Genomic DNA, 70,391 nt, shown 5'->3' on the forward strand with positions numbered 1-70,391 from the left:
AAGCCTAGACCCGCTCACACTCTGATGTGTCGCACACAATCTCACAAGGAACAATAGTAACACTCCGGAGCACTTTTTGAAGTCGAGCTGCAGCTCAGCTTTTGTGTTTGCATCGTGGATCAGCTGCTCAATCAGATCCATCGCTGCCTTTAAATTCAAAACCGCTGAGCCCAAAAACATGCTAAAAGTGAGTTGTTTCAACATACAAAACTGTTTTCCAGCTGACTTTGTCTGATATTGTCACATTTGTTTTGCAAAATAATCCCCAAAACACATCATAACTTCTGAATAGTTTGAGTTTTAACTGTGAAAAGAAAAAGATCATAACGTGTGTGTGTGTGTGTGTGTGTGTGTGTGTGTGTGTGTGTGTGTGTGTGTGTGTGTGTGTGTGTGTGTGTGTGTGTGTGTGTGTGTGTGTGTGTGTGTGTGTGTGTGTGTGTGTGTGTGCGCGCGCTACATCGAGTGCATTGTTACCTTTGAGTGTGTGTACTATACCCGTGTGCATTGTAACCTGTGTGTGTACCATACCTATGTGCATTGTAACCGGTGTGTATTTCCTGTGTCCAGGTGCATTACTTGTTTGGTGGAAACCCCGGGAAGTCTTGTTCTCCCAAGATGCGTCTGGACGACTTCTGGTCCCTCAAACTGTGTCGGCCCTCCAAGGAGTACCTGCTGCGCCACTGCAGATACCTCATCAGGAAATACAGGTCAGGTCCAGCTTCTTCTTTAATTTCTTTATTCCTGCAGCCACTGAGCCATCGACACTCCTCCCACCTCCTCATCACATGTGCTGTCTATGACTGTTATATATTCTGTTATGAGACTCAATACTCATGTTATGAAACACATGGGTTCTACTCACCAATTAAATTACCGTATTTTTTTGCACTATATGGCGCACTAGATTATAAGACACACTGTCAATGACTGGTCTATTCTCGTTCTTTTTTCATATACTGCAATATATGGCGCATTATATCAGAACAGACATGATGAAGATTAACAGAAGAACATTAGACTGATTCAAATAATTTACTGCAACTCAATTCATGTTTTCCACATTTGGTAGACGATAATTGTTTGTTGCCTCAGATGTTCCTTCTTTCAGTTGGTTAACAGGGAGGCAACCCTTTAAATGAAAGGAAAACCGTCAGTGGAAAGTGTGTCATGTGACACCTTTGGACTTTGTAATGTGGTGTCAAAGAGAGGCCACAGGAACGTGACTGTGGATTGATTCTGCTTTGCTGCCATCTAGTGTTTCCTGGTAGCGACTGCAGCCCTACTGAGTGCGTGTGGTGTTGACCCGCTGTGTGTTTTCATTGGCCAGGTTCGAGGAGAAAGCCCAGTCGGAGCCACTGAGCGCGCTCAAATACCTGCAGAACGACCTGTCACTGACGGTGGACCACACTGACCCCGATGAGACCAAAGAGGTACCAGTTTTATCTTCCGCGAGTACGCTTTTGTGTTACAGGTCTTTAGTGTAGGTTGTTGTTGTTCACCACACACACACACACACACACACACACACACACACACCGGCTAACCAACATGTGTGTCGCTTTTCAGTTCCAGCTGCTGCCCTCGGCTCTCTTCAAGTCCAGCTCTGACTTCATCCCTCTGGGTAAGAGTGTGTGTCTGTGTCTGTGTCTGCGTCTGCGTCTGCGTGTATCTTGATAAGAACAATAATCAGTTCAGTAAACATTGTCTCTGAAATAAATCATAATTTGTTGATTTACTTGTAGCGCCTTAAATCTTACTTTTTAAAATATTTTTTAACTTACTTAAGAAATGAACTTGAGAGTAATTGTGAGGTACTTTTGCTGTACTTGAGTATTTCCATTCCTTTTTCAGTTATTTATTTTTTTAAGTAATCTACAGACTAGTTATGTCTAGTTAAGTAGCTCACAGGAGCTCCTCCGTCACTAGCTGATGAACACATTTATACATCAGTAATTGATTTATTTGTATACTTTTACTTTTGGTATTTTAAGTATATGTTAAGTGTTTATGTTGATATGTTTGTGCTTTTACTTCAGTATCATTTTGAATGCAGGACTTTTACTTGTTACAGAATACGTTTTAAAAAAATGTAACACATTGGTTGTAGACATATGAATAGTGATTTCCTCACAAAGGAAAGGAAGACGGGCTCCGTGTTTCAGGGCGCACTTTGTTCAGTGCAAATGTAATTTCTGTTTAATTTGATAAACCTGGGTGCTGATATGCAAAGTGCAACTTCTGTACGACAACAGAAGAGACGATGGCGCGTGCCTGAACGCAGCGCGCGCCTGAACGCAGCGTGACGCGGTGGCGGCCCTCCGGTTCTCCTTTGCCGTTCTTGCATCATGGTTATGTTTTTCTTCTCTTCGCTCCCTCAGGTTTCTCCGATGTGGACCAGACGTACGCTCAGAGGACGCAGCTCTTCGACACGCTCGTCAACTTCTTCCCAGACAGCATGACTCCGCCCAAGGGCAACTTGGTCGACCTCATTACGCTCTAGCCCCGCCCCCCCACCTATGACACATTTCCCTTCCCCACCGGACACCGACTGAACACCCTTCCATCCGTGCGCCCGGTTGGGTCGGAGGAGACGGAGACCAGTTACTTTTCTATTCCTGAACCCGTCAGGTGGGATTACACTTACATCTGGAGCTCCGTCACACTGACTTCCTGCTGCCGCCATGGTCTGCGTCGGCCGGTGGTGAGAGAGGCTAACAACGTTTATTTTCGTTTTTTTTTCTTGCTGATAAAAGTTTGTGGAAGCCCATCTGAACGCTGATAAGCATCGCTTGTGTTTTTCATCTTCACTGGATTGAATTTTCACCCCCGGAAACATGATATGCACGCATTTGTTTTCATAGATTTTTCCTTTTAAGCCACGCCCACTCCTCCGCAGGCATCCAGCCACGTGTTCATAGCGAAACATGTGGCGTCCGTATTGGCCAATTGTTGCAGAAGTTGACTTCTAAATTCTTCCTCTACTCTTTTGGTAACATTTCAGCATCTCTTGCAAAATCCTAACGTACACTTTCACTTTGGTTCGCTTGCTTCTCTGCAACCCGATTCACGACGCAGAGGTCAGAACCATTTAATAGTATTGTAGTAACAATAGAGGAACAATTCTATGAGATAAAGCTTAATATATAACTAAATATACCTTTTATATATTGGTTTGGGTTGTAAAACGGGCATTTCCCCCTTAGTAGTTAACAGAATAGTGTACAGAATATGTAAATATACATATGTGGATTCTTTTTTAATATTTTTTATTTTTGTGGGGGATTGAACCGATTCCATGCTGGGTCATGTTCTTTCTCTTTATCTCTTCAAAAGTCAGGGTCCACATAAAGCATCTTTCTGGCTCTACATTTAATTTCTCTTCTATTTATTGGGAAGACTTGGAGGCGGTTGGTGTGCGCGTGTGAACAAAGTGCTGCTGCCAGTGTTCCTGATTAACTATCAGAGTGGGGAAAGGGCATTTTATATCAAAGTGTGTTGACAGGATGTTCCTTCAGTGTGATGAAATCATTTGTGAGATTTCCCTCTTTTTTTTCTGCTAAAAATCCCTGACGTCAGCCTGAACAGATTTGTTACAGAGTTAAATGGATCGTTTTGATGGTTTGAAGTGTGGTTGTGTGAGATCCTTCTCCAGACTCAGTTTATTTCCTACAGACACACAGAAGTTCTGGCTGTTATCTCTGTTCAGACTCCATTGACGAACCCATTTTACCTTCTAGTCTAACGCTGCCTCCATCGGTTAGTTTGTTAGTGTGTGTTTGTGTGTGACTTTAGTGTTTTTAAAAGTTTAGTTTGGCTTTACCAAATCACACAATAACCGATGGAGGCAGCAGCAGACCTTCTTCCAGGTAAAGTGACTGTTTGTCATCAGGACGAGATGAATGAGTCTGGTGTTTTTGAACCTTTCAAAAAGGTCTGAAAAACGGTAAAGAGGTGAAAATATTCTAAATATGGTACGCTTAAACTGATATAGTTATTATTCGGTATCTTAAATATTCACATTACTTTTCTCCCGTACTGTCTGTTTCTCCAAGCTACTTCTACTGTAGTACTACACTGACGATGAAGAAGTGCTCCATACAGCCGCACTTTAAGCGCTGTCCCTTTAAGCCGAACCAGCGTCCTCCATTACAACATTGTTTAGTCCATTGTAGCGTCACCGTCTGCCAGTTTATAGCAAGTTTTCTTATTTGTGTGAGGACAAACAGTAAGTGATGCTGGAGTTTACCAGCAGACACTCGAGCGGAAGTCAGATACTGCTGCAGTCCTCCGTTGAAAGGTTTACCTCGGCTGTCAGCCAATCATCATTGGTGGGGGGAGGGGCTCCATGTTCATCGGCGCTCGCTGATCTCCCAAAGTGCCACTCCCTCAGTTCGCTCGTCTATTGTCTTCCATGACTCCCGGTGCGGATGCTGACCGCGGTCCTCAGTCTCCTCCGTTCACAACAAACCGCATCATCAGAACACCTCGCCACTCGCCGCCATCAATAGCACTTCTGCTGCGACTGTTAAACCTCAATTTATACATAATGTGTTTGTCAGGGATAGGTGCAATCCCGTCTATGAGCTTTAAGAACAATAAAGACAAAAGGACATCACCTGCTATAGAGCGGAACTGGGTCAAAAGACAAATGATATAATCTCTTCTTTCATGTGAAACACGACACATGTGATAGACATCACATGTGTAAACAGGAGTGTAATTCATTGTTAATTTAGACTTTAGGATGAGTTCCTCTCTATTGGACGGTGATTCACCTATACTCTTATTTTGAAGGGACAGGAGTGAACCGGCGCTGTACTGGTTAAAAGCCACATCTCTAAAAGTCCTGTACTGTGAAACTAAAGTGGGCCTATGTAGCACGGGACGAGTCGGTGATGATGTCACACAGTGACGCTAACATGAGCCACCATTAGCTCAGACCAGACCTAGATTGCTTGTAAGAGGGCAGGATGTATTCCATTAAAGGGACAGTTCACCAAATCACAAATGCATTAAGCACAGCAGGAGATGTTGGTGTGTACTGTCCCTTTAAGTGTGGTCCTTGTTTCAAAACCTCAGTGAACATCCAGTCTCTTGTTTTTTTTGTCCACGTGACACAGAAACTACAGCGTGCTTCAGGAAGATGGGCGGCAGTAATCTGGGCTAATAACTTTAACATTTGCCAGGCTTGCCAAGATTTAGCAGAGAAGATTGACGTGAGGCTACCTTAGCTTAGCATAAAGACTGGCCCCAAGGGGAAACACTTTGCCTGGCTTTGTCCAACGGTGGTCTTGTCCAAGACCCCTCAGATGCTCACGAGTTAACACACAAGTCTGGTAACCTGGCAACCTCGCAGCGACGACGAGACCTCAGCTTCCTGCGTCGAGCCACTTTGTAGTCCAGCGCATTAAAACTACAACTTGTCATTTGTACACGTGTTCACCATGAGTCCGGCGAGCTGCTTCCAGTCTGTATGCTTTATATTTACAGACACTAGAGAGGTGTCGATCTCATCTGATGCTCAGTAAGAATATCATCTCAACTATCTTTTGAAGGAAACAAAAGGAAGACACAAATCTGGCGTTTGGCCCTTTCAGAGTTCTGTGATCTTGTGGAATCTGTTCCTGGTGAATTCAGCCAAGAGGCATCGCCTCCTCTGGCTCTGTCCAGCTTCAGGTTTCACGAGGTGTTTAGGACTCTCCGACGGAGAGCTCAGCATTAACACCCCGCAGGGTGTTTGTTCTCTGAGATCTTCGGCTCATCGGTCTCACCTGGAGTACTTATTTCAGACCGCATGGACAACAATAAATTCCCCGCTGGAGGAAAGTAGAACCCCGGGACCGTTCACCGTGATGGAGACGCCGCTCGAGTAGCACTGCCCGATATTTGGTTGTTTATGTTCGCAAGCGTTTTTTGATGGAGGCAGAGGCTGAAGGCAACGTTCTGAATACATATAAATAAAAACAAGATGCCAGAGCAAAATAAAAGTATGTCTGTTGAAATAATAAAGCGCTGGGAGGGATTCATTATTTATATTTTGACAGTGTTTAGGGCTCATCATGCTTGCTGTAGCATTTCTTTTCATTTTGCGCTCAAAGAAAACTTTAAAAAGACTAATTAAAGCACCTTTTGTAATAAAACATGTATATTAAAAGAATTAACAAAAAGTGTATGAAAACACAATGCCAAATACTACTTTTCTTTTCTTTTTTTTCTATTTTAGAGTAAATGCCATCCATCCAACATTGTTGGATGGATGGATGGTATTCTCATTTTGTATTTTTTTTTCCCCATCTTGCCCTCTCCTGGTCCCTGGGTGGGACTCGGGGGTTTTCAGGCTGGTTCTCAGATCAGTGAGCACTGCTGTGGATACAGTGAATGTGGAGAACGCCCTGTAGTATTGCATTGTACGTAATGTATATAATGAATAAAGATTGTATTTTGTTCAGGTTTTCTTAACTCCTGTCTCCGTGCTGTTTCTGCCCTCTAGTGGCCGCTCGCAGGTATCACGGATGGCTGCTCAGAAAAACTTTAGGACTAAAGTGGAAAAAAAACACTGCCTTTTATTTTCATATCCGAACAGGTAGAAAGAACAACATGACCGACAATTTACAGCTTCCAGTGTGTCAGACACCTGTTGTTTGCCTTCAGCAGCAAACATCCATAAATACATAAAATACTGGTAACGTACTTTGGTGAAAACATCACAGCTATAATAAAAGTGAAACTATAGACACACAAACAACAAAAAGCAATCAGAAGTATGATTGGAGTGCCCAAGGTGATGGATTCACTTGTGTATAAGTACATATATATTAACTTCTTAATGGGTTTGAAAGGATATTATTCAAACTGAAGAGAATGTGCCACGTTTTAATAATTCAGGTGATTTAAAATGTCCCCAGACTGCACACCTCCAGCAGTAACAACAGTTTGGAAAGGACAACAAATATTTACAGTGTTGGCTTCAAAGGTGTTTTTTTTTAATATAATTTTTGTATCCATGAACCAGCATCAGTTTATCATTTTATTGCTTATCAATTTTTAGAACCAATGAAAATATTGCTGCCATAAAAAAAGCCTAATGTTTAATAAGCTGGATACACAGGCGTTATGTTGAATAATAATGTGATTTTATTTTGAATAAAAGAAGATAAAGCTCACTAAAAAAACGTGAACTGTTGATTTTTCTTTTTTAAACACTGAGCGATGTCCCGGTATGGAAAGCCAGAGGGGACAAAAGGCTTCCACGCTAACGCGCTACCTGGCGCTCCAGAGCCGTACGCGAGGCGTTTCACTACGTCTGAAACCAACAGGATGTGAATTTCTGACTATTCATAGTGAAATATTACAAAAGGCTAACACTATAAATATCCCACAATGCAATGCGGTAACGTCGACAGCGTTCACAAACGACGATGGCGGGCTGCTGTGTAATGCCAATAAGGCTTTGATTGACGTGTAACTATGACTAGGCGTGATATATATTTAAAACATTAAACAGTTCAGACTTCTGATTCTCACAAATCATCGTTTGGTTACTTTTGCAATTTCATCAAGAAAGCTGGAACTTTTTCTCCCTCGTTTGTAATCGCGTGAAAACGTGTCGTATCGAGAGAAAGCGCAAAACTAAATCTACTTGTGATTTGTCCCCTCCGGCGTTCCGTACGCGCTGACCTCACTGTGTGGCGTTGTGCATTAAAAGCCTTAATCTGTCTCTTCCTGTTCTCTAAAGGCGCTTCCTCTCTTCACGATCGGCTAACTGTCGCCACCTTTACAGCCGACTGGAGTGTCCAAGGTCACCCCAAGGTCACCTATGTCTAAGTTAGTAACTCGAGAACCGCCTCTTCTCTCGTCTTCCTCCACCTGCCTCTTCCTCGCTCGCAGGACATCACTTTAATTGCTTTATTTACAGGCGCTTGTGTACAAATCAGCTGCTTTTCTGTGTATGAAAAGGCACAATTCTCTCCGGGGGTTTGGAGCACTTTGAGTTTTCAGAATGACTCGAGTTGTCAAGTCATTTATTTCTATAAAAACAACGTTCAGGCACATCAGTGAAGGTCTTAGTGGAATCGTTTGAAGGCCACTTTGTACTATTTGATCAGAAAGGGTTTGATATTTTGAATCCTTGTTTCTTTTGTTCCCTCCCAGACTACAGTAGAGTACAGTAGAGTACAGTAGAAGTCCATCAAACCTGGACAGGAAGTATGTGTTTGAGACAAAAGTCTTCTCTGGCTGCGGGGACGACAACCTCAAGAGCGCGATCAGGGCTGCCATGGAGTGTGTTTGTTTTGGCGTGTCACCTCCTTCTCTTCCTCCTCCTCCTCCTCCTCCTCCTCCTCTTACCCTCCCCCGCCCTCCCAACCTCCCTCCAGGCGTCTCTACAGGTGCGTGTCCTCCTCGTCCGCTACGTCCTCCTTCAGCAGGTTGTCGATGGGGACGATCCAGCTGTCGTTGAACTCTCCGTTCAGCGCCATCTTCTTCTCCTGCATCTCCGGCTGGACCTCCATCACCTCCAGCGTCGGGTTGTCGTGGTAACCGTTCTCCACCGTGTGCAGCTCCTCCGTCAGGTGCTGCTGTGGGGATCAAAGGACAAGAGAGAGCTGCATTCACGCTTGAAATTGGTCCGGCATGACGCAAGAGCTTAGCAAGGCAACACAGTACGTCCAGTGGAGGGACACTGACCGGCTCAGCCGTCTGACCACTTCTGAGAAGAACTCTGCGGGAAAGTCAAACCTTCTTCTTTATCTTTGACTTCATCCGGTCTGGTCCGGTCTAACCTAGTCTCCCTCGAGGAGAAGTCTTGTTGAGAGGTGACTTGTTGCCGGAAGACGACGTTGGAAACGTGTGAGAGTTTGAGAGAATAGTGCTGCTGTTTTCAGTTAGTTGTGTTTCGCCGTCGTGGCTGAATGTGGAGATGATTTCTACATCGTGGGTTCGGTGCGTGATTTCCAAACGAGACTTCTCTTTGAGCGAGACACACGGTGACAAAGATATTCAGCCACGACGTTGAATCACAACCAACTCTGACAATAACAGCACTCCTCTCTCAAACTCCCACACCTGTTTCCACCCAGACTTGGTTTAGGTGAAAGGTAAAGGAACATGTTTTATTCCTCCGTAGGGTTTTTCCATGATGTTGTCAGACACTAATAACAATCTGAGCCTGTCAAAGGCAAAAACAAACACTTTGGTGGACTTACATTGAGGGCAAAAAAAGCTTTCTTACTCCATTTAAAAAATCATTGTCCCCATCACATCACGGAGGACACAAAAACATGAAAAAATAGGGTCCAAGTTGGAAAAATTGTTTCTTTAAGTTACTACTACAACAAAATATTGTATTTATTTCATTTCTGCTGGGTGGAGGGGGTTTGCAGAGGCACCGCAGGGCTCGAGCTACTGTTGCGTACCGCCGACCGCTCTGCTCATGTTGTTCCACTCGTATAGAAAACTCAATAAATCATGGCGGGACCGGGGGGCGGGACACTATCTGACATGTTGTGGCGAGGATGGCGCTCCACCTACCTGGTTGTCGTTGTACGGCTTGCGGTGGTGGGAGGCGCACACGGCCAGGATGACGATCATGATGAGCAGAGCGCCGCAGGAGGCCAGGATGGCGATGAGGGTTTTGTTGTCTGTGGGTTTCTTTAAGCATAGAATACAATCAGACAAAGACTTCCCCCCACCAGTGTCTCCATATGTTGACGATACGGCCATGTGTGAGCCCTTACCCGGGTGATGTCTTCATAGTACTGGTTAGCGAGGCTGGTTTTCACTGTGAGACACATTCAGGGGTCATTATGAGCAGATAGAACATTAGAGTTTAACCTGACAAGTGTGACTTTTCCAAAAGGAGGGCGGTGCCTCACCTTTGCCGTTTATCTCCACACTGTCGAAGTGCGTTTTGTTGTTGTGGCGCCGCCATACCAGGATGCAGTTCCCGTCTTGCAAATTGACCATCAGCCGCTTGCACAGCTCCACCAGATCTTTCTCCTCCACTTTCTGAAGGGACACGGGGACACATCTGTAATCGTCTTCTGCTCATGATCGTTTTACTTTTCCGTGAACGACTCCAAGTGCCGACCACGCGGTCGCCGTTTGGACAGGAAGGTCAGAAGTGACAGCTGATGTCATGTCTTCCTCTGCTGTGATGTGTGAAGTATTTCTGGTGTTGTGGAGGCCGGCAGAGAGAGAGGGTGAGTATATGAAAGAGGTGTGGGAACGAAGGAAACGAGTGAAAGGCAGGAAGGGTTCCCACTAAAGACACATTTTCCACCCAGCGACTGGAATGCTTTTTTTTATAGCGAGCTTCACTGTTTCCTGTTGCTGGATCCAGCCGGAGTGGTGGGAAGTATTCTTCTTTAGGTTTTTTCACAGTTGTCCTTTTTGAAGACACAGCTCTTTAAACTCTTTAGTTTATTATACTTTTATATGACTTCACTGAAAATATTTACCTGGGAGATAATCAAGAGGAAATTTGTTTTTTCAATGGTTTTATTTTTGCAGCTTGTTCATCATTCTGATCAGTTACATTTACTCTCCTTGTGGGAACAAAGCAGTGTTTTTGTGTACTGCACTTCAGTACGCTAGCATTGCACATGAGTGCATTTCGCATCTGTTTCAGACGAGGAACACCGGTCACATTTAAAGATTCTGATGAAGTGTGTTGGAATAGTCAACAGAAGAAGTTGCTGGTGTGTGGTTCAATATGTGGATGTCTGACGGAGCATTGGGGGCGCGAGGAAAATTACAAAGTATCGTTTTTTGGTCAAGTATGGTTGGCATTATTGTACTTATGTAAAAATACAAGTAATGTTCGCCCGCGAGCACGCTGAGGGTGTTGCCTCGCCAACGGGTGCATACTGGGCCTGGCTAATGTACAAAATGCTAACATGCTAACGGTGGACACGCCGGCAGGTTCTTTAATTCTCTTGGCTTAATAACACCTGTTTTGTCAACTGAAAATCATTTTGTTTAATTGGTTCATTCGAGTGAGGTTTCCCTGAGGACGGTGGTTACATATTCATAATTAATAATCAGCGCTACACGCATGGAAATGGATTGTTAAAGCCGTAAAGCATGACTTACATCACAACTGTACTTGCAACTGATGTCAAAGCTGTCGCACTAAAGAGAACACGATGGTACAATAGAATTGTTCTTTTTCGTCCTGCAGGATGTTGCACAATGATTCTCTAACTTTGGGGAGTGAATGTCAATGGAGAAAGGAGTGGAAAGGGTGTGGGCCCGCCTCCCTTGTTCAGGACAATAGCAGCGGCTCGAAGAGTCAGAGCACGAACTGTTTATTGTCACATTACTCAAAATAAACTCAAAATGAAGCAAAATCTTACCTCGTGCCCATGGTTCAAAGAGTACTGAAAGAAAAACCAAGAAAAAAGTCCGTCAGTCCAAACCTTTCTGAGATATGTCGATGTAAAGTGACGGCAAGTGACTGTTGCCCTTCGTCACTATTGCTGCATCATAAAAGTCACGGTTCGGTTCGGATCAGCACAGAAGAAAAAAGGGAGCCAACATAACTTCAGAGATCCGGGATCACGTTTTTGTTTTGCCACCGATACTAATTGATTGTTGTCTGGTTCTAGCAGCTGGTCTACAGACTATTCGTCTGCAAACCATCAACAATTCTGAATGTGATCACAATTCATTATTTGTTTTTCTTCATAAAAGCACACAATTCAAATGATAAGGACATACAAATATGTACACTACCAATCAAAAGTTTAGGGTCACTTAGAAATGTCCTTATTTTTCAAAGAAAGCACTGATTTTAAAGGAAGATAACATTAAATTAATCAGAAATACACTCTATATATTGTTAATGTGGTAAATTCTAAGTGGAAACATCTGGTTTTAATGAAATATCTACAGAGTTGTATCGAGGCCCATTCCCAGAAAACATCACTTGGTTTTCTGATGGTACATTGTGTTTAATAATCGCCTAGAAGACTAATGGATGAGTAGAAAACCCTTGAAAACGCTTGAAAACCCTTGTGTAGTGATGTTACACAGCTGAAAACCGTTCTGCTGGTGAGAGAAGCTGTAAAACTGACCTTCCTTTCAGCTCGTTGAGTATCTGGAGCGTCACATTTGTGGGGTCCATTATACTCTCAAAATGGCCAGAAAAAGAGAACTTTTTCTCGTGAAGAAACTAAAAATTTGTCTGCTTGACACCACATTTTTGAATGGTGGTGTATATAACTGTCACTAGTAGTTTTAACAATGTATGATACGCTGCTTAGCGGTGTTCTAAACAACTCACAATTCATCCGTAATATTTATTGATGTTGTCTTACTAAAAACGTCTTTAGCTGAGCTGCTGTGCTGCCGGGGGGTCTGGTGTTGGTGCTTCTGGTGTTGGTGCTTCTGGTGTTGGTGCTTCTGGTGTTGGTGCTTCTGGTGTCGGTGGTCGTGGTTGTTGTGGCGATGGGGGGATGCGGGGGCGTGGTTCCAGCTTCTGTGCCCAAAGGTGGTGGTGTAGGTCCTGCCTTGGTCAGGGTGGAGGGGCTGCCGTTCCCAGCTGGCTCTGTGGCCCGGGCCGCCGTCCCCCTGGAGCCCGCAAGCCCCATCGTTGTTTTCTCAGTGCCTTCAACCAGAAACAATGCGACACCAGTGAACACATGTTCCCCTGGTAGTGATGCACGGAGGTTCATTACCGGGCTCAGACATTTGCACTCAATCCCCGATCGAATGCTGCAGTTAGTACAGTTAATGTCAGTGGGTTGAAATAACTTTTTAAATCATTGGGCTTGGGGGAGGTTTTCAAGCATTTTCTAGTCAAAAGGCTGAAGAGAAGTCACAAGTCATTGGTGGTTTTGGTTTTCGTCGAGTCTATAGTCGCCAAATGTATGACTCCAGTCCGGCTTGAGTCCAAGTCGTGTGACTCTGGTGATGCCCGCCCCTCTGAGCCAATCAGTGAGGATCCCTTTTTGAGCAGCTTAACACTCTTTTGTCAGCTCAGTGTAATTTCGAAAAAGCAGGCACGCACAACTGAAATAATGATCTCAAATGATCTTCTTTATCTCGATGAAACCAATAAAGTTACTTGAAGAAACAAACCTTTATATTTATATTTATAAAGTAACACAAGACTTGGTTCAAGTCAGCTGTTTTGGGGACTTAAAATGAACCCCGGGTCATTCCCATCATGCAGTATGCTCTCTAGTTGGCAGAAGGGGAACTCACCTCCGATGCTGTGTGGGCTCGTCGCGGTGGCGATGGTGGTGTGAGCCCCGGACTGGGAGACCTTTGTGATCTCGATGGTCACGGCGTTGCCAGGCAGCCCAGCGGGCGCTCTGGTCCAAGATGTTTTATCGGTTGCGGAGGCTTTCGTCTGCCCTGTGGCGGCATTGTGGGTAAACGCTGCACCACCGCTGCTGTCAGCTGTTGTGACTGGGCCCGTGGTCTTCGGTGGGCTGGTGGTTGCGGCGGCAGCAGCAGCAGACACAGCAGCAGCATGAGTGGCAACAGCAGCAGGAGTGGCAGCAGCGGTATGAGTGGCAGCAGCAGCATGAGTGGCAGCAGCAGCATGAGTGGCACTAACAGCGGCAGTAGTGGCAGCAGCAGTGGCGGCTGCAGTGGTGGCAGCAGCAGTGGCGGCTGCAGGGGTGGCAGCGGCGGTAGGTACTTGTGGTCCGGCAGAGTTTGGCTTGTCTGGAAGCTTGGATGTGGCAATCACGGCGGGCGTGATGACAACAGCAACAGTTGGCTTTGCGATTGTTGGAGCTCCCGTAGGTTGGCTCTCTTTAACGGCATCCCCAGTTGGTAGCACTCCGCTTATTCTGCCATCGGTTCGTTTCTCAATGGTTGTTGGAACGGTTTCGGAGGCACTGCGACCAATCGCTGCAGCTGAAGGCCCAGCCGTGGCAGGAACAGTGTTCTTCATCACAGAAGTAGCAGTCTGGCTGTTCGTATTTGAACAGATGCTCAGAAATAGGAAGCCTGGGGAGTGAAAAACACATTATTGTTAGGTACAGGCTTTTGCAGGCAGCTAAATGGGTAGAAAACAGACCAATCAGTGGCTGTGCTTTACTAGAACCTACATTGACAGATTGTGGCCACTTAGCGGCAGCACAACAAGCTAATGAACATAACATTGACGTCGCATTAAGTTGTTGTGAATATGTGGATCATTTACACATGCAGCAGACACGGGAGCCTTGACGTTAGCGTTTCTGTCCACCTGAAGAGAGTCTGATATTTATTCCTCTGTTTGTTCTCCACCAGCCTCTAAGAAACACGTGTCTCTTTTGCTGCTAAATATCCATTGGATGTATGAAAAACACAGATAAGTGCAGCTTTAATTTATAATAATTGCCCTTATTTTAAATAGTCTAGGTCAAAGTTGTCCTTTAAAGTCTGAGCAACGTCGACCTCTGCTCCTGGATTTCCTGCGTTTTTCTTTTTCTACTAACAGCTGTCTGCTTTGGCCGCAGCTCTCCGTCTTCTTCTGTCACTCTATTTATAGCACCCAGGACAGGATGCTGCACACAATAAACTTGGAAGCGCCACGCCCGCGACCACGGCCCCGCTCGGAGTGCGCTGTGAACAATCCTCGCCCGGCTCCACGACCAGAAAACAATGGCCTCCCCCTCCACACTCTGGACTGTCTGACCTCCACCCACCTCCAGTAAATCCAGTCGCTGGATCCTCAGCATACATGTGTGGTGACACGCAAGGTTACACGTAGACGCTTTAAATGACATGGACATTATGTAATCATTCTTTTTTTTGACATGATGCAGCTTATTTATTGAAACTCAGATTGTCTCATAAACTGTGTTACGTTAGATTCTTGACCTGCTTGACATGTAGGCAGCCAATGATGCACCCTGCGTATGTAGTGCCACCGACAGTCCCAGCCCTTGTGACGTCCATACAGGACCGTTGCCTCTCACAATGTAGGATTATGCATTTCATGGACCTGGACGGCCTCTTCCCGTATGACATAATGTGTTTACCTCTCCCGTCCCATTTGTCTCATAGAGAGACGGATCTGTCGATGGGACACGGCTGAAAGCTCCGGACCAGCTCCTCAACGGACCTTTTGGTCAACTTCGGTTTCTACAGTTAGGTCAAACGTTGACTGTCAAAATGCTTTATATTCAAAGTGCTCGTGGATATTCTTCTTCCAGACGGGTATTTAATTTTAAAGAGCAATTCTATTGTATGCTTTTTATTATTGTACACTAATCTCATGAAAAGACCATAATCAACAATTCACAAGTCCGTCTGTGAATACTCCTGACTGTGGCTCTTAGCTCCTAACTCATGACACAAACATGAAACAGTTACTCGCTGTAGTTTTTAATAATCGTGACTCAAACATTAAGAAATAAAATAATTTTTGGGGACTATTTTCAGCCTTTGCTGTTCTAGTTTAACCAGATGTTCTCAATGGAGCTCCACGGCACGCAGGAAGAAGATGCTATACGGGGATGGGTTTGGTCTTTTCATGTGGACATTAAGAACAATAAAGTACATCTCATAATTAATCTTTAATTCATCTTTAGTTTACATGTTGAAAACTGGGAAATCGACTCCAACTAGTCACCATTTCAAGGCAGCAAATTCTCCAGTCGGCAAGCATAATCCGTTTAATCCCTCATAAATCTTAACGGACACAAAGCTCATAATCTAGGGTTGAGTTAAACGTTCAGCACGCCGGGCTTTATCGCTGTAGAGTAAACAAAGGTTTTCTGCAAACCCTTCAGGAGCTGCTCGCCCACAAGTCCCACGGTGTGTGAAGGCAGCGTGGGGACGGTGTCGGGCGTTAGCAGATCAAAGGCTGGTGGTGGAGCTATAACTGAGTGTTTTCCTCAAGATGACGCATGGCTGCACATTGACACGCTGAGTTATCACAGTGACCAAATCTTTCCTGTGAACTGCACTTTATCTGCCAGATCTGCTTTGTTTTGGAGAGACATCTTTACAGTCAGTTAATCATCGTCTCATTCCACCCGGCTGTCTCTCTCTCTCTCTCTCTCTCTCTCTCTCTCTCTCTCTCTCTCTCTCTCTCTCTCTCCCTCAGGTGTGGCCTCTTGTTGTGGTGCGACCCCGCTGACCCCGAGCTGTCACTGAAGCGTCTGTTTCTTAGCGGGCGACAGCGACTACTATCAGAGCCAAAAGGTTGTTTTTGCCTCGCCTCACTCATTCCTCACCACGCAGCTTCTGGAAACACACACACACACACATACACACACACACACACACACACACACAAACACACAACCACACTAACTCCCTCTTGTTGTCTCAAGAGGTTTACTTTAGTGAATCACGATGACGTTGAGAATAATCGCTCGAATTAGGATTAGCTCAATAACAAAACGTCAACTTTAAAGCTGCACTCGTCAGTATTATTAAATGTACAAATGCATGAAGTGTTTGTGTCAAGTAGCAGTAGCAGCAGGCAGAAAAGAAGAAAGAAAGCTTGGTGAGACCAATGTTTGAACCAGATTAAGTTTGTTTTTGAGTTACGGCGAGTACCTAACAAACACAGGACTTTCACCCAGGAGTCCGCTGTAATGAATGTCTTTCTATCAAGCCGAACCGTAATGTTTTGGCTGAACATAATTTTGTAATGTTTTTGTATTCTTTATTTTCAGTTCCAACGTTAACCTGCGACCGTTATCCAGGAGACGACACGTTTCTCTTAAAGCGGAACTGAGAATACAGTTTAGTTGTACCCCAACGGATATTTAATTATTTTTTAAAGAATTTTTAGAGCTAGATTAGTAGCAATGACAGGAAACCAGAGGACGTGCAACACTGTTGTGTTCACAGCTTGTTTCACTGCCTCCAAGTGGCCTAAAAATAATCTACTAATCAATATCGGAATAATAAGCAAATATGAAAATGCTCTTCCCTCCAATAGCATCATGTTATCTACTCAATTTCTGAGACAGAAGAAAACCTCTTGGACCGAAACTGAAAGATTGCGTCCTCTCTTTGAGCTCATGTTCTGCTTGTAAAAATAAAACAACGCAAATCACAGAACTAAACTATCAAAATAAGTTACTCACTTATTCGCTACTTAGGTCACAAGTTACTCTAAAAGTAAGCAGAGCAATGCATATTTCTCCCAGAACAAGTACGTTCTGTCCATGCTTTGTGAAGGTCCTCTCCTGGCCGTGACCCCTGTGACGTCTGTGACCCCTGTGACCCCTGTGACCTCAGTCTGCTCAGAGTGTGCGGCGCTGATTCTCCTCTGTTGTGAGGCAGTTTGTCTGGTGGTGTGCGGCGCTCCGGTGGGCCGTGTGAGGGTCAGACAGCGCAGGGTGTGAGAACCGACCTGCCTTCCTTTCCCTGGCTCTTCCTTCCACTTCTTGGCTCTCTTCAGTGACAGGAAACACTTGTGTTGATTATCTGTCGTAAGCAGTGGCTAAAGGGATGGTGCTGGTCTTCTGCCAGAAGCTTCTATTGTTCCCACTTTCATTTAGGGATACGCATCATTACCGCCTGAGGGTTGGTTTGCAGAATTTGACAAAACAAATATCATAATAATAAGAAATAAGTTGTACTCTTTGTACAGTTGTAATTTAAGCAGAGAGTCTGAGGTTTAATTTGTGCCACCAGTTCAGCATGTGTTCCCATTATTCTGTCCCCAGGGACCAGATCGACCTCTGAAGCCGGACGTCTAGTGACCCTGAGGAGCTTCTGGGTTCAGCTTTTATCCCCTGAGACTCGGTGGAGGTCCAGAGGAGGTCATGGGGCTCACAGGGGTCCCGCTGTGGGTGAGGACCTGCAGGTCGTGTGGCCAGAGGGTGGAGACCGGTTGAATTGTCCTCCCTTGCCTTGGCTGCCTGGCTGGGTTGTAAATAAATAATCCCGCTCGCAAAAAAAAGGCACACACAGGCTGCAACATGGAGGGGACGGTTTCATATCCGTCTGCCTGAGTAAATATGATTCATACCAGTGGCATGGTTCTGGGTTCACGGTTCTGGGTTCACGGTTCTGGGTTCACGGTTCTGGGTTCACGGTTCTGGGTTCATGGTTCTGGGTTCACGGTTCTGGGTTCACGGTTCTGGGTTCTGGGCGGGACCGGAGGTCAGTCAAGATCCATTAAGATAAAACTTTAATAATCCCAAAGGAAATTCTTGTGCCAGAGATTGATCAAAATGATAACAGAAGAATAATGATATCAAATGTATAAGCACTGACACCAGGGAAAAAATAGTAAAAAAAAAGAATCAATAGAAAAAAGTAAATTCCAACATAAATAATAAAGTAATTAAAACAACAGTCAAAATATAAAGTGTCCAAATGACACTAGTTCTTCACAATATTGTGCATGTCATTGCAAAGTAATTCAAAAGTATTGCACACACACATAACACATCATCATAAAGAATACGCGAAGTACAAAACAAGAGGAACACAACGACAACAACTTTTACTGAAGAGGATTGTTATGGGATTGTGTTATGTTGTGAGGCGCTCAATTTTATTGGTACAGTGTTTATGTGTGTGTCTGTGTCTGCATGTGTGTGTGTGTGCGTGTGTCTGTGTGTGTGTCTGTTTTTGTGGTGTGTGTATCTGTGTGTCTCTGTCTGTGTCTGCATGTGTGTACGTGTATGTGTGCCTCTGTGTGTCTGCCTGTGTCGTGTGTGCCTCTGTGTGTCTCTGTATGTGTGTCTGTGTGTGCAAGTGTGTTTTTATGTGTGTCTGCCTGTGTGTGGTGTCTGTGTTTGTGTGTGTATTTGTGGTGTGTCTGTGTGTGTCTGCCTGTGTGTGGTGTCTGTGTTTGTGTGTGTATTTGTGGTGTGTCTGTGTGTGGTGTGTGTGTATGCGTGGAAGTGTGTGTCTGTGTGTGTGTGTGTGGAAGTGTGTGTGTGTGTGTGTGTGTGTGTGTGTGTGTGTGTGTGTGTGTGTGTCCTTCCAGCCCCCCTGACTGTCACCCCTGGGCTCGGTGTGTGTCTGAGCGTGAACATGCGGCGGTCCCGCCAAACGGAGGAGAGTAAATAAATAAATGTAGCTGTCGCTCCGGCGCTCCGGCGGGACAAAGCTGCCCGTTAGCTTGTTGACAGCCGACACAAAGGCCCCTCCGGCCCCCACGTGCGGCCATGCAAGGACGGGCTCCTCCCACCTCCACCCCCCACCGCCGGGTCCCTTTCAGGGTATCGGCTGCCCCCCCATCCTCGTCCCTTTGAGAGAGGTAATTCAGCTCCCTGTGGGATGGGGGGTAAGAGGGAGAGCAGAGGGAAGGGAGGGGGAAGGAGGAGAGCGGAGGGAAAGGAGGGGGAAGGAGGAGAGCGGAGGGAAGGAGGAGAGCGGAGAGAGAGGAGAGGGAGGGAGGAGAGCGGAAGGGGGAGAGGGGGAAGGAGGAGATCGGAGGGATGGGAGGGGGAAGGAGGAGAGTGGAGGGAAGGAGGAGAGCGGAGAGAGAGGAGAGGGAGGGAGGAGAGCGGAGGGAGGGGAGGGGGAAGGAGGAGAGCGGAGAGAGGGGAGGGAAGGAGGAGAGCGGAGGGAAAGGAGGGGGAAGGAGGAGAGCGGAGGGAGGGGAGGGAAGGAGGAGAGCGGAGGGAGGGGAGGGAAGGAGGAGAGCGGAGGGAGGAGAGGGGGAAGGAGGAGAGTGGAGGGAAGGGAGGGGGAAGGAGGAGGGCGGAGGGAGGGGAGGGAAGGAGGAGAGCGGAGGGAGGGGAGGGGGAAGGAGGAGAGCGGAGAGAGGGGAGGGGGAAGGAGGAGGGCGGAGAGAGGGGAGGGGGAAGGAGGAGAGTGGAGGGAGGGGAGGGGGAAGGAGGAGAGTGGAGGGAGGGGAGGGGGAAGGAGGAGAGGGGAGGGAGGGGAGGGGAGGGAGGGGAGGGGTCCTCGCTTCACATTGTGAAGGGAGGTGAGGAGCTGTGAATGTAGAAACACTCAGTGGGAATAAAAGAGATACGAGTGAAAGGGAGGAGAGACGGGGGGGGAGTGAAGAGGGGGTTTTGAGACGCTGTAAATCTAACGGCCATATGGAAATGACTGACCACACACACACAAACACACACACACTCTTGCACAGTATCCACAAACAACACACTCCCTGTCCTTGGAGACCAGACTGGTATGTGTGTTTATGCGATCTGTGGGGTGAGCCGATGGTAAAAGTTCAATGTTAGAGCTCTGTAACAACCCCCCAAATGACACACACACACACACACACACACACACACACACCGCCACCACCGCTAAGCTACATGGCAGCAGGATAGCGTGTGTTTAACAGCACTGTGCCATGTTGATCTATGAATGATTGTAAATGATGATCAGTGTAAATGGATTTATTAATCCGTCAGCAAATCAGTGAATACTCTGAACATGTTTAAACGTTTACACACATCAAACGGAGACGTGATGATGTGGGGCTTTGACAGCGTCTCTCATTTACTTCTTTTATCTGGTTGAAATGTTTAAAACCAAGAAATATTACAATGTTTTTGTGATTTGGTTGTGAACAAATGTGAGTGTGTGTCTGTGTGTGTGACACACTACAATATGACTACAATATGAGTTGGAATGTATTTTGTTTGAGTGCTCATCATTTCTGTTGTTAAGATTTCTGCATATTTATAGGCTCATATGTAATTTGTGCGATGTGTAATATGATTTTAGTTTGTGTTGGAAAATGACAGCATGCATTTGAAATGTTGAAAAGAAAAGTTGAAAAGGTTCTGTTCTGTTAGCAAATATTAGTTGGAGTCGCTCTCAAATATGCAACGCAGCATGAGCAAGTTAGCTAGGTAGAGATTTAAAAGATGCTACTTAGCTGCTTTCTACTGTGATGCTTCTGATCTGAAGTCGCTAAATAGCATATGTAGCATATTGCTACTTAGCTATTTTTATAGCTTACGACTAAGCTAAGTGAACATTAAGCTAAGCTATGAAGCTTCATTGATATAAATAACACAAAACAACCTGTAATATTAGCGAGCTAAAGCTAAATGTGACTGAAGCGGTTTCTCTTTTCCAGAGTTCTAATGTGTAAAGGCAACAAACTACAACTAACACAATTAAATGAAGACATCTAGACAATATTGTTTGTATCAAATATAACATTGCTTTGCTGTGTTAAATAAAGTAGCCCAGTGACAGTTGAGGTGTGGCTCGCAGTGAAGATAAGGTTCCTATAAATGACAGGAAATTATACACAACAAACAAGGACCAGAGATTTGTCTGGTGGGGATTTGAAATCTGTTGGAGAAATACTTTGAATGTGACATACTGAAACATTTTGTTACAAAACAGAAGAAAAAAACACACCATTGTTATCTTCTACCCCCATATGCATCCAAGAGGTCAAGGGTCAACTCCCCCAAAGTAACACAACTATCTGCATGGGTAGATACACAAAGATGAGAGGTATGTACAAAAAACATGTCTGCTTTTTGTTCTTTTGATGAACCTGTCCTTTAGGAGAGGCTCAGTGTGTAGGCATGTTTCATTTCACTCACTCACTCACTCACTTACTCACACACACACACACACACACACACACACACACACACACTTAGCTCAGCGCTAATGGAGCTGCAGCAGACGTTTTCTGTTTTCCTAAACCCTGAGAAGTGAGGGGAGTTCACACAAAGTGATGAGGCAGATGAAAAAGAGTGCTGAGAAAGTACGGAGCAACAGATGAAGGGAGGAGAGGAATGAGGAGGCTCAGGACGACGGAGAGGAGGAGGAGGAGGGCGAGCGAAGGTCCACGACGGTACCAGCCGCGGGCCTGATTAATGGACACCTGGGTGTGCAGCGCGGCATGCTGGGTAGGAGGGAGGGAGTGCGAGGTTACGGTCGAGGTGAAGGCGAGAGGCTCTTTATCTTTGGCGTCGGACAGTGATGAAATGCTCAGCTTCACTGAGAGCAGAGGTTCCTCCCTGAAGGAAACTTCCACCCGCCGGCCATGCCGGGCCCTTCAAAACAAGACGCCGCCTCTGGATTCTGGGCCGTACGCGCAACGGCTCGGGAAAAACACAAAAAAGGCTGCCTCGGACCATCAGGAGTCCTCGAGGGAGGTCAGGAATGTGAGTTGCATTTCCACGGGGTTTGAAGAGTAAACCAAACAATAACCGACTGGAGGAGAAGAACTCTGCAGGTGTTAGTCTTTGCAACATTTTCTTTCTTGATGGCATTAATTCTGCTTTAAATAAAGAGTCGTGCCAACTTCAAATCTGTCTTATCCAAAACAAACCAGTATTTAGATTTATGAGCAGAGAGTGAACATTTTCCTTGAGATAGCTTATCCATTACACTAAACAGTACATTTGTCAAAGTTGTGTTTTTTCTTGCGAGCAGGGGCGGTTTTAATGGGGCGTTCAAGGATGCGCAGACATCAAATATTTGATAGTTATCCGTAGACAAACATTAGACACGGTCAATGGTCGAAAAAAACAAGATAAGCTTTGATATATTACATCTAAACTACATTTAACCCACAACAACTGAACAAACTTCATCCGCTGAGATGAAAGCTCCGGGAATCACGAGGAAGCGGTCCTTGAGTTAAGTTTCTCTTTTCTTTTCTGTGGGACCCAGACCGGATCAACCAACACCGGTCACAGATATCAATCATTAAAAGATAGTGTGAGGTTGGCCTTTTCTTGTGTGGACTGTCAGATATCGGAGGGACCTTGAATGCACCGACCTGCCTAAACGCTCCCTTTGGTGGACATTTAGTGACATGATGGTGGACGGTACGTTCAACACGGTGAAAATGTCACATGAGAGACAGGAATATAGTAAGACACAAGCCTCCATCATGTAATAGTGAAATGCTTAAATGCTGGATATTAGTAAGCTTGTCATTAAACTAAACTCCTAGTTTTAAATGACTATTCACATTGAAGTGGCTCTGAAAAAAAGTGTTTCTGTATTCAACATGTTGAAAGAAGACTTGTTTTTAAACGCCTAAAAGATCCAAATAGTGTCTCTGCACATTGTTTTTCATCTCATGAAGTGAAAGCAACGGCTTCTTGGCGCAGTGAAAGAAACGGGCCGACCTGCTCTGGAAACATAACCCCCCCCCCCCCCACACACACACACACTTCTCTTCTGCCTGTTTTTCCACCGTGCACAGCTGGATGGGAAACCTTCCCTGTGGGTGAGCAGGAGACGCAGGTTCAAGGCCGTCTCCGGGCCCCGCCCCCTTCTTGGGCACTGGGATGTTTATCATGCCCCCCCATCTATTGTTCTCCTCTCTCTCCCGTGTACGGCCGCCGGCGCAGACACCAGACGAGTGTCCACGCGGGCAGCTCTCCCCGTGCCGCCGGTGGCCGACGGGCCGAGAACCCGGCTGCCTGTTATCTTGTAGGAAACGGACGAGTCGTGAACCCACAGGCGCAGCAGAAAGATGGTCTGCGTAGGGGGTGAGGAAGTCCTGGAGAGGACTGATAACTGATATCCTGCCTTCTTCCTATCGTCCAGGATCCAAATGGTTTCTTTAAACTCACTTCAAGCGTTTGATGATTCACTTGTCCATCTTTAATTTGAGCATCGTTGCTATATTTTATGTAGCTGCAGTTAGCAGGAACATTCTCCAGTAATCTCACATCGCCTTGAACAATATCAACATTTTGGCGATTTGCTTTCTTGCCAAGAGTTATGAGCGCTCTGATACCGATCTCCTATCTGTCCGGGAAAACGCGGGCCAAATATGCGCGGGACCGTTTCTTGGCTGGGCGCAGAAACTTCCTGAAGTCTCGTCATCACCGTGACAACCAGCTGAAACTTCAGGAAGTAACTGCGCCCAGACAAGAAGTCCTGCACATATACGGGCCCTGTGCGAGAGCTGGATACGGGACATTCAAAGAGTCACCTTAGCTGCTGTGCGGCGCTCTGAAAAGATGGATCCATATTTCTGAAGCTGCTCTTTTACGAGAAACCATCATGGAATGATTCTGGGTCGAGGTTCTGGTTTCATCCGTTTCCTTTTTTACTTTTAAAAGTTTCTCCTGTTACCTGTTTGTTTTTTGGACTTCCAGTCGCTGTGAGTGAAATGTGTTGGCAGAGAACATTAGCATATCATTAACTAGCGTCAGCGCTTCTCTACATGCTAGCTAGCCAAAGTATACTCAGTGTACACTCTGAGGTGTAGCTTCAGCAAAAAAGAGGACCTGTTTTCATCCTGATACAGCCATCAAACTCATCATGGAACCAAAACCGCCTTTTACAAAAGTAAAAAAATGAAGGAGTGCAGTTAGTGACAGTGTGGGCTCCATTTATTGAGAAACTAGCAAACAACACCGTGTGCGTCAAGTTTTCCGAGCCCTTCTCGTGTTAGCTGAACACACCGCCGCAGCTGCTCGTTCACGCGCGCACAAAAAAATGTGTCAGGCTTCTTTATTTTTAGAAGAAAAGCGCTGACAGGCCTTCAGATGTAGTTTTTTTGGGGCTGTGTCACGTGTTTTCTTCACATGCTCATTTAAAATAAAATAAAGGCCTCCCGTTTGAATCCACCTACTGTCGTGGCGAGAGAGCGGCAGGTGCATAATTAAAGAAAAACACTTCCCTCGCCTCTCAGCCAGGGAGGGAGGTCAGGGGTGCGCTTCATTATTCAGGCTCCTTGTGTCCACAGCTATTGGAGGACTTTCTCTGAGTGTGTGTGTGTGTGTGTGTGTGTGTGTGTGTGGGGGGCTTTGAGGAGGCCGTAACGGTGTGATGGTGGGAGGTGGAGGGGCAGATGTTTCAGCTCTGACTCCTACTGTGCGATTACTACTTCCCTACAGATTCCATACAGTCCACACAGCTACAGTCTGCTTCCCAAACTGCAGCGCAGAGGAGGAAGATGAACAACGCACAAAAGTAGGGGGTTTGCTGTTCAATGCAAATGATTTCACTCTACTCAATTTGTACACAAATGAAGGCACAAAGAAGCGAGACCAAGACAAAAAGCTCGGTTCCTGGCAGAGACGCGGGGCCGCAGCACGTTTCCAGCTTGGCATTCGTCCTCGGCCGCCGACAAGTTTCTGTCCTCTCTTTGCTTCTGAGAACAAATCCACAAACTGAGGAGTGGAGGCGTCGCTGCCTTCAACACCCCCCCGAGAGGAAGCATTACATACTAACGTGTATCATGATGTGGTCCATGCCTCACGTCATGATCATAATGTAAATGCAACGGCTGCACACAAGCGTGTGTAGGTGGTAAATACAAATATAGGCCTACGTTGTACCGTAAAGGATTTTAGGCAATAAAATGATGGATGTGGAGTTAATAAAAACAGATGAAATATTTGGGTAGTTATTGTAAAACGCTTTAAAGTGATGTAATCCTACTGTAAGTAACAAAAGTAAGTCACTAAGTCTTACATTAGTTTGAAATTAGCCCATTTGAACATGACTTTACTCAGCGGTTTCCAGTGAGGAAAGGAAAGAAAACGAAAATTACATTTTCTTAATCTACGTTCACCACTACAGAGTCTGAAGAGAAACAATAGAAACAATCTGCAAACCAGCAGACAGTTCACAGCCAACAACAACCGCTGGATTCAAACCCAGCGGCATAGAAAGTCATTCAGTTCCACCTCCAGCAGCTCGACAAGACGCTCACACGCTCAGCAGTTCATGAGAGGACTCAGCGACGCAGTGACAGAAAGTACTCGAGCCCAGTTATGAGATACTTGTACTCTACTTGAGTACTTCAATGTTACATACTTCATACTTCTACTCCCTCAGAGGGAAACACTGTACGTATTACCTTATTGTATATAAAGGTGTCTAGAGTACAGTATATATATATATATGATGCATCGATATTCAGCAATAAAATATATTATGTGATGAAATCAGTTTTGTCCATAAAATGATTACTTTTTAAGTTTTTACTTACATATAAAGACTTATTCAAAGGTTTTTGTATTAGTGAGTAAAGCTTACACTGCTGAAAGCTGAAGTCGCATATTGTTAAAATATTTTTTTCTGATTTATTTTATTGCTAAAAATAATTCAATATTATAACTGTTTTGGGTCAATTTAAAATGCGTAACTCCTTTTTTTCCTGAATCATCCGAACAAACACCTGTTGCACAGAGACACTTCAACTGCTTTCACTCTCAGAAAAAAGCACCACGGGGATCCTGTAATATACTTTTACAAGAGTCACAGAGAGAGAGAGAGGCCCCGTTCCAGCAGCAGGACCCCCAGGTGAAGGTTTCAGCATAATTCAGGTGAAGGTTTCAGCATAATTCAGGTGAAGGTTTCAGCATAATTCAGGTGAAGGTTTCAGCATAATTCAGGTGAAGGTCTCAGCATAATTCAGGTGAAGGTTTCAGCATAATTCAGGCGAAGGTTTCAGCATAATTCAGGTGAAGGTTTCAGCATAATTCAGGTGAAGGTTTCAGCATAATTCAGGTGAAGGTTTCAGCATAATTCAGGTGAAGGTTTCAGCATAATTCTACTCACTGAGTTGAAGCAGCGGCCACGTGATCCTCAGAGTCGCTCCCATCCTGTTGCTGCTTGCGACTTATCCTTCATGCAGCGCCGCGCGACTACCCGTTACTTCGTATCTGGAGGCGGAAAATGAGGATGAGGATGATGATGATGATGATGAGCTCAAGTCCGGCTGCTGACTGACACCGTCCTGTCACGCCCTTCTCCTTCACTTTCTCTCCCTAGTAAATGATCTCGCCCAATGTATTGTTCACTTTTTTTTCTTCTTCTTCTTTTTCTTCTTCTTCTTCTTCTTTTTCTTCTTCTTCTCTTAAACTGAAAGCCAAGAATGCTTTTGTTTGTCTCCGCTGCCGTGCAGACTTGGGGATTTGTGGGGGGGAGGGAGGGAGAGGGGGGAGGAGAGAGTGTTTCTGTGGTCTCCTTGGCTGTAGCGTTGTAGTTCTCTCTCTCTCTCTCTCTCTCTCTCTCTCTCTCTCTCTCTCTCTCTCTCTCTCTCTCTCTCTCTCTCTCTCGTCTCCCACAGGGCCTCGATGATGTGCCGTGCTCAGCCAAAAGTGTTCTGCTGTCAGCAGCCGGCGCAGCAGCCCAGGGGCCCGGCCCCTGCCTCCCCTTATCATGAGGAACCAGGGGCAGACCCAGCCCGGTCCAATCCCAGAGCTCTGGACTCGCTGCTGCCGGAACATTTTTGAATAACAAAGGAAGCCGCGAGACAATGCTTCCCCCCTCCTCTTCCCCCCTGCCCCCCCCCCCCCCCCCCCCCCCTCCCTGGTTTTGATTCGTTTTTCTAAAACGGTCCAGGACTCAAGGACGCGGGGGTGAAGTCCCCATCGGCTCTGATGTTGTTTGATCACGGGAAAGACCGGCTTGGTGCCCCACGAGTCAGCGTGTCTTCGGGTGAACTTGCAGACCTCAAATCTGGAGCTTGGACGTCACAGTGGAGAGGAGTTTGTTTAACTTTCAAAGTTTTAAACTGTCTGTCACATTCTACACGAGAGAACTGGATAAAGTGTTCATTGTATTGAAAGTTGCTCAACGGCCCATGAATCCTCCCAAAAAGCTTTGTCTTCCTAGTCTAAGACGACCCGGCTCTTCTGGTCTGAGCCGTCACAGACTGCTCGAGTGCTTACTTTGAATCAAAACACAATCTTTACCAAAGACCCAACAAAGCTGTTGTTTATCATGCGAGACCTTCAGTTGACGCATGTCGCATTTGAAGGAAAAAAGCTCCATAAACTTTGACTGATCAGACGTCTGTTCATCACGTCGATGGGATGAAGTCTTTTTGGGGCCCAGAAGCACGACGTGGAAACAGTGGACACAGAAGTTTTAATTCCACCGCTTGGCCAAGATGTCAAATTAACTTCAAAGCCCAGCAGTGTTCCTCGGCTCAGCAGCAGCAGGACACCTCTGGTGAGAGGACAACTTTCACCACAAACACAAAAAGGCCGGTTTCTATATTTTGTGCGATATCTTAAATATCTTTCACAAGACAAGTCCTTTGTCTTAAATGAATACTTCAACCTCAGAAGCATCCTTTGAGGAGAACTCCTGCACTGTTGAACGCTGACCCCGTTCATTGAAGTCTTCTAGACTTTTGGATTCTTCATTCAATTCAGGAATTTAAATGCAAAAGTTGATTTTAGGGGTGAAGTGTTCCTTGAAAATCCCTCATTTTAAAAGAGTGACACCTGCATGAGTAACTAACACATGAATACATCCAATGACTTTCTGTTCTCTTGCTGGGAGCTAGAAGTGATGAAGATCAATTCATTCCTTCTCCATTTGCCCACAATGACGCTTTAATTTACTCCAGAAGCGGGCACATGGGTCCAGCTGGCGTCCTGTTTGGCTTGTGGATTAAAGTCAGGACGCTCGGCCCGATCGCTGCCCCGCGGGAACCTCGACGTTGACTCAGTGGCTTGTATCCATGACGACGGATATTCACAAACGTCCCAGGAATGGCTTTTCAGGGCTCTTGGACTCTGCCTCCATTCACTTGTTTCCAGATCTCCCCTGACGGGTGGATTCAATCCCAAACTTCCTCTGAATGCAAAATGCACCAGAAACAACAAACTATTTTTAAAAAAAGAAAAGGAAAAAGAAAAGATACTTTGTAGTCATCTAACGGCCATTGTGCGCTTGGGGACGTGATGCAAGCTGCACTGGCTGCTGATGGGAAGTCTGGGAAACAACTAGAGGGAGATAGCATCAGGGTGTGGAGGTTTTCTGGGTGCTTCCTGCCGCTGGAACAGTTATGACTCATTAATAACCAGTTTCAGAGACATCAGGAGATCTCCAAAGACTTACACTAAGTGTTGCTGCTGTGTGTGTGTGTGTGTGTGTGTGTGTGTGTGTGTGTGTGTGTGTGTAGGAGGGGGGGGAGATCGTTCGTGCCAGTGAGCACAAGTGTGTGCCGAGGCTGTGTGCGTTTGTCTGGTTATGATGTGTGTTTGTGTTGCATGTGTGAGTCAGAGGTCACATCAACATCATTCCCACTATCCACCAAAGCCGAGCTCTGTGGTTAAAACACTCTCATCACGCTGTAATGTGTGAAGGAGGTATGTATGTAAGTAACAATATTAATAAAACATATTCCTGCATGGCAATTAGACCATACGACAAACCTCTGGTCACATCCTCTGTGGACGAGTTTTCACTGGATTTTCACTTCATCTGCACGACACATACTTTTTAAACTTAATTAATGTCACTGAATACACAATGCACAGTTATTTGTAGTTTATTTTGTATGTATATTTTACATATTTTGCACATTTTGCACACTCTGTTTACATTTAGTTTAATTGCAGTTTTGTGTATTCTATTGTGTATGTGTGTATATATATGTGTGTGTGTGCGTGTGTGTTTATTTTGTGTATATCTGTCATCCCTGCTCTTATATTTTATTTTATTTCTCGAGCTTTTCTCTCCAGATGTTCAGTGACACGAGGGCCGGTGTGTTCATGCGAGTCCCGCTGTGTTCAGCCTGTAACGCTCTCTGGTTGGATTACTTACTTCATAAATAAGTCATTTTTGATTTAAGGTCATTTGAGAAGTGGCATCAGCTTCAAAGTTCGCCGACATTCAGAGCATTAACAACTGATCGCTCTGTTGCTCTTGTGAACAAATATAATCAGCGAAACATTATTTAAAAGTGTTACTTAGAATTAGTGCTCTTGGTGTAGAATATTATTTTAAACTGCAAACATAATGTTATATAGAATTATGACATGTGCTCTGTGTGCAGACACACACTCATGGGATCGAATTGTTGCTGGAATTTATGTTTTATCCACTTTAGTGCTGATTATACTGCATTACTTTCCGTAGGTACGCAGTGCAACAAGTCGCATGCTGATGTAACAACGCCTTTAGAGGCGCTTCAGAGGAAGTTCACGGCGAAAGGATGGGAGTGCACTTTCTACTCGTGAGAAGACTGCATCAGACTGAAAGCTGCTGCACACAGGAGTGTGTTTATGAGGACTGGAGGCAGACATGAAAGAGGTGGCAGATGACAATAAGTTCCAATGCTTCAGCCTTGGCAAGTGCTGAAAGCTGCATGTGCGCTCGCACGTGGCGTTGAGAAGGAGGGCGCCAGATGAAGCCAAGTGCTAGAAATGCATAGAAATGAATGTATACACTCATTATGAGGTGATCATTTTGTGGACACATGACAAGAAGTTCCTTGATTATTTTTAACGCAGTGTCCCTCCAGCTGGTGGAGGTGAAGGCGTGATGTCATCTGTGTTTGCTCTCTCACCGTCTGATTAGCCCTGAACACTCTGAGTGCGCCCACACGCATGGCTGCCGCCAGCCGTCGCCCCTGCAGCCGGTCAGAGGAATGCCGTGTCGGCTCCAACGCTTGCGGAGCGGTCGGACTCAAAGATTTCACCCTCCATTAGCTCCGTGTGGCCCAACGATGCACCTCTTCAGGCCAGCTGGAGCCAAGATCAGGAGAGAATGACAGCGGAGGGGAGAGGGAAGGATGTGTCACGCAGCTTCCTGAATGTCACTGAATTTATGTCCTTTGCAGGAAGGATGTTCTTCATCCACTTTCATGTATACTCCACTTTGATGTGGACTCTTTGCCACTGACAGACTGCTGAGCACAACTACTTTGTGTCCGAGGACATGCTAGTTGGCATTTTTCACAGCAAGAAGTTGTAGTGTTTAGTATGTGAACACCAATACTGCCAAGAGGGGAAAAAAACATCATTTTGCTCTGGATTCTGGATTATTTAACACCAATCCATTTCTACAACTGCTATTTCTTAAAGGTTTTACGCAATGTAAAAGACAAAACCCAGCGTTTCCTGGATTGTGATAGAAAAAAAGATGATGTATAGTTTTGTTTTCTTTCAACTTCTGCAGCGGTGGCCATGAAAGCAACGTAAACTACCATTCAAACGTTTAGGGTCACTTAGAAATATCCTTATTTTTCAAAGAAAAACTCTGATTTAAAATGAAGATAACATTAAATTAATCAGAAATACACTCTATACAATGTTGATGTGGTAAAAGACTATTCTCGGTGGAAACATCTGTTTTTTGATGAAATATCTACAGAGGTGTATAGAGGTCCATTTCCAGCAGCTATCACTCAGTGTTCTGATGGTACATTGTGTTTGATAATCGCCTACAAGACTTATTGTGCAAAAAAAACCTTGTGCAATGATGTTAGTCCAGCTGAAAAGCTTCCTTTGAGCTAGTTGAGTATCTGAAGCGTCACATTTGTGGGTTTGATTGTACTCTCAAAAAGACAAAATACTCTCTGGAAACTCGCCAGTCTATTCTTGCTCTTAGAAATGAAAGCTATTCAAGCGAGAACTTGCGATGAAACAAAACATTTGTCTAGTCGACCCCCAAACTTTTGAACGGTGGTGTGTTTACCATGCAAGTGCATCGTCTTCGGGTTTTATTCCAGTGCGATACACCTCGCCCTCTCCCTACCTCTACAGTCATTGTTTCAATGACTTTCAGCTCGATGCTCAGTGTCAGGACACCGTTTTGAACGTTTACCGTGTTGTGAGACAGTTGGACACTCGTGTGTGTACATAGAGGAGCATTAAGCAGCTAAAGTGAAGTAGAGTGTTTTGACCCTTTCGCATCGGCTTCACTCGGCAGAACCGAAGGTCACCCCGAGAGTTTGTGGCAACATTTGAGCTCTTGTTTAAATTCCTGGCATTTCCTCTCAGGTTTACACAAATTGAACAGTAATGGATGGATAAAAAGGTCTGGCTTTTCACACCAGCCCAGCATGGGTCACACTGATTCATATGTATACATGTGAGTGCTGATAGAAAACCGCTGGCACCAAGCCAGGCCCTCTCATGTCCGGAGTTTGGAATTCCTCAGCCGTGAGCTCAGCCCGGAGCCGGCCGGCGCTCCATGGTGTTGTCCTCTCTCTCTCTCTCTCTCTCTCTCTCTCTCTCTCTCTCTCTCTCTGGGCCGTGCGGCAGCCATCACTCCCCTCCCTCGCCTCATTAGTCCTCTACAATAAGTCGGGCATGTCAGGAATGTGAGAGTGCATTCTTCCTTGTACCCCCCTCAACTCCCCACCAGTAACCTCCTCAGCACCTTGTGGGTCTCCTGCCCCCCCCCCCCGCCCTCTTTACACACACACACACTCCTGCACATCTGCGTGGCATCCCCCTTACGCATCTCCTTTCTCCCCATGTGGTTCCCCTCACGGCTCAAACCTCCCACCTCTGTGCTCCTCGCTGCTTCTCTCCCAGACCGTCACAGATATCTGAAATTCCCTTGAGACGTGGTTTCAATCACACACAAATAAGATTATAATCCCCCCCGCCCCTACATTATTTAGTGCATTTCTCGTTATCAGCTCGGAGCGGATTTGCTGTGGTTAACAGTCTGTGCGTGAGTGAAAGTTTCATTGTAAAGAATTGATGAATCCCAGTGAGCCCAGTGAGCGAGTGAGTGACAGGTGCAGACCGTCACATGAGCTGTACGCTACTTAAATCCTTTCCGTCTAAGCAGGAACAACAGATAAATAGTTAAAATACACAAGACTCCATTGACAAAAAAAAAATACTTTAATTGTGCCGTAAAACCCACTTTATTCAAATTGGACCAAAAAAAACAAAACAAAATATAACTCACCAAACCTGTCTGGGTTGTGATCAATAACCCGCTCTGCTTTAATCAAAATAAACCCTTTATTTCCTGTTAAGTAAGATGGCTGTTTCATTTTTAATCAAGCAATAGCTGCTTTTTCTAATAAAACACAAACTATTTTACTCTTTAACAAAAAGTTGTATCTCTGTAAAAACCTTTTGTTCAATTAACTGTTAATGCAAATGCATAATGTGTGATGTTAAATGCATAATGTGTGATGTTAAATGCATAATGTGTGATGTTAAATGCATAATGTGTGATGTTAAATGCATAATGTGTGATGTTAAATGCATAATGTGGGATGTTAAATGCATAATGTGTGATGTTAAATGCATAATGTGTGATGTTAAATGCATAATGTGGGATGTTAAATGCATAATGTGTGATGTTAAATGCATAATGTGTGATGTTAAATGCATAATGTGGGATGTTAAATGCATAATGTGGGATGTTAAATGCATAATGTTCCAGTCTGTGAGTGAGTCAGCTGACACTGTAACCGCAGCAACAGAAACATCACATTGCCGCTTCAGAAGGTTTCCTTATATGAGCAAACTTTTTAAGTTGTTTACCCCCACCCGCTCTGCTCCCAGCAAAGTAATGTTCTCCTTTTTTGCCAACTTTAGATTTAATCCAATAAACACACTGAAACACTGAGGGGAGCGCTGTGGACCGGCACTGGATCGCTCCTCGACACCCGGATGCGTCTCAGTAAACTGAAGCTGAATCACAAGAAGCATCCTGTTGGGAAAACTAACCATGGAGAGGACAGAGAATTACATTTTCAATGAGGGGCAAGTCATTTAAATTCTATAATGTCAGTTCCATCATAAAGTGTCAAGAGATTTATGTCCTCGTAAACCATGAAAACACACACAGGCTGCTCCAACTAGCCACGTTCATCCCATGATGAAAATGAATACTGCGTTTTGTCTTTTGATGAACTTCAGGTTCAACTTCAGGTTCCATTCTTAAAGTGATTCTTGCATGAATATAACCAATAACACAGCATAGATTCATTGAAATGAAAACTGATATAGTTTATTGTTGAGGGGAGTAAAGTTAGTCATCTTGTGTTTTGAACCCATCAGTCAACGTCTCGGTCACAACTAGTCAAGAGCATTGAACTACTAATTAATTACAGATGATTCAAAATCAATAACTTTTATGAATATAGTGCATCCGTGGCATACAGAGAGTGTAATGATGAAGCATTACAAATGCATTATAAACTATCACTCTGAACATAGTGCACTGTTGGTGTGTCTTCTTAGAAATTGTTACCACAAACTTCCAATTTTATTTTACATTTTCTATTGCAACTACTCAACTTGGGCAATTTAAATACAAACAATTAACCAGGAGGTTTTGCACAGACGAGTCCCAGCTGCTTTTCATGGATACTTTCAGCCTCAGGTTATTTACACAGAGAATAAGTTTAAACCTCCGTCGCCTCCGAGCCGATCAGGGCAAACGATTCTGAGCTGCTGAGCGTTCTCAGCGTTCCAACCTGTGAAGGATATGAATAAACATAGTTTCTCCACCTTGTTGTGTAAACTCAAGAACACTGACCTTTGCCCACCGCTCGCTCTCTCTCTCTCTCTCTCTCTCTCTCTCTCTCTCTCTCTCTCTCTCTCTCTCTCTCTCTCTCTCTCTCTCTCTCTCTCTCTGCAGCTCTGGATTGGCGATGTCTAAAAGGCTGAAGTGAGAATTTCAAATCCTTGATCAGGAGAAGGGCCCTCCGATGTTTTCTCCTCTGCGCAGCACGTGTGGTGTGGGAGGAGAGGCCTGACAGCAGAGTAATGATAGTATGCAGGACACTCCACACCTCCTTATCACAAGCCTGGTACCAAGTGGAACTGCATCTGGAGTACAGTATGTGTGTGTGTGTGTGTGTGTGTGTGTGTGTGTGTGTGTGTGTGTGTGTGTGTGTGTGTGTGTGTGTGTGTGTGTGTGTGTGTGTGTGTGATTTTGGAAAAAGTTCCGTGTAAGGAGGTTCTGCTCTTCCCTCTGCTTCGACTATGAAAAGCTTTGTTGTCGACCCCTCCTTCCCTCCGGCTCACATGCTCACCGCCACCGGGATGGATGGGGTGGACCAAGGGGTCAAAGGTTAAAAGGGAAGAAAGGTGACGTGGGATAGCCCAAGAAAGGAGTGGAAGGATGGGGTGTGTGTGTGTGTGTGTGTGTGTGTGTGTGTGTGTGTGTGTGTGTGTGTGTGTCCTGGAGGAACATTCCCCAGACGCAAAGAGAGGAAGCTATCAGGGCCGAGGAGCCTCGGAGGAATCAGTGACAGCAGGGGTCGAGCCGACAGAGATACCTCTCTATCTGCCAGCGATAGGACACACAGAGCACAGACTTATCTGGAGGCGCTGCTTTGTGGCCACGTCTCTGACTGACATTGCAAACTGTCAGCCAGATCCACAGCAGACGAGCAGCCCACCTGACAAGCTCTGTTTTTGTGGGAAGAAATGTCCCGAGGTCACTCCCAACTCAACCTTTTCTCTGGCAAACGTCAGCAACGCTTCATTTTAAACAGGTGCATTCATGTCCAAGCTCTGCATCCTTTATTCACTGTGTTTCTTATATTTCAGCATTTTATATCTGACAAATGAATATATGCTCAAGTCTTCTTACTCACTCGCTCGAGCCCTGTGGATGAAAAGCCTTCAGTCCCACTTGGTCCAGGCAGCCATTCAAATCAAGCAGGAGGCTGAACCTGTTTTGCTGAGGCCATTTTGAAGAAGTAAAGTATGGTTCATTTAGAGTAAAACGGACCATGAAGCAGGGTCTGCTTTAGGGTGGGGCTACCTTGTGATTGACAGGTCCCCACCACGTTGTCCGGTCCGGTCTGTGTGCTTCACAGAACATGAATATTAAAACACTGTCTATTCTTGTGAGCGATCACACCACAAACTACGGCTTCATCTGGTGTGGAACGGACAGCGAGCCTCCATAGTCCGCCCCAACGCGATTAACTTATTTACTCCTTCAACCCTCGACAAAGGCAGCGCAGGCCAGATGCACTCCCTCTGTTCCTATATTTCACAATAAAAGCCCAAGACATATATACACTGATCAACTGTAGAGCAGAGGGAACTCCAATTCATGAAAGATTATTTTGCTGAAAGCAAACTCAATAAAATAGCTCACGGTATCAGTTTACCTCAGACAGGGTCAGTAGGATCCTGATAGTCGGCTCTCCTTCAGGACAAACGTCACACTTAAAGCCTCTCAGATATACTCAACAGCAATTTCTCTAATATCTCTGGGACTTTTAACATTCAGCTCTAAAACTAAATGTGTCGTATTCACAAACGCAGTCACAGTAAACAGTAAACTTTGAGTTTCAGTCTTACGAGATCATTTGCTGCTATTTACAGCGTCTGATGTATAGCAAAGGGAGGATGGGGAGGATGGACAGGCAAATGGGTACAATTGTACACAAGGAGGAAAAGGAAAGGGAGGAGGCTGGTGAGTGTGTTTGCGTCTTTGTTGGGGAGCAGCTCCCCAGGCAGAAGATCGATGTGCTGCCGGTCGGCTGTGAGCGCGCGTGTCTGTTTGTCTGTCCGGCCTGAGAGATTTAGGACACCGGAGTGTGCTGTTTATTCACAGAGCGACTCAGAGTGTCTCAGGAAACAGCCAGGAGGAGGAACAGGAGCTTCCTGGGGAAGAAAGGTTCAGGGCGAGCTCCGCGGTTCAATAGGAGGAAATGAGCGCTGTGGGCGTGGGCTTGGCGGAGACTATTTCCAGCCCGAGGGCCACCGAGGAGGGGCCACCCACAGGAAATGTGCCATTTTACATTTACATTACATAGACATTGAGGTATTTAGCTTATCGAGAGTGTTTGAGTACAATAAAGCACAATGACAATTGGCAGACTGAACTGTTTTTCCAGTGAGCCCAAAAATGTATTTAAAAGCAGAAGAGACACGTGTTGCACTGCTTGTGCATAAAGCCCGTCATGGAGGAGGAATCTGGAAAGGAGGTTTCGTTTAAGTGGAAAAGAAGGAGCTGTAAAAAACAGTCAATGCCTAAAATGAATAATGAAACAAATTCTGACGTCGGAACATTAAACTCTCATGACTGACTCGCTGTTTCTGCGGTCGGCGTCTCCTTGAATACATATTTATATTGCTCTTTTGACCCTCCAGGGGTCCCAGAGACTTTGACCCCCCGTACCGCAGCCTCTCCATCGCTGTCACCCGCAGTCTCACTGGTCCCATGAGCCTCTGGCCACACCCCTTAAACTATCCCGTGCAAGGCTGACCTCCAAGAGGTAGTGACAGTCAATTTGGAAGTGAAGTGACGAAAGGTCCATGGCTCACATCCAAAACAGCACACACCCAACTCTCACGTTAGAGTGCAGTAGTAATATTGTATCCTTGTATATTAAGGTCATAGTGATTATTCATCACACCCACCAAAAGGAAAACTCTCCATACAAAACTTCAGGGCTTGTTGACAGTAGATGTATTTATGTCGATATTTGCTGTCAACCAGCAAAGTCCATGTCCTGTGACATCTTAGAAGTTATTCCAATCCATTTAGTGGCCTAATGTTTGTCAAGAACTTTCTGGATTAATGAAGAGATCTCAGTGGAGCAGGAGGGTCTTTCAATGGCTTCAGATAATCATTGAGAACGTTGTGCTTGTTTCATTTTGTTACACTGAGACCTGCTTAGTTCTCACCTTGTCTCTGGTTTCAGACTCCTCCCCCTCGTGTGCAGACCTCATGTGTGATTGCAAGCCCCGCCCTCATTGTTTCCACCTGGATCTCCTTCCTGTATTTAGTGTGTGTCAACCCTGTGGCCTGTGCCAGTGTGTCTTTTGATGTCCTCTCGGTGTCGTAAGTGTTTTGCCAGAGAAACCTTTTCAAAGTTCTTTTGAGTTTCATTAGGTAACTTTGTCCTTATTCATACACTTCCATCATTTTAAAATGATGTGAAATGATAATTGTTGCTGTTCCTGCAGGATTAAACAGAAATACATTTTCTTTTATTAGCATGGCGAGACAATATGTTAAGGAGAAAGTGTATTTATTTACCTGTCGCCTCAGTTGACTTTTCATCATTAGCTCGTTAGCTTGAAGCTGCAGTCCTCCAGGCCGTGTTATTGAAAATGAAAAATATGATTATGGTATTCATCTATTTATGTGCATACATAAAAACAATAACCATTTCAAAATACCACATGAATAAATATTGAGAATGTATTAAAGTTTAATTCTTTAGCAACATGCTGGTGTTGCTTATACACCAAAAAGTTTCATGTTCGTTGTTTCTTTTCATTATGTTGATCTCTAAATAACATTTTCCTTTTTACTGCATTACTGGCGTTTTAGCTCTTTTAAAGCTGCTGATCGTGTTCAACAGACACCGTCAGTGTTCAGGAAGATGTATTTATTGACCCTGGAAGCTTCTTCTATTACACTTGTCATGGCAAAGTTTGTAATCCCACTCTGACGATAAGAAAGAGTATTGTAACTCTTTAATGTTGAGAGCGTGGTGCACAGCACAAGTGTTAGGTTTGGATACTTCCCTCCTAGTTAGGAAGCTGTTTAGTTACAGTGGCCGCTTTGTGTGTTGCTCTATTTTTGTAAAGATACATAATTTTTGGACTTCATGTGTTTTATTAGCTGATGCTAGTATCCTAACCTTCTATATCAAGAAGGTAAACATGATGAATAGCATACCTACCAAACAGCATGGTAGGATTTTTTTTAAATTTTTTTTATCATTAGCACGTTAGCTTGAGGCTGCTTTAAGAATGATGTCACCGAAATGCAATGGCTCTCACATGTGAATTGACTGTCTTTCATTCCATCATCTTCTGCAGCTGGTAAAGGTCTCTAAAGGTCTCCAACTGCACAGAACATTGTCAGCTAATCTTTTCTGTGTTTGGGAAAACGCCAGCGATGACTCCTGCCAGCTGCATCTATAGCTGCAGTCATATCGATGTTGCACGTTACACCTGAGCTGCACCTCACAGCCTTATTCAGCGCATCGGTTTCTCAGTTCTAATAACTATTTATGATGTATAAAGATGAGAGACAAAGATAAGATTACTATAATGAATAATATCTAATATTCACATACAAACATGCTAATTAATTGAAAGGTTTGGGAGAGTAAAGAAAGTGCAAATCATTTAAGCGCATCAGATTAATCGATATTGACAAACTGTCAGCCGCAGCCCTGTATGATTTTTTTTTTTTTCACTTTCATATCAGATTTCATTTTAAGCAGTTTTGATTTATAGAGACTTTGTATTTGTCAACATGAAGCTGCTGCCACCAGCTGGTTACCTTAGCTTAACATAAAGACTGGAAACTGGAAACGACCCTAACTGACCTTTTATCTGCATTGTAGTGACACAATTAAAATGCACAATAGATAGGCGCTTCATATAATACCCAAGATTAACTGCTCTCAAGTCTTACTGATGAATCTTTTAATATCTCAGTGTGAGGAAGCAGAGGAATCAGTCATTCATCCATAAAGCTCCTCACTCCTGACATATATTTGAGGGCATAGTTAAGGTTTCCCCTCTGCCATGTGAGCGGGATGTTGTGCCACAAGGTGGCAGTGTCCCCTAAAGGACTGGCTGCTGCTTCATGAACACTCATCTCCAGCTGGTGTTTGCAGTAACCAGCAAGGTGATATCTGGTGGGGATTTCCATTGAGGGTATCAAGCCAAGGTAGCGTCACTGCACTAAATAAAGACCATGAACACCTGTCGCTGGTCTCTGTCCATACCAGAAGAAGTTCTAATACCCAGCCCGGACACCAGAGAGCAAAAGATACACTGGGATTGTTTTGAATGTGATGAATAATATAAATGGGGACATTTTAAACATCACTTTTGAATTTTTATTCAAAGGATTTACATAACATTAAAGCACATGGTACATCGTGTTAACTTACAAAAGATCTGATGTGACAGTAACAACGGGCCCTCTCCGTTCAAAACAGGGGTGTTCCAAAATAAACATCTAATACAACACTTCCCATTATACCCCCCCTCCAAAAAAAAAGAAATGCATAAAAGCAAACATTAACACACACACGCACGAAAAAACAAAACAATTTGACCACTAAATCATGTAATAAGACTAGCCTTTAAAATAAAGCCTTGATTTTTGCCAGCTGGTTTGGACGCACTCCAAAACATTTGGTACCTCACAACTAGGGACTACACTTTCTACTGAACAGGTAGTGATTTCTCTGTACATGAGGGTCTCCTCTCCTCCTCCCTGTCCGTCTGGTGACCTTCACCCCGTGGTGGGGTCGGAGGTCATCCGGCCGCTGTGTTCAGGCTCGGGGATAAAGGCCTCGTCATGAAAACTGGATCTGCTGCACGGTGGGAATCTGCAACACGGACACAAAGCGGATCATTCACAACCGACCGCTTCATCCTCTCGTCGGCGTCGTCGGCGTGGGGAAGTGCTGCCGTTACCTGTTGATATGAGGTGGTGTACACCATGACGTTCTGCTGCTGACCGTCCGCTGTGATGATCCCAGCTGGCAGTGGATTTGCTGATGAGGACAGGAAGGTGTTAATGAGACCAGAACACAGTCGGGCTTATTAACGGCTTATTAATAACAGTTTGATTTTGCCCTTTAATGCGGGTGATCGCATGAGCGTGATTTTGAAGACTAACCCGAGTACCGAGTTATATTATGAAGTCGGATTAGTCTCGACTTATAAGCTTGATTTATTATTCATACAATTAAACTTAAATTTGTATCTGTTTGCAGTTTCTTTTTCACAATCACTTTTTAATTTATTTAATTGAGATACATCTAGTTTTATTAGATTTTTGTTTTGTATTATTGACAGACTGACTTATTGAATGACTGCGAGATAAAATTCACTAGAAGACAGCTCTTACCTACTAAATGCCTATTTACACGTACGCACCCACACACCCCCCCACACACACACACACACACACACACACCAGTGTTTACAACACTATATTCCTTTACTACAATCGACTAACTTGAGAAAGAAAATACATGTTGAATAAAGTCAAACAAAGGGACACATTGTGAGAGAAGCGTGACCCGCTGCTGCTTACTGAAGCTGTCATCTGTGAGCTCGTCTCCCAGGCCGTCTCCCACCGCCACGCCGGGAATCCCCTTCTCCCCCTTCATGGCCTAAACAAACAGCAGAGAAGCAGGAGATTTACAGACGTGAACTCAGCGGCATCTGGAACAAAGCGAGGACGTGGTGTCGGCTCGAAAATTAGCCGATTCCATTTTCAGGCTGTTGCGGTCACACGTGGAATCCTTGAAAATGAAGAGGGTAAAAAATGCTAATGATAAAATCAGATCAGTATAAAAAATGACCAACAGAGTGTTGTGACTATTTCAACCCGTTTTATGCCACAATCTGATTCCAGGTCATGAAACTGATTGTATTCTAGACAGTTCAACACAAGTTGTGACTCTACCCATGTTCTTGTTGAAGTTCCCAACACATCTGGCAACCCAGCTGCTTGGTGCTCTGTCTGTTGCCAGCTGGGCTGCTTTTTATCACAATGGGCAGAAAAACAAATGTTAGTAGGCAGACAGACAAATGGTGCTGGTTTAGATTATTATGTTATCATTATTATGTTTTATTTAGTAAAAAACCTCCAGGCTCTTCATGTTTAGATTTAGTTTAAAATGGTTGCCTTTAAAGAGATGATTAGACTGGAGACCAGAGTTTAAAGTCCAATAGGGAAAGAATAAAAACAGCTTCATCCAATTATTGGTATATTTTTAGAAAGGGCCCATCCATCCAGGATCTCCTGCTGACTCGTGGTCTGGCAGCAGTGTTCCAGCGTCCCTCTCCCGAGCAACGGTTGCCAGCTCTACCTGGGGGCCCCTATGGGGTTTGCAGGCCGGACCAGATATAAAGTCCCTCCTGCCTGTTTTGGGTCTACCCCCAGGGCCCGTTCCCACTTGGACATGCCTGGAAAACCTCTAAAAGGAGTCGACCGGGAGGATCCTGATCAGTTGCCTGCACCCCTGAAGCGGCCCTCTGGATGTCTGAGGTCCTCTGTTACTACGAATGAGCCGAGCCGCTCTCCCGAGGAAGCTCGTTTCTGCCGCTTTATATCTGCGATCCCATTCTTTTGCTCACGGCACAAAGCTCAAGAACATCGGACGAAGGTTCGGAACGTAAACTGGTGAATCAAAGGTTTGGCCTTCCGGCTCCCTCTGAACACCACGCATGCATCGCTATCGACCAGCTCAAGACAAAGCGGCTCTACCGCGGCAGAGCGTGTTTACGTGGTCACTTTTTTTCCTCACCTCTCTGAACTTCTGCAGGTAGAGCTTCAGCGGCTCCACGTACATGTCGAAGCCCAGCGTGGACATGGCGAACAGGATGTCCTCCCCGTTGATGGTCTTCCTCTTCTCCTGGTGGCAGCGCTCGCTCGCCTCTGACGTGATGAAGCTGATGAACTCGCTCACGCACTCCTGCACGCACTCCTTGGCATCTTTCGCAATCTGCGGGGAAAAAGAGGGAGAAGATTCCTTCAAGCCTGCGTAGAGGGAAAACACATCCTTCCAAAGCGCCAACCGGAAAAATCATTTTCTTAAAATGTTCTTTGCTCAGGATCATCTTCTGTCCCTCAGGATAAATAGCTTCAGGCTTTTGTCAATAAAATATTTGTTTGTACTTTCAGCTGCAGTTTCTGGTGTTTGTACAAAGTGCTTCCACTTTGCCCAAAACAAACACAACCTTTGAAAGTAAATGTGCACCAGAGTGGGCGATGGAATACGTTTTCAAATGGCCTCATCGTCCTCTTTGGTCACAGGGACCACAGTTTCTGTGGAAACAGAAACCCTTCAGGCGTCTAAAAGGCTGCACTGAAGGACCAAATACCCACGCAAAGCCTAAACAGGACTAATAAGTATGTATTGAGCTCAATGAGGCAAGCTATGAGCAGAAAACTCTTCAGAGAAGTGCTAGCGTTAGCAGGTCACCGCTGTCGTTTCTCCACAAAATCAACTTTAGATCCAAGGGCGACCCTAAGAACGAAAAGTTACTACATGTTTTTGAAATAAATACTTCAATAAGAAGTGTTTTACACTGTATCTGCTGCTCATTTGAGATATAAATGTTTTCACATTGATCTTCTAAAAGGAGAAACTTTTTTTCAGAGCTCACCTTAAAGCCGCCTCGTGGAGCTTTCTTGTAAACAAAACGTTATGTTTACATTCAGTTAAGCGCCTTATGTTTAACTTTGAGGTCTAACAAACAGTGTTTCCTTCCTTATGAAACATTTTCAACACCTTTTTTCATTGTTTACAGTCATGATCACCAACTCCGAGTCAGGGCATCACAAATAGTTCAGAAGCAAATCGTGGTTCTGTTTGGACCGCGATAAAAAAGCTTTCAGTTTTGCTGCGAAGCTTCAATTCCTTCTGTCATACTAAATGTAAAATACTCATAAGAAAGATGGAATTATTACTGCCCCCTTCCCCACTCACCTTCCCGGTCTGAGGAACGGCGTTCTTCATGATGCGAGCCACGTTGGCAATGGGAAGATAGATGTCCTGCTCTCTGAAGTTCTCTTTGATGCCGCCATCATCGTGGTCATTGAGATTCTCCTCTCCGTCATCTGGAGCCACCAAACAAAACATGCGGATTAGAATCGTCCGCTTGCGACACTGAGCCTTAAAGAAACACAAGGGCGGCGACGGCTGCTGCTGCTGCTCTCTGGTGAGCCACACTTTAGCCCTGCTGCTCACCATCTTGGGACTGGAGGACGTAGTGACCGGCGGCCATGTACTCCCCAGTGATGCCCAGCTGGGAGGCGTCGGTGGTTGAGCTGTCTCCGTCCATCTGCAGCACAAACACAAAAGGTCTCATCTCTCAACATCTGGAGCTAGAGTAATATAAGTCACTCTACACCATCAAAGTGAAAGTTTCCTCAGCAGAGCCTTAAAGGAGCAGATAATCTCCTTTGCAATACATTTCTGTTTTGTTTGACTCAGAACGGTAGTATGAAGTTTTTTTTAAGATCGTCTGTGGATTGAACCCTGTGAAAAGCCTGACAGGCTGCTGACACAGACCTTTTAAAGCTGAATAAAGATCTGAAAGTAACGGCACTTCTTTGGATGTCAAACTTCTCCCATGTAGATAAAACCCCCCGAAAACATTTTGGCCAAATTCCTAAAGAGTTCAATCCAGTGTTGCATCTAGCGGTTTGCGTAGTATTTAGTTCTAGTATTCTTAATTCTAGTTTTAGCCTGCAAGAAATGAATAAGTGCTTTGGTTCTCCCTCTCGTGGGCTGGCTTGATGTGGTCCAGTGATATCTGTTGTGGTCCATGCACACGGATTCAATTCCCTTATGTCTGCTTTTCTTTGAGCAATGTTCAAGCTGTCATTGTAATGAAGAACCCAACACATTCCCTGAAGGAATCATTGAACATGTGTGGCATCGGAGCCGAGAGGTCTTAAGGAATATTGCCTGCAGGAAAAAGCTTGTTGAGAAAATCAGTCAGAGGTTGCGATCCAATTAGTATCACTACATAGCATCTCAAATGTGTGGACGTTCTTTGTCATATATTAAGTACAATGAGTGTCTACACTTGTAGCTCACTCTGCATGTTCAATAAAACAAGTGCTTATCTTTGCATATTTGTTATTGATTTATTATTTTACACAGAGGCCAACGCAATGAACATAAAATAGAAAACAAGTTTTTAAATATCAAACCTATTGTGAAAGCCAAATATGAACATGGTGTTGTGATGATTATTCAGGAATGAAGAAAAATATCATTTTAAAGCAGTGAACAGCTCTGGATGATTGCATCTTTAATTTAGTGAAAACAAATATCACCAAATGCGTGTTTCGCTGCGTCTCCGTGAGAACCAGCTCAGCTGGTCGCATTCCCATTAGACGGGTCTGGTGTAAAGCCAGATGTTATATTCAGGTCATATGCGTTTCCATTGTAAAGGCTCCGACTAACGTCAGTCGCGGAGCCTCTTCTTCCGAGAACAGAGATATGTCCAGATGTTGCCAACGACTGCTTGAAGCGACCCCTCCCCCTCCCGCTCGATTTGAACCGCGAGCTTACACGATGAAATGTGGGAACACAATGTGAAAATAAAATTGGCACGACACTGGGATTGTGAGCTGTCGTTGGCATTGCGTAAACCGTGCTACAAACCCGCAGTGAGGTCAGTTTACGTAAGCCAGACGCTAACGTTACAGACCGATCGGTGGTTCTGTGTTTAGCTCTCGTGTGCTAACTAGCCGGTGTCTCCCGCAGGCTGAGACATTTAGCTAGCTAACGCTGGCTAAGACCGACTTCAACTAACGTAAGCTAGCCAGCTTGCTGGTCTTAATACAACGGGCTGTAATGAGTTTAGCAGAAATAAAAGCGTATTTGCAGCTGACTGTTACCTTCTGTGGTTAACCTATTCAGGTACATAGTGCCCCTTGAGTACATTTCCATTGTCCAAGTCTACTGCAACTCGCGCCCGCAGACACGGTGTTGGCCTGCTCTTTGTCGTGCAGAACGGAGCGAGACGTGGCCGGGCCGAAATGTCTAATAGTGGTTTATTAAGTTTCGCCCGCTGGATACTTCCTGATGAGCAGCCCTCATTCACTCAGACAACAAATAAAAAATCAGACAGAGACGGACATTTCCATTCGAGCTAACGAGAAATCGGTTAGCAATCATTGGCCGGAGCCAGGCACAAACCTGCAATGAAGCCCTGGTTGGTTACCTTCCTGAGACGGCTGTTTGGTTGGACAGAAAATGGCTGCGAAAGGACCAGTCCCAGCGCGTAACCGCGGCTGCACTACTGTTGCTCGCCGGTAGAGAGTTGTGCTGCGTTCAGGGACTCCTTGCAAGCTCCTACCTCGTAGTCCTAAAGTAAATTCATCAGTAGAAACAAGTGTAGTAGTAACTGTGAAAATGATAAAGAGTTTGAAATGTGTAGTTTCGCTTTCGAGGCTCATCAAAGCCAAGTACAGAGTCCCTGCACTCTGAAATAACAGAATTTGAAGTTTCCGAATTTTGCAACGTCTTTCGGTAGTATTTGCGGTTTATAGTTTTTATAATTCCTACATTTCTGGCTGCACAGGAATGCAACTCTTCTACCCTTGAAGTTTCCCGCAAAAGCTTCACCCTCCATCTGCTTTTCTCTCAAGACACTGTCCTAAGTTCCTAAATTGTTTCCGTTAATGAAAAGAAACCATCTGAAGTTCTGCATCGAATGACCAAATATCTTATCAAATACAAGTTACTTGTAGAAATCTTATCAGAGAAGTTCACACTTTAACGCGACCTCAGCCCATTTTTTTTGGCAAAAAGAAAGTTGTCCGTGTCGTCTTTAACAGCTTTACCTGAAAAAAAACAACAGTTTGTTGGCACATGTGTTAGTTTGTGTCTGAAACAGTGTGTGTGGAAACCAACACGTGTGTTAGTTTGTGTCTGAAACGACGTGTGTGTTAGTTTGTGTCTGATAAGTAGTGCAGTGAATTTCCGTAACGTCTTTACCAATTCAATTCAGTTTATTTTTTTCAATTCAGTTTATTTGGTATAGCCCAAAATCACAAATACAAGATTGGCCTGGAAGGGCAAGACTCCTCTCGAGAGGCTTACGCAGGATACACAAGGGTTTCACCACAAGATGGCGCCCAGTGACTGCAGACAACACGGCTACTCTCAGTCGCAGCTCTTTTAACGTTACCTTTGCTGCTCATTTAACATATTGCCAGTTTCCCTGTCCAACGGGCATGCGGTAGATTAAAAAACTTGCGAAAAGTAGAATTTTAGCTATTCAATGCCACATGTAAACTAAGTAGATATTTGCTCATTGTCAATATTATGTCATCAGTATTATAAGTGTGCGTACATGTCAGTAATGTGACTCAAAGCCATAACGTTTCCATACCTTTTTTTGAAAGAGTCTCACTCAAAAATGTACATGTGGACTTTCAAAAGTACCGCCAAGTGGACGTCCTCTTGTGCAACCCGCATGCAGCCTGCAGGCGTAAAGTAAAGAACTCAGGGGCCAAAGTCCCTCCTCACTCCGAGTGTTTGAGGCCTTGTTTTTGTGTCCCTCTCCAGGACCGATCCCGGACTAGAGGCCTTCAGTGTCCCGAGTCGTTGTAGTGCAGGATGGACCCGCCAACCGAGCCGTCCCCAGGGCCTTATGACTACGACATGCTGGTTATAGGAGGGGGGTCGGGGGGCCTGGCTGTGGCAAAGGTAAGCTCACCACCTCCTCTTCCTCCTGCAGGTCACAGTGTTCACGCCTCATGGTTTTGTCTCCTGCCATTCCAATGTTCTTGTTTTGCTTTCTACTTTCAGAAAGTTTAAAGAAAGTATGAATCCACGTAGTCATGTGCACTCTCTTGGACACCTCATGTCCAAGAGAGTGCACATGTTCATGTCCAAGAGTATTTGAACGTCAATGCACTCTTGGGTTTAGGCCACTAGTCAGATGAAATATGACACGTAAAAACAGCATTTTGAGTTTTAGGAAACAGTGTTTGCCCCTTTTTTCTATTTTTTAGACAAAGCAGTCCATGGATTTATCAAGAAACAATTGTCAGATAAATCTAAAATAAGAAAAAGTAACCGTTTATTGCAGGCCCAGTATTGAAAAGGCCTAGTATTCAAAAAAGGACAGGAGTCATTGGGCACAGCTGGCAACAATATAATAAACAGTCAAAGAATGACCAATGGAAAAAAAAAATAACCACAGTAACAAAATCATAAAATACGGAAAGGGAATGGGGAGAAAAAAGAAAATAGATAAAGGAGAAAAAGGAAGAAAAAATAATAAAGAAAAAGAAAATATAGTGTGTGTAGCTGTGAAAATCCTCTCTTCTCATGAAATATTCATATACAATCTACATTAATGTGTTTTAAATATTGTGTTTGCCCGTGTTAAAGTGAACTACCGCTTGATTATTTTTTAAAAGCTGCTGTAATTTATATATTTGTATAGTAAATTGTCAGCGTGAAGACAATGTGGGGTCGCTTATCACCTGACCCTGCTGCTCCTTCAGCTCCCTCTCAGCTGTAGTTTGCAGCTCCTCCGCCCGCATCCAGCTTCGCTCCGTGGTGAGAGGACGCCCCGCCAACTCCACCCCATAATTGCAGCTAATCCGGTCAATGCCAAAGCGGCGCTCGCATGATTACCATATTAATGGCCTTCATGCTAATGAAGAGGCTCTGGAGGGAAGTGGAAGCGAGAAGACGGGGCAGGAGCTGGATTGTTGTCAAGAACAAAACGCTTAACCCGTTTCCATATTTAATTTCCCTCTTTCTCCTCTTGTTGCTGTCGTTTATTCCGCTTCTCTCCTCTCTCCCTCCGCTAGGAGGCTGCAGGCTTGAGGAAAACGGTGCTGATGCTCGACCTCGTGGCTCCCTCTCCGAGAGGCACTGAGAGGGGTGAGTGTTTAACTCCGAGTCTGAACAGGCCTGGTGACGACCAATCTCTCCTCTCTCGTGTTGGAGACATGCACACACGTTCTTATGACTTGTATTGTTGCTTGAAACGCTTGAATTTCCAATGAGACGTTTTATTATTTCCTTTCCTTTTGTGTTTTTTCTTTTGTCTTGTTTTCATTTTGTTCTCCTCTTCTTTGCTTTTCCCTACTTGAATTTCCTTTTCTTTCCTCCACTACTTCTTCTCTCTCGTCTCATCACTTAATTGATTCTCCTCTTTTTTCCTCTTAATTCTCCTCTCTTCTCCTCTTGATTCTCCTCTCCTCTTCTCTCCTCTTCTTTTGATTCTCCTCTCATATTCTCTCCTCTCCTCTCCTCTCTTCTCCTCTCTTTTCCTCTCCTCTCCTCTCCTCTCCTCTCTTTTCCTCTCCTCTCCTCTCCTCTCTTTTCATCTCCTCTCCTCTCCTCTCTTTTCCTCTCCTCTCCTCTCCTCTCTTTTCCTCTCCTCTCCTCTCCTCTCTTTTCCTCTCCTCTCCTCTCCTCTCCTCTCCTCTCCTCTCCTCTCCTCTCCTCTCCTCTCCTCTAGAGCTAGGGGGTTCCAGTCTGAACATGGACAGCATCAGGAAGTTTCTGCAGCAGGCGTCTCTGCTGGGAAAAGCCATCCAAGACTCTCAGAAATACGGCTGGAGGTTGAAAGAGGAAGGTAACAAAGCAAAGGACCATCCATTGACAGGAATCGTGTGACTATTGATAAACTCATCACTATTCAAAGCTGTAGAAACCAAATTGTTCGTGAAAACTGGAAACCCCACTGCAGTGGGATTATAATAAATGTGACCCAATCCAATATATTTTTATATATACTGTATATATATATATATATATATATATATATATATATATATATATATATATATATATATATATATATATATATATATGTATATATATATATATATACATATATATATATACATATATATATATATATATATATATATATATATATATATATATATATATATATATATATATATATATATATATATATATATCCTCTGTAATGAGCGTTTACGAGCACTGAATGTGTGCCCCGTCCCAGCGCCTCACAGCTGGAGCGAGCTGGTGGAGGCTGTGCGTCAGCAGGTGAAGACTCGCAGTTTGGAGGTGAAGAGGGAGCTTAAGAGCTGCGGAGTCTTCTACCTGGCCGCTCATGGAGAGCTGGTGGGGCCCCACACGGTGGAGGTAAGGTGGAGGTCCAGTGTTCTTACCGCTCAAAACGGCTGTAGGGGAATTATTGGCAGGAACAATTGCTGTCCATTAAATATTCTTCCAGGTGTTTCAGCGTTAACTCGATGGCGTGTGTCTGGTATGGGACAATGTGATGGTTCGGTCTCCCGCTGGATGATGACCAGAGTCCTGTCGTTTGATTGACAGAGACTGAGAGGTGTGAGAGCTGCAGCTGGTAACTTTAATAAAAATATAGTTTTGTCATATTTGCGCAATCTGTCACTGTACCCTGCCAGTAGTGCATGAGACAGATAATCTGTGGGGAAAAGAATCTGGCTCCTCCGCGTCCTCTCTGTGCTGCTAATGGCATTTACAAGATGCCATTTCCACCGTGCCCGAAGACAAACACAACCAATCACAGCTGAGCTCTCACGCAGCTGAGCAAATATGACAAAAAGTTTTTATATCATAGTTACCAACCGTCGCTTTAAGGGAGGGTAACAAGCAGAGTGTATGGTGAAGAATGTTTATCGCAAATAAAATGTGTTTATCACAGAATAATCAAAGCTTGGTAGCAGCTATTCCTCAACAACAACAGAGAGGAAGCAGCAAAAACTTTTATTGTGAAGAAATGATCCGAAATGAAATGTGTTGATCCAGTTTTACAGCCGCTCAGAGAGGTCACATTAACGTGTGTGAAGCATGGACCCACGCGCTGCAGTGCAAGCTGTGTGTGTTTTTTGTTGAACCAGGCGACAGGCGTGGACGGGAGGAAGAGGCGTCTGACAGCAGAGACCCTGGTCATCGCGACAGGGGACCGGCCTCGGTACCCAGGTGTACCAGGGGACAGAGAGCACTGCCTCACCAGGTCAACCAGCTCGCATCACATCCCCCCTTCAGCGAGCTGCGTGAGTACGACCGGACAGAACCTCTGAAACTCCTTTTCTCTCCCTCCTCCCCTCGCAGCGAGGATCTCCTCTCCCTGCCCCGACCTCCAGGTCGGACCCTGGTGGTCGGCGGGTCCGCAGAGGGGCTGGAGTGCGCCGGCTTCCTGTGCGGCCTCGGACTGCCCGTCACCGTCATGCTGCAGCCGGACCTGCTCCCCGGGCTGGATCGGAAAATGGCCCAGAAGATAGAAAACCAGCTGATCGTTAGTGGAGTGGACTTCCTTTACCACTGCTCACTCACTAAGGTACCGAGCGAGACTAAGACGGGGATCCCTCCCACGAGAAACCTTCCCTTCCTAATGCAGTGCTGCTTGTGTGTGTGTCAGGTGGAGCAGATGGACGCTTGCAGGGAGGACGTCGCTCCAGGTACGGCAACGGAGCTATTGTATCAGGATTATGGTAGAGACACGGTATCCAGTTGAGAAAGTATCGGGATTAAGAGGCTGTGTGAAGGCTGTACATAGAAGTTCAGCAGCACACTGTTTCAGTTGAAGGGATTTTTGTGAAATCACCCCACAGACAGTGATGGAAATAAACTACAATACTGTATGTATTTCAGTACAATTTTGAGATACTTTGAGTATTATGCTACTTCATGCGACAAAAACAATTCAGGGAGAAATCTGATAATTTAAGGGATCTGTATCTGCTAATACGGATCATCAATGATAGGCAATTAGTGTCGGGGGGCACAAAAAAGTTTTCTGCTTTCCTGAGCTGAGCAGCCATTTCTGCTCATGGGGATCGGAACATGAAAGAGCTTCCATTGATGTTTTTGGGGTCTTGGGATAGCTACTGACAGCTAAAACAAAAGCTGGGAGATCGTACCCGACAGCAGACAGAATTGCACAGCGCTAGTGAGGCTTATAGAGAACCAATGCAAACACTGATGGTGTCTTTATTTTGAAGCCAATTACACTGAGCAAGCGACATTTACTGTATCATGAAAAGCCAAAACAGGAAACGGATCTGTGGCCACTTGAACGCTTTGAAACAAGGAACTTTGGTTGGTTTGGTTGACAGCGGCGCTCCCTGTGGACGATAGCGGTCGTGTTTCCGGGCGTTTTACTGCAGCGGGGCTCTCAGTATCCAGTTCAGAACCAGTTAAAAGTTGCTCACAGTAACTTTGAGTGAGTGATGCAAGCACTTCTTCCACCCCGGCCCACAGACCCTTTGATGTCCATCACATGATTTATAGATCAAACCCAGATCACCCCACTGAAGATGGTCTTTTGAGCTGCAGTCCAGAAGACAGTGTTTCCACAGAAACCACATTTCATATCAGACTGCATAACGGAGAGAAATGTCTCTGAAAGACGCAAACGACCCATCCACCCATATCATCTGATTCAGGTGTAAAGCCAGAAGCCTCTTCTTCCTCTCAGCCACAGAGTTCCATTGTTGACCAGCTGTTTGAGCAAATTACTGAGCGTTCTTAAAATACACATTTGTGAGGTGTTTTACGTGCTGGAGCGGAGAACCACAAACTCAAAGTGTTTTGAAAGGGCGTCACTGTACACGATGACATCATTTACAAGTTACAGTCACATCGAGTGCGTTGTTGATTATTTTCATGCCTCCATGACTAATTATGACAATTCAACACAAATGTTGAACAGGCTCAAATAATGAACCGGGACCGACGTGGATGCAAACTGCACCTTGATTGCTTTTGAGGGGGCTAATAACCACGAGGAGCTAATTTGAGTTTTGTCATATTTTAATGAGGTGAATGTGCAACGACACCACCGGAGGTTTCCCTGGGGAGACTTCGAGTGACCTTCATCTCCCAGGAAGGCCAAACTACGCAGGAGGACTTTGATACAGTACGTTGAATGTGTCCAGTTCCTTCTCTTTAGAGGTTTCCTGTAAATGTTTCAAAGGACGGAGAAAGCAGCTTGTTTTTCGATCGACGATCATGCATGTTTGAGATTGTCCTGTGGCCGAAAGGACTCTCCCTGGTGAACTGTGTCTTTCATATCTCATTGTGTCTTTGTGTGTCTTTGTGTGTGCAGGTGCTGCTCACCGTTGGAAGGAAAGCCTTCACCAGCGACGTCGGCCTGGAGCGCGTTGGGGTGCAGCGCAACCTCGAGTGAGTTTCTATTGACCTTCAGTGTGTGCGTGAAGTTTTGTTTAAGGTCGCTTGTGAGAGTATCTGTGTGTGTGTGTGTGTGTGTTCTCCGTGTGCAGCACCGGCAGGATCCTAGTGAACGAGAGCGATCAGACCAGCGTCGATCATATTTACGCCATCGGATCGGTGCAGCATGGACGCCCCTCCACCACAGGCCTCTCGGTGCATGCTGGGACACTGCTGGCCCGTCGCCTCTACGGAGGAGACGGCGTCTTGGTATACGCAGTCTGGAAGTAGTTTATACTGGTTGTGTATGTTGTGCGTGAGCCAAGCGCTGCAGATGAGTCAATAAAGATAGAATTGATTGGAGCTGATATCATTTTTCATTCACAGTGTGATTACAGCGATGTGCCCCATGTTGTGCTGACTCCGCTGGAATATGCTGCCTGCGGTCTGTCTGAGGAGAAAGCCAATCTAACACTTGGAGAAGACAGTGTGGAGGTAAACACACACAGACACACACACACACACACACACACACACACACACACACACACACACACAAAGTCAAACAAATGGAATCTAAAATCCAAAATGTCTGCCCTTTTGCAGGTGTATCACAGCTACTACTGGCCACTGGAGTGGGCACTTCCTGCCAGGGATAAAAACTCCTGCTATGTGAAAGTCATCTGCCACGTCCCCGACCATGTATGGCTTTTAATATTATTTTAATACTGTTGTGATGTTAACATGAAATCATATTATTTTGTTTGAAGTGAAAGGTTTTGCTTGAGAATTCTCAAAAACTCTCCAGTTCTTCCTCTTTCAGCTCGTTGTTTTGTGTACTTTAAAAGTCACAACAAGAAGTTTGTTTCCTGGTTATGAAACTTGCTTGATGTGATACTGATGCCTCTGTAAGGACTTGCATAATTAAACAAGTTCTGTCTAGTTATTCTTCACGCTCGTCATCGGGAATCGGACCCGATGAGCGAGTCGTAGGTCAAAAGTAGGAGTAGGAGACAACAAATAACTTAATTTTATACTCTACATTTTGCGGTTGTGGCTGATTCTGGGACTGAATCACAAAGAGAAAGAAACAATTGAGCGAAGAATAAATACAGTACAAAGGGACAAAGAATGAGTGAAAATACAAGTCAAGAGAGAATGAGAGGCTTTAAACCTGGATATGACCAAGTGGCATCTTTTCTTCACATTGTGTAGAGAAGACGTACGACATTAGACGCCCGGAGCTTGATTCAGTGTCCCGTCACAACACATCGTGTCATTTGTGTCAAATGAAGAACGACACTTGACGGAAGACGGTCGAACGTCAAATGTCATTGTTCTGCCTCAGAAAGCGCTTCAGTCGGTTTGACATATTGGCAGCTAAACAATGAACTGAGTGGGAGAAGAAGAGAAGAGCTGAGGAATGTGATGAAGTACAATGAAAAGTACAGTAGTACTGCATGCGATCTACTCATATCGGATACTTAACTTACAATGAGGACACTGTGTAGTTCTAGTTATGTCCAAACTAATTAAATCCCCCACGCACTTAGACAAGTGTAACACTCAGTGACACGCACACCTCAGCTGTAAAGTAGTGAGACTCTTCTCACTAGAGGAGATATTTGGTCATAATACCTCTAATTGTGCATTCGTTCACGCCACATTACTCCACCCACCTCTTTGTTATATTTTTAGCTCTTTCCAACAATTGACTTGGATAACTCAAGATAACTGCATTTCAGAATGCGTCCGTGCCGAGCTGCTCGTAACTGTGTCCTCACTTCATTTCCTGTCTGCAGATTTCACTGCAGCCATCAGAACCATGTTAATATGTGTTCACTTGTTTTTGTGGTTGGATTTATTGATATCAGTCTGGAACAAGTCTCAGACTGGAGAAGACTCGATGGAGGATGACTCAGTAGTCAGTAACTACAGTCAGACTCAAACAGGACCTCGGAGGAACTGGGACTTAAATGTGACCTTCATGACCACAAATTATGAAAGTGAAACTTAGTTTAAATGCTGATTCAGAGCCAGAAACTCTGGGCGGACAAAACCTGACGACTCGGACTCAGAGTCTTCGAGTCTAAGTTGGCGTTGACCCTTCGGGGGGAACCCACTGCAACCCTGCTGTGTCTCAACAGGACCGCGTGGTCGGCGTCCACGTCATGGGCCCCAACGCTGGAGATATCCTCCAAGGCTTCGTTGCGGCGATGAAATGCGGCCTGACAAAGCGACAGCTGGACGCCACTGTGGGCATCCATCCCGGGTCAGCCCAGGTCAGAACCCCTGATTCTCTCCACATTGCATAACAACAGCAGTGCTGCGATGGCAATTAACGCCCCCTCCCTTCTAGCGATGCTATTAACTGAAAGTCGCCTTCTTAGCGTCCTGTCACGCTCTATTTTGAGCTTCTGTGCTGAGAGGTAAGTTTTCAGGTATTATCATGTTCAGTCCTTGGGAAAAGCTTTGCCTTCTGGGGTCAATGCCAGAGCAGCAGATTCAAATGAGTTTCCTGCTCTGAATGCTGCCCGTCTGAATTATTCATGGCCAATATTTAATAAACCTCTCAGTCCATCTCTGTAGAGACTGACCCCAGAGCACATGAGTGGGTTAATGCCTCACATTTTCTAAAGTTGATTAATAAGGCGTTTGGCGGAGTGTTTAATGGAGGTTACCGGTGCTGTCGATGTCAGGGCTTTGGTGATGATGTGTAATGGCTAACCGCTGGACTGATTGATTAGTTGATGATTGAGGTTTGACTGATGCCGATGCCGCTAACAGCTGACACATATTTAGCTGCTATTTAGCGGGAGGTCGTTAGTGACTACTTTCTAGTCCCGTCACACTTTCCTTCCCGCTGCTGTTCAGTTTGCTCGGCTCGTCGGTCTTGAAAGATTTTGCGGGTAAAGTAGCCTGAGGTATGTCGCATCGTCACATGATCGAGCACGAACTTCACATTGGACAACGTCGACAGCCACGTCACCCAGCAGTCGTCATCATATTAGAAATTATTTGGTACCACGCTGTGAACATGTTTATTTCTGCTGTAGGTTGGGCATTTTAACATGGAGGTCTGTGGGGACTGACTCCATTCAGCATCAAGTGGACAGTCACAGTTTGTGTCACTTTGGCGTTGGCCTCGTTCCTCATCACGCTGCTTAGAGCACAGTGGCCTTAATGGCCGCCTGGCTCTTTATCTAGACAGCCGCTGGGAGTCTGCAAAGAAAGACCTTTTAAAAGCCCACACACAGAGACTTTATGGCATCAATTCATCATCCTACAGTTGCTATAATGCAAATTTGGAAAATGCAAACACTGTAATCCCCATCATGTACAGAATTTTGTTTTATAGGATTTCCATCTTGTGTTTATGCTTTCTTCGTAGCAGAGGACGCAGTTAGGTGCCATTTTTCTCACGTTTTCACTGTTGTTCTCTCTGCTGCTTCAGGTGCTCAGCTCTTTGACCCAAACCCAGCGCATGTCGGAGGCCCTGCTGACGAGGGGGAACTGCTGAGGTTAAGCCCCCCGCCCTCTTGCTGTCATTCATGGTAGAAGACGGCAGGGGAGGCGCTTGCGACCACCCACGACTAGTGCCGGCAGCGGCGGGATGGCCAGCCGTCCATCATCCAGTGACGTCTTCACCTGAAACCCGACAGACGGGCGGGCGAGGACCGATGGCCTGCTGCCGGCGCGAGCCTAGCTTTGCGCCTCGCTTTGCGCCTCGCTTTGCGCCTCGCTTTGCGCCTCGCTTTGCGCCTCGCTTTGCGCCTCGCTTTGCGCCTCGCTCTGCTTGTTTGAATTTTTCTATGAACCGCTTGCGTCGAGCTGAACTTCCAGAAATACACAGCACCGTGGAAGCGTTTTTACGGCCCTCGGCATTAAGGAAGATAAGATGCTCCCTGAGGTTCTGCCTCCGAAAGCCCTGTAAGCTTTAATATAGCAGAGTTTTTAAAAGGCTGCAGGAGAGCGATAAGACTCTGGGATTTGATGCGTTTACATGGGGTAAAAAGCTCGGGCTTATACGCTCTGTGTCTTTACTGCCGTGGCACGAGCCTCAGGGGGGTTTTGCAGCTTTAATTTCATGTAATCAACTGGACTGGGATTATGGAATTACCCCAAATTAATACTGTGTGTTGGCGAGTGCTCTCCCTTTAATTGACGGCCTGAGCTCCTGGTGCAGCCTTTTGTTTGCTTTCACTCTTTTATATTCTGTCTCTCTGATCTGGTGCCTCAAAGTCTTAAAACAACTGTTGCATATTCATGCGGCTCATCAGGTAAAGCGTCTCATACAAATGGACTCAGGGACTTGAGCGCAGATATTATGTTTTCAACAAAGGCTGGCCCCTAGAGGTCCCCCCACCCCCACCTTCCTCCGCAAACCTCGGCTCCCCACCATGCATTTTAAGTTGAAATACATAATGTAGTATACATCAGGGTGGGCCCGGCACAAGGGCGTCATTTTCATTCAGTGGGCGTGTCGCAAGGCCCATCCGGCCCATGTTAATGGCCCGGGGCCCGCCCGCGCATCGTGCTCCTGCTCGCCTAACATTGGAGCAATTAGATGTAAATTTTTCTCCGAGGTTATCCTCCAGACCACCTTCGGACTCTGTGCGCCTGACAGAGGCGCTCCGGTAAGTAAGACAGATATCCCAATTAGAAAAAGTGCACAGGAGTCTCTCTCTCCTTCTGGCACGTGGCTGGAAACGCCAATAAAGCGTAAATTGGATCAAAGCGAACCGCCTGCGTGACTTTGTGCCGGTCTCGCAGCAAGGTGAAGGTGCCGCAGAGAAGCCTATCTGTCACTGCCCGCTCCTCTCAGGACAGCGTCCAGGGGTTAGACCCGGTTCCACCTGTTCCACCTGTCCGGTGGACTCTTCCACCACTAGATGTCACTGTAGATGCACACGGAGCAGGGCGAACGACGCAGCACCTGAAAGATGGGGAAATCAAAGTGATGCTCCCATGAGCGGGTCCAACGGATAATGGCGCTGATTCTACTGCTACCACGTCCTGTGACTGCTGCTACTAGTAGTCCCACTGATGGTATTGACCTTGTGCTGTCAGCTCCAGCAATAAAAGTTATACAACTTCACAAAGAAGGTCTACTGCACGCATTATTACAATTACTGTAACTGTCACTAGCAGAGGATTATAGAAACTACTCTAAAAGTACTCTTCATTACTTGTGCTGCACAGACTACTGCTTTTGTTACAGTTAGTATTTACTCTTACTAGTATTTGTAGTACCATGTGTGGATGATGAGACATATGTGTATGTGCGTGTATAAAAAATAAGCTATCATGTCATTGCACAAAATTATTAATCTACATATGGCAACCGTGACTCTAATAGTATCAGAAATTAAAACATGTCCATCGGGAATGTAGAGAAGTATAAAGTAGCATAATATATAAATACTCAATTGGTGGTGTGAAGTAACTAAAAAGCTGCACAGCAGTTATCTTTTCTGAGGCGCGTGTACTTCACATGATGTACTTGTACTCGTTTCCACCGGTTGAAAACAGCCACTATTCCTATGCGACCTCTCCTGGATTACACGTGTGTTTATTCGTTGTACCAACATGCAGTATTAAACAACAGGTTTGTGAGGAGACGCTCCTCCAGAAGCGCACATCTGGACGCGCTCATTTCCCCCCGCCCCCCTCCAGCAGCGCAGCAGTGGTACGCTCCGCGTTGGCTGCGTTCAGCTCATTGACCGGCGGACAGTCCTCATCAGTACCAGCAGACAGAGAAGCACCCGGAGCCCCGACAGCGCCGGCCCTGCGTCCCCCTGCACGCGCACACACCACGCGAGCAGCCCGCCGCCTGTCCGCCGCGTCATGAAACAGACTCTGAGCGAACTGATGAGGATGAGCCGGATATGCCGGATGGTATTCGCCACTTGTTTGGGATCCTTTATTCTGGTCATCTTTTATTTCCAAAGTATGTTCCAACCAGGTAGGATCTCCCGCCTCTCTCCTCTCTCGCTGCGCGTGTGTGAGTGTGATGTATGGCATCCTGTCTGGCAGCCTCCTGGCATGTTGACGTATTGATCTGTCCGGGCTGTACAGTAACGCAGCGGATGAATAATTGATGGGAACCAAACGTCCATGTGGCACAATTAGTCCCGGGATGGATCTCCTTGTTGCGCTTTTGTCTCCGCGGCGGAGCGTGCGTTTGGGTGGGATTGGATCTCTCCCCTCCCCTTCAGCTGACAAGTGGCATGGAGATTTTTTTTTTGTCTCCGGAAACGTGGCTCGGAGACGTGAATCGGCGCATGGGCGGCCGTGAGGTTTGGCGAAGTGCAGAGGCGTTTTAGAGGAGACCCACCTGGTCCCCATCTGGGTCGAGAGTGGAGAATGAGCCATGATAGAGGGGAATCAAGTTGGAGTCCATAATCTGGAAACGAACCGTCTCCGGGGAGCACTTAAAACCCGATGTCCTCTGTAATCGGTGCGCGCCTGGAGACCCGTTTAACAATTCATCACGCAATAAAACGAGTCCTCTCCGTGCCGCGTGGGGAATTTGCATAGCCATTATGTTAAATGAACAGATCGAATGTGCTGCTTTTGTGCCAAAAACACTGAATCGCCGCCTCCGGGTCTGGACCTGGACGTGGTGCCCGTGCGCTGTGGGCTCCACAGTGTCTGGTCTGAGCCCCGCGTGCGTTCTGACGCGGCCAAAGTGCTTGACTCAGTGCTGCTGACCTGCAGAACAACAGGTCCACTGTACGGAGCAGAAGAAGAGTGTTTGCTTCCCATGAAACAGAATCACTCCCAAACGGAGATGATGATCCCATAATGCTGCAGATGGAGACACTGTGTCTGGTCTGTATCCTGCTTTCTGATTTGTTTGTTATCCTCTGCAGTACTGCTGTGTGATAACTGCAGCACCCGTGTCAGACGTATATACAGTATGCCTTAGTGTCAGGGGAAAAGTGGAAAAGAGGAATTCTCTGTGTATCTGAGTGATGGCATTGCCAGCAGAGAGCTGAAGCATGCAGTGCTGTCACATATCTCTGAACAAGGAGGTGGGGGGGGGGAGTGTGTGTGTGTGTGTGTGTGTGTGTGTGGGGGGGGGGGGGGGGGTTCTTGTGGCTGCTGTGAGTCACCAGTGTTCAGCCGGCAGCAGTGGACAATGTGACACAAAGAAAAGCAGCTCTATAGGGAGGGAACGGCCTGACTGCACTGTAATATATACTTCTGATCACTATCACTGTCAGAATGTCATGAAATTATACTTCTAATTAAGATCGAGCCTGCGTCTGTGAAGCAGATACCACATGGGAGCACATTCTGTGTTGTTAGCATTGGCCTTTGTCTGTGACTCAAAATAATTGTCAATGATATGTTTCCATGTCTTTTGACCATAACAAAACCCAACATGTATGGAAGCATCAAAGTGCCGCTCCCTTTTCTTTTTAATTCTCCTCATTAAACAGGAATTTAAATGTGTGGTCATGCTGCTGAGACCGAGCACCTCGACATCCATCATGTGCTCGCACGTCTGCAGATCATCTTCTGTCCATCAGTTCAAAATCAGACAAATGTCCTTTTGGTTCAAGCTTCTCAAAAAACATGAAGATGTTTCTGTATGCAAATGAAAACTGCTCATGGAAAAAAACCTGGGATCTGGGAAGTTGGGATGGATATTCTTATTTGCTATATCTCAACATTTTATAGTATAGACCATTAATAAAAAACAATAAACAACCAGTAGTGATTGTATATGTTAGTTGTAGGCCTGTTGGTATGTTTAGGTTTAAAGACGGGCCCTTGATCCCAGAACAGAATCGTAGAGTTAAAGGGCCAATTCACCCAAATATCGTCCCTCTGTAAGGCCGAGGGGATCATGTGTGTCTTCTGTTTCTTCTTCTCTTCAGGACTGAGCGAGTCAGTGATCTGATCTTTGCTGTAACAGCAGCAGCGCTGCTATATCTTCCTGTGTAATGTTTTATGATATGCTCTTTAGATTCATTTGACTTTTCATACCCTTCAAGAAAACAGTTTGCACAAAACATCCTAATATTTTCTGTGCTGTATGGGAGCACTTGTAAAGCACTTTTCTAGTCTTCCGACCACTCAAAGCGCTTTAACACTACATGACATCATTCACCCATTCACACACTGATGGGAGGAGCTTCCATGCAAGGTGCCACATCAGTATCAGAAACCATTCATACACTGTAGGCGCAGCTACAGGAGCATTTTAGGCTTAAGTGTCTTGCTCAAGGACACACAGATTTGGGCTAGTGAAGCCGGGGATTGAACCGCCGATCCTCTTGTTGACGATCCTGCTCGCCACTGAGCCACAGTCGCCTGTGAGGAGGGACAATGAAGTGATTCCACTTTGTGTTTGAGGGGGAAGAGCGAGACACACCTGGTGGAGATCACTGCGGTTGTGATATTAAGTATCGAGTATTCAGATATTTGATTTCAACCCGGTTGAGTAAAAAAAAAAAACAGCAATTAAACTCGGTTGTCTCAGAAACGTCTCTTTAACAAATGAAATCGCTCGCGTGTCCTATGAATTATTCGGAGTGAAAGACATGCTGAACTCAGTATCCAGTGTGGCGAACTACGCACAGAGTGAGACCTCTCCGCTGTGTGTGTTTAAATGAGCTTCCAGGCAGGGATTTAATGGTTAAAAAATGAAACCGAGACTCCCTTAATACCCTGTCAAGGACTTGTGGATCCGGCTCCCAGAGTTGTGCCAATCTCCGCAGGCATTGCATCAGCTGCCACACACACACACACACACACACGCACACACACACACAGACGCGGGTCACAAAGTGGATGTTTTATTCGGCTGTGGTGATGACAGGGTGCTGCATCCAGGACGCTCTGATTGAAGAGCAGATGTCTAAAGCAGGGTGTTTGTGCAGGAGCTGGGATAGAAGTTTTCATGCTACAGTGTGTATTTATGCGTGATTGCACAGGTGAGACGGATACTCGTGAGCAGGGGGTGTACGTGTGTTAAGTGTTGGGGACTTCCTGTTCATCTGATCTCCATCTTAATCTGCTTTCTGAAATGGACTTCACCTACCTATCGCAATATCAGGACTTTTGCTTGTTTTCACTTCCCCTATTCTTTGCTCTACACACACACACGCACACACACACACACACACACACACACACACACACACACACACACACACACACACGCACACACACACACACACACAACACACACGGCAGCTCCTTCGTTGTCCATCAGATAAAGCTCCAGGCCTGTTCGCCTAGCTTCAGGCATGTTTAGTGGGCCTGGGAATCCTGGCTGGCCTCTCAGTGTAAACTCTCACCTCTCTTCCAGGACCAGCGAGGTCGTGACCCCTTGTAAAAAGGAGACAGAGGAGGTGGTGGGTACAGTGCTGTCACACTGTGGCCTAAACTAACACACACACAGCGAGCTGGGCTTAAAGACTTGGCAGAATGTTCCAAATAAAAAGCGAAATTTGCCGTGTTTGAAGTCTTTCTCTGCATCCACCGAGACCCACAAGCAGCCCCATCTGCTGAGAGGACGCCAAATTCAATTTAGTTTGGAGTGTACTGCCATCCTTAGTGGAAGCAGACAGAATGCATGGCAGCAGTGAAAACATGGTGTCGGTGGAGAGACGTGTCCCTGCTGAATGAACGCTCTTGAATAGTTCTGTAAGTTCTGTAATTTTTCCAAAAGTTCTTATATGTGTGTTGAATGTCGACGTTTCTTAACATCGGCCTTTTAAGCTCGCATGATGAAAGGAATGGTTATGTTTAGGCAACAAAGCAATTTTTGTAAGAACAATTCATGGGTTGTATTGAAATAATAAAATGTAAGAACATATCATGCTGCGCGGTGGTGTACTGGCCAGTACTGACGCCGTAGAGCAAGAGCGTCTGGGGTTTGGATCCCGGGCTGGCAAGTCCTTCTGTGTGGAGTTTACATGTTCCCCCCGTGCCAGTGTGGGTTCCCTCCGGGTTCTCCGGCTTCCTCCCAAAGACATGAGGCTTAGGTCAATTGGACTCTAACTTGCCCGTAGGTGTGAGCGTGAAAGGTTGTCTGTCTCGCTGTCTGCCCTGTGGCCACTTGTCCAGGGTGAACCCTGCTTTCACCCAAGTATGAAGTCAAGTATGAAGTCAACGTTTCACCTTAGTTTCATATGGGACACAAACGCTTATTTTGACCACTCCCCCGCACCCGCCCCTAATGGAGCGCTTGTTATAAGCATTATTATACCGCCTTTCAAACCAAAATATTTGTCATTCACAGCTGAATTGTATCTTGTTTTTAAGTCACTTGCTCGACGATGTTTCTTTGGTGGGTGGATGTAGAAATCTCAAAGTCAAAGTCAAAACTCGTAATAAACCATTCCAACTGCATGGACAGATATTACGAGTGAAGTTTAATATGCCGAACACGGAAGCATCAGCGCAGAGCTATGCACCAGAGGCCGGCGATTTGGTGCCAAACCTCTCACAACGGATTGGCCAAAGTCCCAAAACGTTGGCGGCGTCCTTAAAAGAGTTTAGTCCAAAATTGAAATGAAATATCCAGTGTTAGGAAAAGGAGAAAAGTAATCCGACAAAACGACTGCTGGCGTCATAGAAAGCTCAAGGTAGAATATCACTCAGGTTATTTAAGTGGCTCCCTGACAGCGGTCCTGTCCGCCTGCCTGAAATACTGAGGCCCGAGCAGCAAAAAGCTTTTTCCAAAATGAACATTGGGATTGCAAAAGCAACAACTCTGCGGTGGAGTAGATCCCTGTACAGTACGCAAAGTGGGAAGCGGGAGTCCTCGCCGCCAAATGGAGGTCGTCACTCCCCGACGTTACGTTCTATTTTAGCCACCGCTCGTTTAGGACCCCGTGCCCCTTCCACCTCCGTCTTGTCTCCCTGCTTTCACTTTGAGCCCTGGGTTGAAACAGAGCCGGTCAGCCTCATCTGTCTGCGTCTCCGCTGCCCTTTGAGGCGCCGTTGCTGCCGCTGACATCAGCGCAGCTAATAAGGCCGCTTGCAGCTTGTTTGGCTTCTTTGTGAAGCGCCTCTGGGATATTTGAGTGTGTGTGTGTGTGTGTGTGTGTACTGAGTCTGCACCTTCTGTTCAACCGCTACTGTGCTTTGTGATCTTTCAGCCTGTGAGTGCTAGCCTGCTTGAGCACCCGGGCCTGGAAGTGGCGAGCTCACGTTTCACGTCTTCCACAAAGGCATTGAGCCTCTGACGCGGAGTCGTACGCTTTACTCAATGCGTGCCCCTGTGTGTGGGACAAAGGGAGAGATTACCATGCAACAAAGCTACCTGGTTTGTTTTATTAAAGCAAGGTAAGTCTGGGGAAAGAATGGAAAACTTGAATCCTGTCTGGAATTTCGACAGGAAACTCTAAATTCCTCACCTTCGCTGCTCTGTGGCGGTAGCGCCAGCTGTAACTGATGCTGCACTGCAGAGAGACGACTGAGTCGCCGAGGTCGGTGATCTCAAACATGTGGTCCCGAAGTCAGAGAAATGGATAATACTATAGAAGTCTCCAATAATGTTTTGGAGGTTCTCATTCGAAGGGCTCTTCGGGGCCGAAGTGACATCACGCTGGTTGTTACCATGAAAGATTCCAGCATTTTGGGCTCAATCGGTTCTGTCGGTGTTGGTTTGCAAACGGCCAACAGAGCAGATTTGTGTAAAATATTAAACACATTTGTTTAGTTGGCTTTCACTTGAAGGGACAGCGTGTTGGGTTTGGCGACATCTACTGGTGAGGTTTCAGATCGCGACCAGCTGAATGCTCCCGTGTTGCAAGTGTTTCGGAGAACTACGTTGGCTGACGCAGAGACGCAATTGGCTCTGTCTGGAGCCAGAGTTTGGTTTTGTCCCCTCTGGGCTACTGTAATAACTTGGCTCATTCTAAGCAAACAAAACAGCAATTCTTAGTTTCAGCTGATTGCACACAAATGAATTAAAGAAAAACCCAGTAGATCCTCTAAACTCCTACACACTGGCCCTTTAAATAAGTATGTGTGGTCTCACATGTGTTGTTATAAGTGCTGGCATTACCAGTCCTAATATGGTGAAATGCATGGTGAAGTTAAGGAGAACCAGATGAATGTGGCTCCAGTATTTCACCACCAGGATGGACCGCCGAGGGATGCTCAGAGATACTAACTCTGCTGATTCATATGATCCAGTTTATTTATTTTTATTGCCGAAGCAAAACGATCGCGTCGCCGTTCAAATGCACTTCATTGAGTCAAGACAGCTCGGTGAGCGCCTCCACGGATCAATCCCACTGAAGGAAACGTGTTCGGCTTCACAGCGCTGCACTCATGAGTGCTGAGCGAGGACAGGGTGACTGCGTTTGTGTGTGCAACCCCCGCCTCCGGGCCCCCAGTCATTGTCCCCCTGGCCCCAGTTTGTGTGTGTGTGTATTGTGAGAGCGTATCCGGGACTTCCTGTTTGTGCGATCTTAGTGCTTCTGCTGTTTTCCTGTCCGGCTCTGCTGCTGAATCCCAGATCAAACATCCCGATGTGAGGGCTGTGGCGGTGGTGGATCCCCCGCCGTGTGTCATCCACATCTGGCACTAGTATACACCCAGCTTAGCCTCCACACACACACCCACACACACACACACACACACACACAGCACTCTGTTTCTGTCCACTGTCCTTTGGGATCCGAGCCGCTTTCTGACCGCTGCGCCCCCCTGAAGTCTGGACACACAGTAGAACAGTGCAGAACCCAGGTTTTACATGACGAAGTTTCAAGGCCCCCCACATGTCCTCCTGAATTTCCCTCTCAAGTAACTCGGAGCAGACCGACTGCACTGCTCCGCCGTCTGGCCCTCGGGTCAGGCAGCAGCCGGAGGCCGACGCTGAGGACTCCTCATTTACTAGACTGAGTCGATGACCATCTGCGCGAGCGTCTGGACCTCATTAGAGAGGCGATGAAGGGGCTGCCACAAAGGACACACACTCACACACTCACGCACTCACACACTCATCATCTCTTCCTTTTTCTTTTTTTTTTGTGGAGGGATCTTGTTAGAGACTTCACCAAGTGTGTGAAAGAAGTTAGACCAGAAAGATTCTGTCCTCTTTCTGGCCTTGTGAGGAGACTTTTGTGCTTTTTCAAATAGGATGAGTGGAACTACAATGCTAACAAAAGCTACCGAGCTCACAGTGTTTCCGTGTTTACCTGAGCCGGGCGGAGGGTTGCTTCCAATAAGCTGACGCCGGCGTCATCAGCCGTGTGAGCGGCTGAGGGGGGTCCGGCGGCTCGAGGCCAAACAGGTCGGCTCTGTCGTGAAGCACGGAGGAGAAGCCTTTCATTCTTGAGCAGAATCAGTGAGACATCCCCAGAGCTCCCTGACAACTTCATCTGCGCGTCAGCAGCGAGGCATCCCTGCCCAAAGGGTTTTTTTTACACTCATGAAACACACACACACACACACACTCACACAATCTCCCACAGCAGACACATACCGGCAGAGTTGCACATGAGGAAAACCGCCGTCACCCTCGTCTTTGTTCCCTCACCTGAGAGGAAACAGCAGCTGTCTGTCTGGAGAAGAGGAGTGTCTGATATCCTCCTAAGCCACAATCACTCGTGTCAGACGGTCGCGTTAAACGACGTCAAGCATTGTCTTAAAACGGGACTCGTGCCAAGTGTGTTCTAGTGTTCAGGTCACAAGCGGACGTCCGTATTTAACGGATGACGGTATCCCAGATGTTTGGGGTTTAGAGGCGGGGTTCTCTCAATCCCTAAGGACCGCTTGACTGTCTTCCCATGAATCAGAGACGAGGCACGTTGTTGATGTGAAATGTGTGCGTCTGCGCCTCAACATCTGCCCGCCACGCGTCCTGAAATGTGGCGGCATGTTTTGACAAGAATCTGAATGTGGATGCTGCCAAAGTCCTTATCTGGTTCAAATATACATCACACATATTCTATATTCACTGGATCATTTCTTAGTGTGATTGAGTGTGTGTGTGTGTGTGTGTGTGTGTGTGTGTGTGTGTGTGTGTGTGTGTGTGTGTGTGTGTGTGTGTGTGTGTGTGTGTGTTTGTGTGTTAGCGGGTAAAAGTCTTGTACAGCAGTAAATTGAGACATGGCTACCATCTGTCAGACTTCCATGTTCCACACACTGACATCTGGTCTGTCTGTGTGTGTGTGTGTGTGTGTGTGTGTGTGTGTGTGTGTGTGTGTGTGTGTGTGTGTGTGTGTGTGTGTGTGTGTGTGTGCTCGGCGCAGGGCAAAACTGTGTCCAAAAGTGGATGCAGGGCTTTCTTTTCTTTTCTTTGCTTGCAGTTTGAACAGCAGCGTCATGAATGTGACTTTCTGCCACCAGAAGCATCGTAATGAGAGTCGGTGAAGAACTGAACACTTCTTTTCTTTTCGGTGGACGGTGGGAAGCCGTACAACATTCCACTGATTACTATCGATTTGTGAGAGCAGCAGATTTCCTGACCCAGTCCGACAGGTCCTTTAGGAAGATGATGAAACGCTCCTGTAAAGTAAGCATAAAAGGTCAAGATGCTAAATGATGATTTCCATAAGTTGAGGATTCTTTGGTTGTCTGAGCTTCTATTTTTACTGAAAAGCCGGCATACATGCGAAGAAAAGAAGATAGACTGCGACTCTGAGACATTTGAAGTTATTAATGGGTGGCACCCTGCCAGGTTTATTTCCAAAAGGAAGCAGCAGATAATCACTGTGCTGCTTTCTGTAGAGGCTGCGCACAAAAGACTCAATTCTAATTTACATCTCTTCATTAATTTTTTTAATAGACTGTTATTACCAGACAGAATTTGTACAGTTTAAACAAAAAAGAAAAAATATCCCATTCACCCGGCCACCCACGTCCCGCCTTCCCTTGACCCCGTGACCCCATTTCCTCCACCAAACCAACAAGTCACTCACTCTTCTGTAAGCATACCTTCCTCCCTCGCTCCCTCCAACATCCCATCCAGTCACACCAGCAAAACCAAACAAAAGAACTTGCGAGGATGAGCAGAGTACATTTAACATATGCACAGAGAAGCAATCATTTAAAATAAGGAAATAAAATTAACTTAAAGACTAAAATATGAAAGTGGTTGAGGGGGCTAAGCTATTGCTCACGGTGGCATCATGCAGAACAGACGAACACGAGACTTCTTCTACAACAGCTGCATGTAGCTCGTTGTCTTCATTAGCATTTAGCCTGCCAGCAGAATCTCCGGCAGCGGGACTGTAAGAGAATCACACGCGAGGAAGATCAGTCCTGACTACGCCTTCATTCACCCAACAGAACGTTACACATTTGGTATCAGGCAGTCTTTAGGAGATAAATCAATTATTCCAGAAGATGCTGAACAATGTGTTTTGCTTCAAATGTGTATTAATCCACGACTGCAAACCAGTGTCCATCTGTTTTAGAAAATGCTTTAGTCTTTCTTTTTGATTTCTGGACAATAATACATACTTTATTAAATTAGTATTAAGTATTGAGGGATGGTCTAGCACTGTTCTCTGGCTCTAACGCTTTTGGTCTTTTTGAGGGATTTGTCGTCAAAAGGCTGAACTACTTCCACGGCTATCGCCGGCTCTTTTCTCCCAGTGAACCAGAACCACAACGAGTTGATCGAGTCACATTTGAAACACGGTAAACTTTCCTGCATCCATCTGTGCGTATCGTTGCAGTGGAATGGTCACCGTGGTCGTTTTGCACAACTGAAGCCTGGATGGGAACATAATCCCGCCGCTGCTGTCCATAAGTATGGATCTGGTCGTTAGCTTTCAGCGCTATGGGCAGGAGGTCGGGAGCGCGAGTGTCACACGTTGGCCACATTTGGGCATCAACAGCGGCAGAGCGGGAGGGAGCGGGGCATTTTTAGGCAGTGACAGAGCGGCTCCCAGGCCAGATCTCACAGCCAGTGTTTACCTCTGGAGTGCAAGGAGCCAGGGGAGGTGTTTGTGAGTGTGTGTTTGTGTAAGTGCATAAGTGTGGGATGTGTGAGTAGGTATGTGGTTTGTACGACATGTGACGTATTTGCTGCTCGGGGATAAGGCAACAAGTGTGTGTGTGTGTGTGTGTGTGTGTGTGTGTGTGTGTGTGACTGGAATCCTTATCTTTGTGGAATGTCAACGCATTGATTTAGGAGTTAAGAGAAAGTAAATGGCAAGTCACCTCGAAACTGTGTGTGTGTGTGTGTGTGTGTGTGTGTGTGTGTGTGTGTGTGTGTGTGTGTGTGTGCCAGATGCACTGGAGACTGCATGGCGTAAGAGAAGTGAATCATAGCTTTAATTAGGTGGAGGGCTGGCTGAGCCGCGTGTCTCATTAAGCGGCTGGTGGAGGAACATTTAAACTTGCCTGCTCCGAACCAGCTACTGGGACACTTTACTGAACAACTGGGAGGGATTTTCCACTCCTCCTCCTCCTCCTCCTACTCCTCCTCCTCCTCCTCCTCTTCCTCCTCCTCCCATCTCTTCCCCCGGCCTCTCCCTGGGTATCGACCCACTCTTTTTGCAAAAGAAAAGTAGTGATCCTCTTTAAACGCTAAAATGTCTTCGCTCGTTGGTATTCTGGCCTTTCGAGGAGGGCTTTGGTGATAAAGTGCTGCAGTTAACTTTCTCGGTGTACCTACTTTCTTTAAATGTGCTCTACTTCAGTTGGAGATGTTCCTCCATTTCTAGAATTAGGAAGAGCAATCCATCAAATAGCCTTGAATGGGAACTCCTCCGATGTTAAACGGTGTTAAAGGTCAGTTTACTGGTCTTCAGGCTGTGAAATCCATTGTACAGGGTGACAGAGAATAACCCTGATGATGTGACAGTGATGTCATCTGGGTTATCTATGTTTGGGTTTGGAGACCACATCTTTATAAAGAGAGCCTTCCTTACAAATTTCTTTTCTTCTCATAAAAAGCAAAATGCTTCGCCCCGTTTGCATTCTGGTGTAATTTGTGCTACTGTTCGGGTTTTAATCCTACAATTTGATTCATGTATCACATAATTGGGATACTTCAATAATGCCACTTTCATAGTTATCTTAACAAAAAAAACACAATCTTTTTCTTAAGTAGTTTTACTGGATTTCTAATAAAAACAGTAACTTTTCGTAAAACATCATATCAGCACATTGTTAAGGATAACTCGTACTATTGATGACGAAAACTTGCTTCTATGTCTCTTTCTTGATGGATCTCTCCTCGATTGATTCTTTTGTGTGTGTGTGTGTGTGTGTGTGTGTGTGTGTGTCTGAGTAGCACAATATCACTGTACACACAATACAAATACAAGGTGTATCGGGGATAGTTTTGGATCAGAAGCTTTTTTCCTGCTCTTTCTGCTGTGTGTACCAATGTTTTCACAGTTTCCAGTTTCCACCATGGTTTCTGTTGTGGAGAGAGAAATTACTTTTCTTTCAAAATTGCTGACATGACAATTCAAATCTGTGGGGATTAAACCATCATGTGCAAAACCCCATTTGCCCCAATCACTCTCAGCTCCTCGGCGTTGCCCACACCACCTCCTTCTCCTTCACGCGGCTCCCTTTCCCTTTATTCGTCCATTATCCGTCCATCTGGGCGTCGGAGCAGTTTTTTCCCAGCCGTGGTTATTCTGCCAGCGTGGCAGGTTTGGCTGGCGGGCGCTGCCATCGGCCTCGCTGCAGGCTCAACGGTGCGGTGCGCCGTGGCAGCGCCGAGCCCGCTCAGCTGGCCCGGCGACTCAAAGGCTCCTCTCATGTCCCTCCAGAAAAAGGGGTCAGGGCGGACAAGTTGGCAGAGCAGAGCGAGCTAACCTCTCCTCATCCCTGACTCAGCAAGAAGTGGGCTTACACATGCACACACACACACACACACACACACACACACACACACACACACACACACGCTTTAACAAACCTTGAAGATGGAGCTGTGGAGAGAGTTGACAGGGCAATCTCGCTTCACTAACGAGTCTATTCTCTCATGAAGTTAGCTTTCCCCCTCAGGATTTAATTGGGCCTTTGGCGATCGGCCTGTTAGGTAGCGAAAACCGTTGACTTTGGCTTGAAAGCCGTGTTTGCGATAAGGCTCGTTTCATCCTCCGAGGTGAACGAGTGTGCAATCTCCTTATCAGATTTTGAGATTGTGTGCACATGAGTGAGAATTTAGATGTGAGAAAACGCTCCTGTGGGAAGGTGTTGAGGTCATTATCAATAACCACGACAAAGTACATTGAAATCTAGCCAGTATGATTATTGAGTCAAA

At 45.7% G+C, this 70,391-nt stretch overlaps 4 protein-coding genes across 6 annotated transcripts in view; 2 read left to right on the forward strand and 2 right to left on the reverse strand.

The window, feature by feature from the left end:
* Positions 1-2,782, forward strand: part of mkln1 (muskelin 1, intracellular mediator containing kelch motifs) — a 15,794-nt gene extending 13,012 nt beyond the window's left edge. For both annotated transcript variants that reach the window (XM_068586150.1, XM_068586151.1), the window contains exons 15-18: positions 568-707; positions 1,328-1,430; positions 1,567-1,621; positions 2,379-2,782. In XM_068586150.1, the coding sequence (XP_068442251.1) occupies positions 568-707; positions 1,328-1,430; positions 1,567-1,621; positions 2,379-2,500 (420 nt within the window). In that variant the 3' untranslated portion in view covers positions 2,501-2,782. The remainder of the gene's footprint in view (positions 1-567; positions 708-1,327; positions 1,431-1,566; positions 1,622-2,378) is intronic.
* A 5,560-nt stretch (positions 2,783-8,342) lies between these two features.
* podxl (podocalyxin-like) lies at positions 8,343-26,937 on the reverse strand. Its single transcript, XM_068586152.1, has 8 exons — positions 26,392-26,937; positions 13,207-13,962; positions 12,318-12,607; positions 11,355-11,378; positions 9,873-10,005; positions 9,735-9,778; positions 9,529-9,648; positions 8,343-8,576 (listed from the first exon to the last, which is right to left on the reverse strand). The coding sequence occupies exons 1-8, from the start codon at positions 26,432-26,434 to the stop codon at positions 8,382-8,384; spliced, it is 1,605 nt and encodes a 534-aa protein (XP_068442253.1). The 5' UTR covers positions 26,435-26,937; the 3' UTR covers positions 8,343-8,381.
* A 12,422-nt stretch (positions 26,938-39,359) lies between these two features.
* On the reverse strand, positions 39,360-45,351 carry nfyba (nuclear transcription factor Y, beta a). Of its 2 annotated transcripts, none has more exons than XM_068587116.1 (7): positions 45,224-45,351; positions 43,259-43,352; positions 42,998-43,128; positions 41,813-42,010; positions 40,594-40,672; positions 39,969-40,048; positions 39,360-39,880 (listed from the first exon to the last, which is right to left on the reverse strand). In XM_068587116.1, exons 2-7 carry the CDS (start codon positions 43,350-43,352, stop codon positions 39,848-39,850), a joined length of 615 nt encoding a protein of 204 aa, XP_068443217.1. In that variant the 5' UTR covers positions 45,224-45,351; the 3' UTR covers positions 39,360-39,847. The 2 variants fall into 2 exon arrangements, with proteins under 2 accessions (XP_068443217.1, XP_068443218.1); XM_068587117.1 differs by lacking the exon at positions 45,224-45,351 and adding an exon at positions 44,923-45,137.
* Positions 45,352-46,618: 1,267 nt separating this feature from the next.
* LOC137791505 (thioredoxin reductase 1, cytoplasmic-like) lies at positions 46,619-55,771 on the forward strand. The gene is made up of 14 exons (XM_068586499.1): positions 46,619-46,738; positions 47,857-47,929; positions 48,513-48,629; positions 49,029-49,171; positions 49,909-50,024; positions 50,123-50,348; positions 50,430-50,469; positions 51,832-51,929; positions 52,119-52,195; positions 52,294-52,450; positions 52,568-52,675; positions 52,787-52,882; positions 54,328-54,462; positions 55,635-55,771. Exons 1-14 carry the CDS (start codon positions 46,649-46,651, stop codon positions 55,698-55,700), a joined length of 1,542 nt encoding a protein of 513 aa, XP_068442600.1. The 5' UTR covers positions 46,619-46,648; the 3' UTR covers positions 55,701-55,771.
* The last annotated feature ends 14,620 nt before the right edge of the window (positions 55,772-70,391 follow it).

Source organism: Clinocottus analis, unplaced genomic scaffold (assembly GCF_023055335.1).
Source record: "Clinocottus analis isolate CAN_PGR_092001 unplaced genomic scaffold, fCliAna1.0.p SCAF_20, whole genome shotgun sequence".
NCBI lineage: Eukaryota > Metazoa > Chordata > Actinopteri > Perciformes > Cottidae > Clinocottus > Clinocottus analis.

Bases quoted from the DNA above. Each gene is read 5' to 3' on its own strand.
- podxl (XM_068586152.1), bottom strand. From the start codon at position 26,434: ATGGGAGCGACTCTGAGGATCACGTGGCCGCTGCTTCAACTCA. The intron at 13,963-26,391 runs GTGAGTAGAATT...TTCACTCCCCAG, and splicing joins GTGGCCGCTGCTTCAACTCA to GCTTCCTATTTCTGAGCATC. The intron at 11,379-12,317 runs GTAAGACAACAT...TTTTTCTTTCAG, and splicing joins CTCAGCTAAAGACGTTTTTA to TACTCTTTGAACCATGGGCA.
- nfyba (XM_068587116.1), bottom strand. From the start codon at position 43,352: ATGGACGGAGACAGCTCAACCACCGACGCCTCCCAGCTGGGCATCACT. The intron at 43,129-43,258 runs GTGAGCAGCAGG...TGGTGGCTCCAG, and splicing joins CGTCCTCCAGTCCCAAGATG to ATGACGGAGAGGAGAATCTC. The intron at 40,049-40,593 runs GTAAGCAGCAGC...TGTCCTCATCAG, and splicing joins GCTCACAGATGACAGCTTCA to CAAATCCACTGCCAGCTGGG.
- LOC137791505 (XM_068586499.1), top strand. From the start codon at position 46,649: ATGGACCCGCCAACCGAGCCGTCCCCAGGGCCTTATGACTACGACATG. The intron at 49,172-49,908 runs GTAAGGTGGAGG...TTGTTGAACCAG, and splicing joins TGGGGCCCCACACGGTGGAG to GCGACAGGCGTGGACGGGAG. The intron at 52,196-52,293 runs GTGAGTTTCTAT...CTCCGTGTGCAG, and splicing joins GGGGTGCAGCGCAACCTCGA to CACCGGCAGGATCCTAGTGA.